General features: G+C 36.4%; 5 protein-coding genes, 1 long non-coding RNA gene, 1 other non-coding gene and 1 pseudogene across 11 annotated transcripts; 1 reads left to right on the forward strand and 7 right to left on the reverse strand.

Annotated features, from left to right (window-relative positions):
- Positions 1–355: 355 nt before the first annotated feature.
- On the reverse strand, positions 356–6089 carry LOC121809308. Its single transcript, XM_042209869.1, has one exon. The coding sequence runs from the start codon at positions 6083–6085 to the stop codon at positions 449–451; it is 5637 nt and encodes a 1878-aa protein (XP_042065803.1). The 5' UTR covers positions 6086–6089; the 3' UTR covers positions 356–448.
- On the forward strand, positions 5427–5533 carry LOC121810144. The gene has a single exon (XR_006052402.1). It is a non-coding gene; the product is annotated as a small nucleolar RNA R71 (small nucleolar RNA).
- Positions 6090–7577: 1488 nt separating the features above from the next.
- LOC121808072 lies at positions 7578–15940 on the reverse strand. 2 transcript variants are annotated; one of them, XR_006052098.1, is made up of 4 exons: positions 15751–15938; positions 14469–14567; positions 8757–8819; positions 7578–7636 (listed from the first exon to the last, which is right to left on the reverse strand). It is a non-coding gene; the product is annotated as an uncharacterized LOC121808072 (long non-coding RNA). The 2 variants fall into 2 exon arrangements; XR_006052099.1 differs by having other exon boundaries at positions 7584–7636; positions 8506–8819; positions 15751–15940.
- Positions 15941–16702: 762 nt separating this feature from the next.
- LOC121808083 (casein kinase 1-like protein 10) lies at positions 16703–21887 on the reverse strand. 4 transcript variants are annotated; one of them, XM_042208424.1, is made up of 14 exons: positions 21154–21886; positions 21014–21054; positions 20604–20673; positions 20362–20510; positions 20179–20274; positions 19375–19445; positions 18913–18974; positions 18710–18773; positions 18541–18625; positions 18264–18390; positions 18086–18159; positions 17926–17986; positions 17530–17660; positions 16703–17448 (listed from the first exon to the last, which is right to left on the reverse strand). In XM_042208424.1, exons 1-14 carry the CDS (start codon positions 21227–21229, stop codon positions 17173–17175), a joined length of 1383 nt encoding a protein of 460 aa, XP_042064358.1. In that variant the 5' UTR covers positions 21230–21886; the 3' UTR covers positions 16703–17172. The 4 variants fall into 4 exon arrangements, 2 of the variants coding, with proteins under 2 accessions (XP_042064358.1, XP_042064357.1); XM_042208423.1 differs by having other exon boundaries at positions 17926–17989; XR_006052103.1 differs by having other exon boundaries at positions 17307–17448; positions 17913–17986; positions 21154–21887.
- Positions 21888–24090: 2203 nt separating this feature from the next.
- Positions 24091–27047, reverse strand: LOC121806978 (annotated as a pseudogene).
- Positions 27048–27162: 115 nt separating this feature from the next.
- LOC121806979 (uncharacterized protein At4g14342-like) lies at positions 27163–29403 on the reverse strand. Its single transcript, XM_042207161.1, has 4 exons — positions 29255–29403; positions 29034–29119; positions 28788–28911; positions 27163–27410 (listed from the first exon to the last, which is right to left on the reverse strand). Exons 1-4 carry the CDS (start codon positions 29258–29260, stop codon positions 27363–27365), a joined length of 264 nt encoding a protein of 87 aa, XP_042063095.1. The 5' UTR covers positions 29261–29403; the 3' UTR covers positions 27163–27362.
- A 3239-nt stretch (positions 29404–32642) lies between these two features.
- Positions 32643–38418, reverse strand: LOC121808558 (serine/threonine-protein kinase tricornered-like). Its single transcript, XM_042209112.1, has 14 exons — positions 38068–38418; positions 37018–37365; positions 36481–36655; positions 35920–36003; positions 35592–35833; positions 35282–35501; positions 34736–34815; positions 34562–34646; positions 34243–34374; positions 34049–34162; positions 33919–33966; positions 33312–33396; positions 33138–33194; positions 32643–33059 (listed from the first exon to the last, which is right to left on the reverse strand). The coding sequence occupies exons 2-14, from the start codon at positions 37239–37241 to the stop codon at positions 32959–32961; spliced, it is 1647 nt and encodes a 548-aa protein (XP_042065046.1). The 5' UTR covers positions 37242–37365; positions 38068–38418; the 3' UTR covers positions 32643–32958.
- Positions 38419–44147: 5729 nt separating this feature from the next.
- LOC121809738 (probable methyltransferase PMT3) lies at positions 44148–48175 on the reverse strand. The gene is made up of 8 exons (XM_042210511.1): positions 48020–48175; positions 46620–47063; positions 46365–46529; positions 46062–46244; positions 45346–45940; positions 45142–45254; positions 44830–45050; positions 44148–44743 (listed from the first exon to the last, which is right to left on the reverse strand). Exons 2-8 carry the CDS (start codon positions 46884–46886, stop codon positions 44431–44433), a joined length of 1857 nt encoding a protein of 618 aa, XP_042066445.1. The 5' UTR covers positions 46887–47063; positions 48020–48175; the 3' UTR covers positions 44148–44430.
- Between the last annotated feature and the right edge of the window lie 9763 nt (positions 48176–57938).

Genomic DNA, 57938 nt, shown 5'->3' on the forward strand with positions numbered 1-57938 from the left:
TGCACCCGTCAACTACATAGATTCAAAACATCTTTATCACGCAAAACACCCAAAAAACATACAACACAAATCATTCATAACCCCCCCCAAACTTGAATGCATCATTGTCCTCAATGCATGCAAAGAAGACAAATAAAGTAAAGGGAAAGGAAACTCCCCCAAACTTGGCATGACGTCCATAGTGCATTCGGGTGGGAGGGTGGGTGTAAAAATCCTTTGCAGGTGTGCTTCCTCCTAAGCTCCAATCCTAACTCCCAGTTGCTCCTACAAAAAAAAACAAAAACTACAAAAAGAACACTCAATTCAAAATAAATGTTGGAGGAAAGAATTGAGCAAACAAAACCTCCAACATATGAAACCAAAAGATAAAAGAAAGAAAAAAACTTGGGTTGCCTCCCAATCAGCGCCTTTGTTTATAGTCGTTGGCTCGACCTTCTTCATCTTTGGTCTACACTTTCGGATTCTCTAGTGTGACCACCTCTTCTGTCTCCGTGCCACTTTCAACTCCAACATAGGCCTTCAAGCGTTGGCCATTCACCTTCCAAATGCTACCATTCTTCTGATCCCGAACATCCACAGCACCATAGGGGTATACCTTGTGCACCACATAGGGACCCCACCATCTTGACTTGAGCTTGCCCGGAAACAGTCTAAGCCGAGAGTTGTACAAAAGGACCAGTTGTCCCTCATGGAATTGACGAGGCTTAATGGCTGCATCATGTACCCTCTTAGCACGCTCTTTGTAGAGATCAACGCTCTCATATGCATGAAGCCTAAACTCATCCATCTCATTCATATCGCACATCCTCTTCTCGGCTGCAGCATCATAATCCAAATTAAGCTTTTGCAAAGCCCAAAAAGCTTTATGCTCAAGCTCTACCGGCAAATGGCAAGCCTTCCCAAATACCAATTTGTATGGTGAAGTTCCAATCGGGGTCTTATACGCCGTTCGATAGGCCCACAAAGCATCATCTAGCTTTTGAGCCCAATCCTTCCGAGACGGCCTTACAACTTTCTCAAGCACCCGCTTTATCTCACGATTGGAGACTTCAACTTGACCACTTGTTTGGGGATGATAAGGGGTAGCAACCTTGTGTTGGACACCATACTTTCCTAGGAGGTTTTCAAACAATTTGTTGCAAAAATGAGTTCCTCCATCACTGATAATGGCTCGTGGTGTCCCAAAGCGGTTAAAGATGTGATTCTTGATAAATTTCAACACCACTTTGGCATCATTGGTTGCCGAGGCCACTGCCTCTACCCACTTAGATACGTAGTCGACAGCAACGAGAATGTATTGCTGCCCATTAGACTTGGGAAACGGTCCCATGAAGTCTATTCCCCAAACATCGAAAAGTTCTACCTCGTGAATATTATTCATCGGCATTTCATTCCTCCACGAGATATTGCCGGCTCTTTGGCAACTGTCACATCGTTCTACATAGGCTTTTGCATCCTTGAAGATCGATGGCCAAAAGAATCCGGACTGAAGCACTTTAAAAGCAGTTCGTCGTGCTCCAAAGTGGCCGCCATACAACGAATCATGGCATGCAGACAAAATCTGAAGGTGCTCATGCTCTCCAACGCACCTTCGAATCACTCCATCACTACAAATCCGGAAGAGAAACGGATCTTCCCAAACATATGTGCGGGTGTCACTCAAAAACTTCTTCTTTTGGTTAGATGACAACCCTTCTGGTATAATGCCCGTGACAAGGTAGTTTGCCAAATTGGCAAACCACGGCACATATGTTTCCCGAGCCTCCACTTGCAACACTTGCTCGTCGGGAAATTTCTCATTTATCCTTTTCTTTCTTTCATCTTCCGTCTCTTCCAATCCCTCTAATCTAGACAGATGATCGGCTACCAAATTCTCGGTCCCCTTTTTGTCTTTGATTTCCACATCAAACTCTTGTAGTAAAAGGATCCACCTCACCAACCGAGGCTTTGCATCTTTCTTGTTCATCAAGTACTTGATAGCCGAATGATCCGTAAACACTACCACCTTCGTGCCAAGTAAGTAAGCACGAAACTTCTCAAAAGCATACACTACTGCTAGCATTTCCTTCTCTGTCGTGGTGTAATTCAGTTGAGCTTCGTTGAGTACTTTGCTAGCATAGTAGACAGCGTGTAGAACCTTGTCTCTCCTTTGGCCTAGAACGGCCCCCACAGCATAGTCCGAAGCATCACACATCAGCTCAAACGGCTTTGACCAGTCGGGTGTGATAATAATAGGAGCTTCGACTAGCTTTTTCTTCAGCAATTCAAATGCCTCAAGGCATTTCCCATCAAAGACGAACTTGGCATCCTTTTCAAGCAAGTTGCAAAGTGGCTTTGCAATCTTTGAAAAATCCTTTATAAAACGTCGGTAGAATCCCGCGTGTCCAAGGAAACTACGGATGCCCTTCACATTCGTTGGGGGAGGTAACTTTGAGATCACATCAATCTTCGCCTTATCCATCTCCAACCCCAACTCTGACACCTTGTGTCCCAACACTATGCCTTCCTTGACCATGAACTGACACTTTTCCCAATTGAGCACGAGATTTGATTCTTCACATCTTTGTAGGACCCGTCTCAAGTTTTCTAAGCAAAAGTCAAATGAGGATCCAAAGACGGAGAAATCATCCATGAAGATCTCCATGATGTCTTCATTCATATCAGAAAAAATTGCCATCATGCAACGTTGGAATGTAGCCGGTGCATTACACAAACCAAAAGGCATCCGGCGGAAGGCATAAGTTCCAATAGGACATGTGAATGTCGTCTTTTCTTGATCTTCCGGGGCAATTGCAATCTGATTGTACCCCGAATATCCATCAAGAAAGCAATAATGGGAATAACCCGCAATCCTATCGAGCAACTGATCCAGAAATGGCAACGGGAAGTGATCTTTTCTCGTCGCCGTATTCAACTTTCTATAATCCATGCAAACTCTCCATGAGTTCACCAATCGAGTTGCCAAAACCTCATTCTTCTCATTGACGGTCACGGTTATTCCCCCTTTCTTTGGTACACATTGTACCGGGCTAACCCACTCACTATCGGAAATGGGATAGATCATCCCATATTTCAGCAATTTCTTCACTTCTTTTTCAACCACTTCCTGCATAAGTGGGTTCAACCTCCTTTGTCTCTCTCTTACCGGCTTAGCTCCATCTTCCATCAAGATTTTATGCATGCATATTGCGGGGCTAATTCCTTTGATGTCGGCAATGGACCAACCTAGAGCTTTCTTGTGTGACTTCAGTAGCTCTATCAACTTCAATTCCTCTTCATCATTCAACATCGCCGATATCACAACCGGTAAAGATTCATCCTCACCAAGGAATGCGTATTTCAGATTTGTCGGGAGTGGCTTCAATTCTAGCTTTGGTGGTACTTCAATTGAGGGCTGCACATCCGCCACGAAAGTATCCACCACACATTCATTCTCTAGACTTGGTCGATCAATTTGAGCATCCTCACTTTCATCAAAATCAAAATCAACTTTAATTGTCGAACCAAAGTCTCTTTCCAAGCTCCCCTTATCATAAACGCTTCCTTCTATACTTGCCGAGCAACGCATCTTGTCAAAGATACACTTGTCGAGGACATCAACTCTAAAGCACGCTTTTGCATCACTAGGATGCTTCATCGCTTTCTCCACATTAATGGTCACTTGCTCACCATTAATTCTAAACGTGACAGAGTTGTCTTTAGCTCCTAACAACACATCTCCCGTGGCAAGAAACGGTCTACCAAACAGAATAGGTACCTCTTTGTCCTCGGGCATATCCAATACTATGAAATCAACGGGGATGACGAACTTGTCTACCTTGACCAAGACATCCTCTACTATTCCAGTGGGCTTCACAATGGAATGATCAGCCAGTTGTAGAGCAATGTCGATGGGCTCCATTCTGTTCTCCAGTCCAATGGCACGTGCTGTTTTCAATGCCATCAGTGAGATCCCCGATCCTTGATCCAATAGACATTTGGTAAAAATTGTGTTGCCTATCTCACAAGGAATCACACAACTTCCCGGATCCCTCTTCTTCATGGGCATCATTCCCGAAATCAATTGTGAGCAATTCATGCTCAATGCCACTATTCCCTCGTCTTGAAGTTTCTCCTTGTTTGCCATCATGTCCTTAAAGAACTTGGAGAACTTGGGGAAATTAGTGAAGAGGTCCACCAACGATACATCCACATTCACTTTTCGAATCACGTTCATCATCCACTCGAAGCTTTTCTCCTTTGGAGCTCTGTTCTTCCTCTTCGGTGGATATGGTGGAGGAGGAATGTGATCAGGGAAGTTGAACTTGCTTTTCGGGTCTAATGCCGGACTTGTCATCAGCTGTCCATTTGATCCCATCTCTACTTTCTGCTTTCCCTTCTTTTCTGCCAAAAACTTCTCACTTAACTCGGCTTCTACACCATTTTCCTTGCTGCCGGATGCAGCCTGTTCTTGACCATGTTGGGCACCCTGCACCAACGCGGGACTTCCCTTACATGCCTCGTCCGCCCCTGCGTGCGAGGAATGCAAGCCTAACATCTCATCCGCCCCTGCGTGTGAGATGCCGGAAGTACCTTGGCCGTCCATTGATGGTGTTGAATCCAACTCACGACCACTTCTCAAGACCACTGCCTTACACTGTTCATTGCCTCTCGGATTAGGTACGGTATTGCTCGGGATGGTGTTAGGAATCCTCGTGTGTGATGCCGTGGCAAGCTGCCCTATCTGCGTCTCAAGATTCCTCATTGTCGCATCCATCTGCCCAAACTTTTCCACCGTCCTTTCCTTGAAATTTTCGTTCTCCTTTTGACTCTTAGTCATGAAAGAGAGAATCTGCCCCAACTGATCCTCGACGGTTGGCTTCTTCTCATAACCCGGCGGTTGAGTGTTGTTCCTCCATTGATTTCCCGAGTTGTTGCTAGGACCAGCCTGATTCCATCCCGTTTGTTGAGGTCTCCAATTTTGCTGATTGTTGTATTGGTTGCCTTGATTGAACCCTTGGCGATTGTTGCCAATATAGTTCACATCTTCCACAGGTGGTCCTTGAAGACTTGGGCACTGATCAGTATGATGCCCGCCTTGGCACAACCCACATCTCATCACCGTCACAGCTTGGGGTTGAGGAGTCAGTTGAAGAGATTTAACTGCCTTTGTCATCGACGACATTTGAGTGCTAATGTCCGCCAGTTGAGCTTCAATTGCAGATACTCTCTCTGCATCCTTTGTAGCACCGAATGTGTCTCCTCCTTTCTCCGCTGCTCTCCTTGGGTTGTGCCAGTTCCGTTGATTGTTAGCCAACCTTTGGAATAAGGCTCTCACCTCCTCATGCGTTAAGTCATCCAGGTTTCCATTAGAGCCTGCAGTAACTAGTCCCGTGCCTTCATTATTGAGTCCCTTGTAGAATTTCAAAAGGTCATGCCCCGGAGCTAGTCCGTGACTTGGGCATTTCCTTATCAATTCCGTGAATCTCTTCCATGCTTCCGCGAAGGACTCGTCATACTTTTGTCGGAAAGAGGTGATCTCCTCTCTCAACTTCTCAATCTTCATAGGAGAATTGTATTCCAAGAGGAACAACGTCTTCAACTCTTGGAACGTTGCTATGTTGTAGCCCGGGATAGAGTCATACCAAGCTCTTGCTTTCTCCCTCAGAGAAAATGGGAATAAGACCCTCTTGATTAGATTGTGTTCCACATTCGGGGGTCTGTGAGAGTTCGTCAACTCGTAGAAGGCATTGAGGTGGCTCACCGGGTCCTCATCATCCCGTCCATGGAAAAGATTCCCCCCATTCACCAAACTAATATAGTGAGGTGGAATGTTGATGTTGTTGTTCGCATAAGCAAACTCTCCGGGGTACTCAATTCCCGATCTCAGTGTATCGCCAAACCTCACAACAGGTGGTGGTATCTCATTGTTATCTGCCATCTCACTTTCTGATTCTGAATCTCTTTCTGTACTCGGCTCGCTGAACAAGTTGCCTCTAATTGGACTCGGATAGTCCGGGAAGATTTCAGTAGGCGATCCTCTAACTCTTCTTCTTTGATAACAGAGCAACCCAAACGGTGGTGTACCCTGTGATCGCGTGTGCATTCACTTTTTTTTATTTTTATTTTTATTTTTACCTACACAACAGAAAATACACCAAGCACAAGCATAAAATATTTCCTAATTACCGAAAGCGAGACCTCTCGACAACTTCGGGGTAAGTCCTATAAAACGTGTGTGCTAGTGTGCAAACAAAACTACCTAAAACTAAACTAAGAGTTAGCTAAAAATTACCTAAAAGAATACACTCCTTCGTCTTCAAGTCCGGACGTGGTAGATGGCTATCACACCGTAGAACACGAACAATGTACCTATAAAACTCAAAAAGAAAAATCAAACAAAATAAAAACAAACAAACTATAAGCTAAATAATCGATTGCCTTCCCCGGCAACGGCTCCAAAACTTGATGTGGATAATACTGGTTTGTAAAACAGATCAATTTCGCACGCAAGTTCAATTTAATTACCCAAATATTATCACTAACTGCAAGAATACAGCTTCGTGTGTAGTATTTTAGGTGTCGATCCACAGGGAAGGGAATGATTATTAAAACTTAACACTAAACAAAGCATAAAAAGGTTCGATTTTTGGTTTTGATGATTAATGACACTAAGTTAACAAACTAACTACGCAAGGATTTTAAACACGAGAAAAACAGGTCACTCCAAGTTGCTCCTTAGACTCGAATCATTCTACACATTTATCACACACAAATTTGGGATTAACTTATCAACCTAATCGCTTGCACTGAACATGTTTGCGACGTATAATTCACAGTCAGCTGAACACTTGTTCCATGAATTAATTTTCGAAGGCATTCAACTCCTGCGGAAGCGCGGGAATCTAACATCAACTACTATACGAGCTTACCTAATCCACTATCAAATTATCCTCTGAACAATTTTAATTTGATAGCATAACAATTGATTAATCCATCCATGTCTATGTTAAAGAGACAATAAACAAGGATTAGATATCTATCACAACAGATGCCTCTAAAGTAATAGAATTACGCATTAAACACAATCAATGATATCAAACGTGAGTTCAAAAGTGTAGAAGCATTCTAACGAGTCTAATTCACAACTTGGAGCAACAAATGAGCCTAGCCTTGATACATGATAAATTCAATGATTAAAACCGTAGAAGGCATGCTCTTTCGGAGTAGAATTGGATGGCGGAGTCGGATCGTCGGAGTGTCGGGTAGATTTTCCTCCTTCTCTTCTCTTCTTCCTTCTTCTCCCTTCTGTCTTCCCCTCTCCTTTTTTTGTCAAATCCGTCCTTTCTCTTTTTATTTCCCCCGCAAAACTGCCGAGAAAACTGCTGAAATACAGTTGAACCACCAAACGCCCGACCGGGCGAAATTAGAAGGGATAATCGCCCGACCGGGCGAAAGGCTTCTGGAGGTATCGTGGGGAAACGCCCGACCGGGCGTTTTGTGTCGTCAATAATCGCCCGACCGGGCGAACTTTCTGGAATCCTCATGCGTAACGCCCGACCGGGCGTTTTAGAAGCTCAGAATCGCCCGACCGGGCGAACTCTCTGGAATCTCAGCTATGCATTTCCGACGAACTTCCAGCTTCTAACACCCGAAACTACACTCAAAGCACGACTTGGTGAGTTATAATTAACATAGAAATGTTTAGTCTACGGGGGAAAAGTATAGGAAAAATGCTTCGCATCATGTCCCCAAATAAAAAACTATTGTCTGAGATTCCTTATTTTATTTAGGAATTCTCAAGTACTCATATATACCAATACCACAGTATAGTAAAGACAGGCTCCACCTTTTCATCATTGCATTAGGTAGGCATATAAATAACACAATTGCCTTCTACCTCCGCCAGTTAAACAACATTAATTTCACCTCAACAAAAATGTTCATTCAATACCTGTACATAGTTACCACCACTCTTAAGGTTGTGGGCCTGCAATTTCACCCACCTTAATTTGCAAACAAAATCGAAATTGAACGACCAGGCATACTCTACTCCTACGCATCCACTCTAATTGAATCCTAATTGTATTTAATACAGCGTAGTTTGGAAATAAGATGATTAATCAACTCAAATCAAAACTCTAATTACCCTCAACAAATAAGTTAAAATTAATGAATACTTAAAATGAGAACTCGAACAATTACACCATCCAAAAATAGAATGTAGTCCAACTACTCCTTTTATCCTGCTCTGATGATAAATTCTGCAATTGCAGACATAAACACAGTAGTTCCTAAATACAGTATACATATGAGATCCTCTGAAATCCAAAATGTTACTATTTCTACATCAAATTACATTTTTTATGATCCAATTTTAGGAATGGTTAGCTCTTACAAACCTTTAATCAGTTATTCTTGAAAATTATTAGTAAAATACTAATTGTCCCAAAAATGCTGAAAACCGTCTTCTTTTTTCAAGTGTATATTAACACAAGTTATCGAAAACTACGTCCTACTACTCACCCTTATTTTAATTTTTAACAAAGTTGCCTCTTAGAATATATCTTCATCCTAAAAGACCCCTTAGAAAACCTTTTGCCCCCTCGTCTTTCCACAAAGAACCCAAAAATAACTGGAAGAAGAAAAATGAGATGTAAAATAATGCACTTAGATACAATCAAGGTGTACATATGATTGAGCAAAAGCTTTTACAGCACCTGCTTTTTAGGAGTAAAAATATAAGAGACCCAGGCCATAAAAACCTACTAACTTACCAGTTAATCTCATCCAGTCAGCTCGTGTTCAAGATTACATGACAACATTACTAGGTCCTGAACCTACAATCATCAAGTAGAAAATTCAAAATAAATCACCTTATGTTGGGGAAATGAATAAAAACATGCATTATGGAAAGGAGGAGACCAGCTGAGCACATTGGAGTTCAATTCATGCACATTGATGTGCCATAGTGAATAGGAGAATCACACAATAATATGGACTAATACCAAACACTACATTACAAGTTGACTTGTGAGTATATTTCATATATCAGCAAGATTATTTGATGAAATGAAATCATTCCATTCAGTCCAACAAACTCATTTTCATACTAGTTTCTTGTAACAGAGAGCCACACAACTTCAGCAAACAAGTTGCTATGAATGGTTTGAATACATTCAGCTATTACTCCATAAAAGATGAATGTGGGTGACTTAGTGCAAAAATTATACAGAAGTAAATGATGAAGGAGATGATGGTAGACAGAATTAAAGCTGGAAATATCTCCCATTTCTAAGAGTCTTTGATTATTCCATAGTTAAGGTGTATAGCTTTTTTAAGCTTCAGTTTATTAGTAACTTTTCACGATAAATATTATCAAAATGATGAATTTGACAAAGAAGCCAAAACCGTCTATGATTTACTGACATAGAAGAGAAAGAGAAACAATATCATCAAAAGGCTTTCATATAAGTACTATTATGACATAAAATTTACTACTTATTCTTATTACCAAAACAGTGATAACTGATAAGATCTTGTCTTTACCTAATGCAGTTTCATTGCACATCAATTTAAGAGAAAAACAAAAACATTATGCTGTGTTGTGGAGTTCGATAAGGATTAGAATTAAAGCCTATAGGCTTGAAGGAATTCTAGTCAGATTAGGATTCTGACATTATAGTTTTTCCCAACTTCAGAAATTCTCAAGTGAAAATCTCTAGCTTCGCGGCTACTCTAGACGTAGACTTGTAGATACGATCTGGGTAATCGATTCTCAAGTTCTTTATTGTTTTTTCATGATTTTTTGTGTTTTTTCTAAACACAATCATTCAGATTGTGTGTATGTTATTTCCCAACACATTCATTCATTAAAGGCATAACATGATACAATGATACAACGATATAACAATAACAAGATCTACTAATGGAAAAACAATGGCAACATATCATGACCAAATAAGCATATGGATGTGTTTTTTAAAGTTTTAACGTCAAGTCTATCTCAACAGAGCACTTGTTTTCCTCCTCCTCCTCCTCCTCCTCCTCATCATCACTTAAGACAATTATCTCTTGATTCTCATAGCCCGGAAAGCAAGCCTGCCTTCCATTCTGCTCTCTCAAAGGCGGCGTCACTGCTGCTGCGCCGTAAGGGGGACACGTGATTGGTTGTGATACATTCAACACTGGGATAGCTGAAGGACGAGACCTTGAGCAGTCATCCATCCTCTGAAACACTTCACCAAAAGAAGAATAAGAGCACCGTGACCAGCCTGAAGATAACCGCTGCTCACTTTGCAAAGATTCTAAGTCTGTGCCTGTCAAATGGCACTCAAAGTGTAGCACAAGGCTAACATTGTCGAAGAACACCCTATCACACACCCGACATGCAATTGGAATTCTGCACCGACCAGTGGGGCTCCCATTTCCAAATTGTTCTGAATATCGATAATCGGCTGTTGGCTTACTTAGGGACATGTTGTGTGTGTAGAAGGAAGAAAAAATAGATAGAAGATAGATGAAAAATACAAGGAAAAAGAGAAAAGAGGTATTTGGTAGGAAGAAGGAAGGCGCTGCAATAGATCTTCTAAGGAACAACAGATTTATAGAAGAAAATCTGGAGGCTTTTCTAATGCATATCTGTAATTACACGAAATAAATGCTCATATTTGCTGTCACTATTGCAAAAGCCAATGTTGAACGAAGGCGCTGAACGAATTAGTTACTTGCCTAACAACGAATCTTTTCAAAATTTAAATGAGCTAATTACTATTGGAAATTGTGGTTCTTAGGAGTTACTTATTAGTTCACCTAAACAGTTACAGAACAGGACCAACTGAATGGTTTTGGTCGGGTCGGTTTAGGGTTTAGGATTTTGGTCGGTCCGGTTTGGTCAATAGTGTGTTTCGATTTTCAATTCGGTAGAAAAATTCAAAAAAGAACCTAAGTGTGGTCAGTTTTGATTTCTAAACAAGTGAGTTTGGTTTCAGCTTACCAATCAATACTATATAGCATTTATATTTTGTTTGAAAATCAATTTTGTTCGTTTCTCTCCACTCTTCATTATGTTTTTTGTTTGCTTGTTTGTTTTTAAGATTATTTAACAATTAACATAAGACACAACAATGGTGCAGCCCATTTTTTTTATTTTGGTCGTTTTAATAAACTACTAGCTATTTTAGCATAAGGCAACACTTCTATCGCATTGCATTTAATTAGTTGCCAACTTATAAATTTTCTCAACATATTGATGGTTTATAAAGCTGTTGTGGCATGATACAGATGATATAGCATAGTATCAAGTTTATTTAGAAAATTAAAGCTCTTGAAAAAGGAATGACGTGACACCTCTTACCAGTGTCATTAAATATCTGCCATGGCACCGGCATGGCACTTTTCTGTGGCAGTATGTTATAGAAACACCATCGCCACGGCGATTTGTGGCTAACTTTGATGGCGCCACCATAATGACCTGGCACCTCTTACCAGGGTCATTGAATATCTGCCATCGCACCACCATGGCCCTTTTCTATGGCGGTATTTTATTAAAACGCCATCGGCACAACGATTTGTGGGCTGATTTTGATTGTGCCACCATGGCGGAGCCATGGCATTTATGGCGGTTGTTTTGTCCCTCATAACCCATTAACCCGCAACCCGGTTCATTTCCCCAATTAATATAAGCCCACTGCCTAAAACCCAGCCCATTTACTAAATCTGACCCTTTACATATTCGAAATAGGATTTTAATATTTATTCCACTTCCACATCTATCTGCCCACCGCATCCTGTTCAACCTCTTAGCCCTGCGTCGCCTCCCGTTCAGCCTCCAGCTCCGCCAAATTGCTGCATCATGTTCAGCCTCAGCGCCGCCTAATATATATTTATATTTCAATTCTAATATAATATTATAAATAAGAAACCTATAATTATATTTATGCGCTAGATTCATTAAAAAACGATGAATAGGCCCGGGCACAAGAAGAAGCATGATTTGGTTTATGTTAAATATAGCCAAAGAATTGCATGAGAGGTACAACCATAGAGGTACACTTAATGACATTGATGAGTGTAATGAGCGGTTAGTTAAGAGTTGGACGTGCTGATGGTGTTGGCAAGTATTTGGTTTTTAATGAAGATTCACTTGATTGGATTGCTGTCTACGAGACTTTGGGGGCTGGAGAGCCTTTGACATGTACTAGGCCTAAGAAAAGAAAAGAATCTCCTATGTCATCATAGAGAAGGCTTAGATGACAATTTTGAGCGATAACATGTTGGGAATATTGATGTATCCAAAGGTGAAGACGGGGAATGATTTGTTTCGTTGGATGTCGAAGATAACAACGAGGAAGAGGATGACTATGTTGAGGTTGAGGAGGATTCGAATTCAGACATAATATGTATTGATGTATGATGATTTTACATTTTAGTTACTGAGCTAAGACTTCAAGTATTAGATATATTATGTAATGGTTTATGACTTTATGTTTTAATTGTTGTTCTAAGATTTTGAGATGATATGTTTTCATCATTTTCTAATTTTTCTTTTTATAAATAGATTAATAATATTTTATTTATTTATTTATTGACCACCATATTCCGCCATGGCAACCGCTAACCTTGTGGGGGTTTTTTGGTCGACCGTCGTTAGCCGCCCTACGCAATTGCCTCTTACCGACATATGCTCGACTACATAATATAGCAATCTATTATTCGATTAAAATACCCATTGTCATTATTATAACCCTAAAACTTTCTTGCAAATTAGGATATATTAGGAAATTGAAATTCCATAGACTAGTACATGTCAAACATCTAATACGAATTATATATACTTCAAATAATATAGTATTGTTGCCATCTTGAAGAAAAAGGCATCTACCTTAGTCAAACATATCAAGTTTTATCTCATTAAACCTAGAAAACAAGCAATTAAACAACAGAAAGACAAAAATGATTTCTCTAAGAGTAGATATATCAAATACTCCATCCGTTCCCAAAGAATATGCACTTTGGGGTCGACACGAGTTTTAATGTAAAATTGGTAAAGTAAGAGAGAGTTACAGAGAAAAAATAATTAAAGTATTGTTAGTGGAGAATGGTCCCACCTCTCATTAGAGAGAAAAGATTTTCCAAAATTGGAAAGTGTATATACTTGTGGGACAGACTAAAAAAGACTAAAAAGGAAAGAGTGCATATTCTTGTGGGACGGAGGGGGTATGACATAACTACTAGGATATGAAGAAGAAAATATTCAATTTGTATGGTTTTATGTCTAGTAAGGAGCATTAACTTGTTGAATTCCATAACTACAAAATCCAGACAACGAAATTGAATATCTAGCTACAGAAAGAATCTATGTTATGACTTATGAACTTTAATTATATTGTGCTTTAAACCTACAACTTCAAGCAACACAACATCGCAATGCCAATTAACATAATAAAGAAAAGAACATTTCTTGCTTTTCAAGATATTCAAATGCTACATGATGCTCATTCAAAAGCTTACAGGTTGTTATATGATGGTCATTCATCATGTAATAAAGTTATGTCAAACAAAAGGTCCTAGTTCGAATATCATCACAGCTGTTTATCACAGAGTCTCATGTGCATTGCTTCAATGTACATTATATAGTGATTTTCTTCCTTGCTTGTGCACACTCAAAAGAGGGAGGGGGTTATATTGTAGATATTAAACAATAGTGATAATTGCTTTAAAATAGCAATATTTTGACAAAATTCCAAATTGGGCATTAATTTTAAAATAAAGAAATTTAGGACACCACATTTTGATTTGTTTGTTTTTGAAGATTCCAAAAATTTTCAAATTGTTCAATTCTAACACGTCAATCGGATTTTCCCTTATTGGACATAGTTTCCATTTCTAACAAGAATTATGGGGAAAAAAAACATGATTTTTTGGGAATAGTTGCACATTCAATATGATCCTTGATAGTAAATTACAGTTTGAATGTTCGAATATCCATAAATGAGGCTTGTGGAAGACATCTGTTGTCTATATTATATAAGAACCAAAAAATGTAAATCTATGCTGAAATTTTGGGGATGTTGAAAAACAACCAAATCATAAATTGATGTCTTTCATTTAAAAATTTAAAACTAGTCTCAAATTTGCAACAATTTTCACAAGTAGTGATTTTTTCCAACAATTATATTTTTAAAAAGTAGTGTCACTTTATTTGCTGGAAACTATGTCTATGTAAGAAAAAACTGTCAACATGTCAGACTTGATCGACTGGAAGTGCTGAAAAACAAAGTGGTGTCTCAATTGCAAAGGTTGCAAATTTTAAAACAACTTTAAAGGTAATCCTCTAAGCTTCTAGGTTAGGCGATTATCCAACAAATTCAACATTATACTAAAGATAAGTGGACATTAAAGAGTTCGAATTCATAATGACACAAACCAATATGTTACAGTTATAATTTATAACATATGCCTTCACATTTATGAGTCTATGGTCGTACCTAAAGCAACTTATAGGTTATGATTGCAATTTGCCAGCCTCTCACGATACACAAACCATGGCTTCTCTTGTCAAAACGAACAACGCATGCACTCCACTTCTGAGGATAAGATATAGGGTCAATACCACATAAAGAGTAATATGTCAACAGCACTTTTACACCAGTCATATTTCCAGTGCCGCAATTACTACCCATCAACTAAATCCATTCTAGGTCGGAGTATATTAAAATGTATTTTACACCAAAAACAGAGCAACCAGAGTGACAGGCCTGGAGTACAAGAGATATCTTTTTACAAATAAATCAAAAAATCTCACAGCTTCATACAAAATCAACACTAGCAGTGCAAAATAAAAGTCTGAAGGATTGTAGATACTCGAGAAATGCACACACCCTTTCAGGAGAGATCCAGCCAGAGGTAGGTACTATTTAGATTCATATCAAACAAAAAGATGAAGGTCAACAAAATCATATCCCAGGTTGAACTATTTAACTGCTAAAAGGGCTTTCCACGAGTAATGGGAGCTGCTGTAACTTCAATAGAAAATGTTGCGAGCTGATTTAGCAAGCCGGCAGAGCAGATGTGATTGGAAAGATCAATTATTCAACTAATTTAGTATAGGGGGTTTCTATATCAAGGAGGTTTACATATGTAATTACATGTCAACCTTTTACAAATTAGCATATCATTCACTATTGAATCAGCATCAACTTTATAGTAGTGACCCACTCTCATGGCTGCTACCTTTATTATACACGACTATATGAGCTGGCACGTACGCAAAGGTTCAAAATCTGCTGCTAACAGCGAAACAAAACTCAACTTCAATGCTTTACTGAGAAAAAATGAGCTCAAACAGAGCACATGACAGTCTCCACCATAGGTGGTGTAAAACATTGCCTGAGTTCACTAGAAAGAACCCTTTGCTACCAAATAACGAAACTTTACAGCATATCATCGACAAAAAGAGGGGGCATATGATACCAATGAGAGCAAATTCCAATTATCCTCGTGAATTTCTAGCTCAAACATAGGAGAAAACCTCCAAATATAAACACTTTGTTTTGCTGGAGAAATAAAAATGGTGCTTTCGAGGGAATTCACTGCCAAAAGCAATGTTCATGGTATCAAGATAGATAAAAAAAAAGATTACGAATCCCTAATTCGCACGCTCAAGAATTCAAACGAACAACGAGAAGGATAATATCACTGTATAGTGAATCTGCTTGTATTCCGCAAAACGTATAGAAAACAATATACATGGTGAGCTGGAGAATGTACCTTGTGGTGCAATATGCGCCATTGCAGCTCGCACGTCACCAAAAACCTCTTTGGAATGGATTGAATACACAGTAATCATAGACGTTAAATATTAGGGTTCTGAAATGGTGCAAAATTTGGCTATTCGGATTTGGGAAAAAGTTCTCAAGTGAAACCGTGAAAATGGAGTTAATAGGAATACAAGTATGCTTTTTTTTTCTCTAAATATGTTCAAGTACTTACATTTTTTAGATTAGAGTAAAATAAGAAGCTAATTAATACCTTGTTCGTTTTGATTTATGAATATTAGCCGATTGAATAGATTAAGATAAAGTTAGACATTTTATTTTTGGACAAAGTCATAAAGTCTGATTAAAATGAAAGGGATCAATGTGTAAGACTATTGGTCTTGGATTCGGAACACAAGATTAATCGAGTCATCTTTTATAGAGATTGCTTGTATTATTGATGGTCAATATAAAAAAGGATAAATTGTGAGATGAATCACTAAATCTAGTTAATTTTTATATTATAACTTTATTAATTTTTTCAATTATTCATAGTAAAAAAATCCAACTACATGTACATTTTTTATAATAGAGTGCTCAAAGATAAACTTACGATGCAAAAAGAATTGCTAAAAGCGGAGTACTATACGTAAAAAATGAAGACATTGGATTTCATGGCCATAGGACAATGAGAGGTTAGTAAATATTACTAGTATAACATAAATCGGCTATTTTTAAGTACTAGTATCACGCAATTGAACAGATATCGACCAAACTTAGTGATTTTTCAACAATTTGCACCAGAAAAAGTGCCAGTTATCAAAACTTTTTTGGTAGCACTTCATATTACTTCAATTTGGAGACAACTAAAAAGCCCAAAATACAAATATTCCGGAAACAGATCAAACATGTACAAAATTTTCAAGAATCAATAACGAAAAATAAAAACAAAATACTGAGCTTAGTTTTCCATATAAGATTCAGGGAGTCACTTGCATAATTTCAAGCAAAATGAGCTTAAACAAACATGTAAAGTTTTTCACAGAAGAATATAGCATCGTGCACCTTGAGGCACTAACATGGCAGCATTTTTTATACAGTTGTGGAGACGGTATTTATTTGAATTACAGTAGAATCACAAATATTAGGAGTAGTTGTAGTAGTAGTTCCACTTAGCAAATCATACATTCGTCTTCGTGGATTTATACTTACGCGATGTATCGAGCAAGAATGGGTCGAGATAAGCAAAGATTTAGGCTTTGCCACTGGAAACTGACAGTGACCGGTGATGTTGGTGTATCCGCCATATTGACCAAGGCTGCCATGATATACGCGTAACAAGTGAAGGGTAATAAGAGATAAGATGATGAGCAGCTGCAGTGTTGCCATAGTTTGGCCTCAGAAAAAGCAGAAATGAGCTATATGTGGTAGACTGTTACTTCTTCTTCCCACTGCCAATGGTCAGCAGCTCAAAGCTACGGAGAGTTTCATCTCGGACGCCTCTCGCAGCAGCACGAGTGAAAGAAGAGGATTTGGACTCAAATCCAGGTTGTAATCTTTGAGTGGTTGATATTCGACCACTCCCTGAGCCGAGCCGGCTATGACGATTGTCGTTGGGTTCTCCAGAGGAGCTGGGCCTGCTGCTTGACAAGACTGCCCTCTTTGAGCTGCTGCCGGTCCGAGAAAGCCGAGCTCTTTCCGAATCAATTTTCTAGAAAATCAACAAGCAAGACTCTGTCAGTTCCTCAAATAAAGCATGATTACGAAAAGACTTCGGTCAATTTTAGCGCACCACGTCTTTAGATGGTGGTACTTCATCGGATCTGTTTCTTGATTTTTCTCCATGCAAGCCTGTGCTAGAACCATTCCTTCTGCCAAATGCCTCCATTGCACCGGATAATCTGTCCCGAATCTCGTGCTTCACTACATGTCACACGGTTCAACTTTCATTAGCCATTGACAACACAAGGAGAATTCAAATATGTGTACCAAGTTCTTTATTTTTATCCCTCAGCAGCTAAGTCTAACCCAATTTTCGGAGGTTGCTGGGAGGAGGATTAAACAGGGAAAATAAAGACTATCACTTCACGTCTTTGGGTATCAAATCATCAAACCCGAAAAATTAAATTTGAATACGTTCTTGTTTTGCTTTCTTCCTAGCAACTATAATCATACCATCTCTCTATACCTGGTGTCTTCTCAACTCTTTCTGTAGGCTGTCCTAGGTTTAAAGAGACTTTTCCTGTTGGCTGCTGATAAAGAAAATATAAAAAAAAGTGAAAGGGTAAGATATATATAACTCATTAAATTAAAGTAATAGTATTAATAAAAGATCAAAAGAAACAAACCCTTGTTTTAGAACTAAAGCCGACTTGTGGATACTTCAGTATGGTCCAATCAAATACAGAATCAAATTGATAACCTGGCGATAATGACATAAAATTAATTTTTCGATATCACAATGGCAAAGTATATTTGATAAAACATGGCCTTAAAGCACTCGTGAACACCCCTATACAAATGTACCTTCTCGAATAAAGAGTTCACGGAAGAGTCTCTTCAAGTAAGAATAATCAGGCTTGTCTTCAAATCGCAATGACCGACAATAATGAAAATACGAAATGAACTCTGATGGATAAGATTTACAAAGCACCTGAGCACAGATGTAAAAGTAATTTCATATCATCCACCGTGTTACACTTGTAACAAAGCAGATATACATGTTGCACTTGGCTTTCATGTTGCCATGATCATCATAGTGTAACATGAAATAATAAATTTAGTGAAGGGCAAGTTACAGTACTTCTACTGGAGTAAGCATCTTTTTATCGCTGATCCTGTCATATTTCTGCTTTTTTGTGCCAGCTTTTAGTCCCTGCCAAGGAAGGCTGAAACAAAGAACAGTTTAGGAAGCAAATTAAGCGTGAACAAGTTTGACGGACAAAGATATAGATAAAAGCTTTAAACCCAACCTTCCTCTTAGAAAGTACATAAGGACATAGCCAAGAGATTCTAAATCGTCCCTTCTGCTTTGTTCTGTAATAAAAAAATCACAAACATAACTTAACCAAACAAAGAAGATGCCTGACAAAAAATTATCTGTTCTTCTGAGACAGAACAATGAGAAAGCAAATGTTGTCTTGAGTCTACTGTAACAAGCACAATGGTCACTCACCAACTCCAAGATGAGTGTTAACACTAGCATAACGAGCAGTGCCAGTGAGATTCTTGTTTTCCCTGTATATAAGAAAGACATGAGTGAAATTTTATAGGAGAAAAGAATCAGTACATAAATACTTATTGTTTGAACATGTGAAACAAATACTATACATCTGTATGTATACTTGACAACACTCAAGATTCACATATACGTGCAAAATAATTGTTCGGTCATATAGTATGCAGAACCTCTGAGTCATCTAGAGGTAAATTGTAGTAAAATAAATCGCACAAGAGAGAAGATACCAATCAATCAAATCAAAATCCCATAGTTTGTTACTCAACATCAGCAATTATATAAGTGTAATAGTTACTTTAAATTATTCACGATTGTTTTGGGGCAGGGTGTGGCAAGGATGAAAGAGGACCAGTATGAAACAGGGTTAGTTGGCAAACTTTGTTGACCTAGTGATCATACCTGTAAGGTATATGCTTGTGAGTCTGTAGATCTCGGTATTTCTTAGCAAGTCCATAGTCAATGATGTACACCTGACACAAAGATAAACAAAGTTGAGTTGCTTCAGGTACAGTCCTGAAATGTTACTGGACAAAATATTTCAAGTTTTTCAACCAACAATTTTGGCTGATGACCATTGCATTCAGGTTTCCAATCAACCATTGAATGCATATATATATAGCTACATGAACCGATATATCATTCCGAACAACAACTAACTAGAAAAAGCCAACCATCATGTACTCATAATGTGCTTGGAAACAGAACACCTATTTCATATCAGAAAGTAGATTATTTTACACATAATGTGCTTTAATCTGGACTGGTGACCGATTCCAACTTTCCCACAAAGTTATGATGGCTCAGATAAGGGTTTCAACATTACAAATTCAATCCAAAAGCTCCAAATTCCAATTGCCAAGGCTATTTATTTATCAGGAATCAGAGAGAAACATCTAACATAAAGTGAAGAGTCCATATAGGTAGATTGGATGTGTAATGATATGACAGAAACTAAAAGATTGCATTCAACTTGAACTTCTAACCAATAATATATTACACCTTTCCAGCATATTTTATCAAAGCCGATGTAAGATTCTGGTGTAAGGAGAACTGGAGAAGCAATTCAACAAATTTTATAAACAGCTTTTACTAGGCAAGTGATACCAAATGCTACATAAATTTACATCTATGAGCATCAAAAAGGAAGCAAGCACGGAATATTCTTACATAAGCTATGTGACGTGGGAACAAAAGCAAAGTTACCTGGTTGGCTTTGCGTCCCAATCCCATTAAGAAGTTGTCAGGCTTTATATCGCGATGAAGAAAACCTCTAGAGTGCATGTATTCAACTCTATTTATCTACATATGACAAATGGCAGTCAGTAAAGAGAAAATAAGAAAACAACTGAACAATGTAGTTAATTTTTTAAATGAAAGCACACTTACTAATTGATCTGCTAGCATAAGAACTGTTTTCAATGATAACTTCCTGTTGCAGTAGTTAAACAAATCCTCCAAGCTTGGGCCAAGAAGGTCAATAGCCATGGCATTGCACTCTCCTTCAACTCCAAACCATTTAAGATGGGGAATCCCAGCTTCAGGAGGGAAACATGAACATTAATTCTTGTTACATCTACGCATTACATGAGACAAAAAAAAACTCAGGCTTTGCAATTGCAAATACTCACTTCCCCCCTGAAGAAGCATGTACAACTTTGATTCATAGTGAAGCTGGGGATGCTTAGTCTTAACAGATTCCTGAAAAGGAGAAAAATGTGTTCCTTTACGAGATCAGAATACTGCATACATTAAATAACTCAAAGGTTGCAATTTGATGTGCACCATACATTAAATAACTCAAAGGTTGCAATTTGATGTGCACCATGACTTATAGAGTTAAAGTAAGATGGAGTACTAATTTTGGCTCAAAACTAAACATCTAAAACCATTACACAATTTAAAACAAGGGGAAATATGCAGATCGACCAGTCAACCAACAGGATTAAAAAGATAAGCTAGGCTACACAACTTCATCGATTCTTCCTCAAAACTAACTCAGCCCAAAAGAAATTTAAAATCTGACAGAAATCCAACTCACCAGCTTCACAGCAACTTCTTCTCCAGTTTGTATATTTACTCCTGAATAAATGAAAAACAATGCATTTAATCTGTTTTTTACTCATTTACTCCAAAACAACAGAAAATTATCATGTAATTAAATCATAAAAAAAAGAATACCCAAGTAAAGCTCTCCAAAAGATCCGCTGCCAATCTTTCTCCCCAGCTTAAACTTCCCTCCAATGACATTATCCATACTTGGTTTTCAAAAATCAATCCAAAATTCTCCAGAAAATCAATACAAAAAATGAATCTCTTTTTATTTCACGACGCACAGCTCAATGTATCAAGAATTATGTTAATCGATAAATCCCTAATCAACAATCAAAAATCCCAAATTCCTGCTGAACCCTTCAGATCCTATCAAAGTAAACGATGCGAAAGGGAACCCAGGAAAAAATTACGCTAATCGATAATACAAGAGCTGCTTCAAATTCGATATATCACATAAACCCAAAATATACATACACGAAAAAAAAAATCAAATCTTCGTGACTTGAAGTAGGAGAACAACAGGGACTGAATTAATAGCTAAGACACCGCTACGAAAGGGGATACTGTGCAAATTTGTGCACGCAAAGTCAACATCTGGGACTTGGCAATCAAAACCCCATACTTTCTTCTCTTTTTATCCGAAATAAAGATCAATTTAGGGGGAAGAAGTATTTCAACAGCAAAATGCCGGATGTGGAAGGCGAGGGAGAAAGAAGAATACAAAAGTAGCGGTGAAAGTTTCAGTTTATAGTTTCTGGAAAAGATCCGAGTGAGAGAGAACAGAGACAAGAATTGAATAGCAAATTCAGACTGCTCTGATTGACAACATTTGTGGATATCTATTGAATATCTTTGCAATACATTGGTGTGCATTTATATACACGCATATAGATATATTTGTGTGTATGTCTATTTGTGAGTTTAATTTTCTCTTTTCCCTTTTATTTTCTTTCTTACCTTTTGTGTTGTGGATTTAAAAAAGAAGAATTTGAAAACCTAATTTCTAGGGTTGATTTATTACTGTTGTTATCATGGATTTAGAGTTGATGATTCAGTTAATCGGATCTTGGTATCACCGGACTGATAACCGATTTAGTGATTTTTAATTTGGTTCATGTTCTATATTTTTGGGATCGTCTACTCGGTGGTACCTGAAAACTAAAATTAAATTCAAATTTTGATATTTAATTTAATTTTTATGTTTATAACTTAATTTTAAGTTTAATTTTGAATTTTTACATATAAATATAATCACACGAATGAGAATTGTCCAGTGGTATTATAACATATTGTCTCACTAGTCATAGAGTTGAGTTTGACCCTCCGCAACACATTTTTTTTTCGGAATCAACTCATACACAAATATTTTGATTATTCGATTCTTATACTACACAATCGGCTAGTATATGCATATATAGAACCTTGAATGGTTCCGGCTCCACTTCAATAATTGACGGTTCCAAATTGTCAGGTAATCGATTGTCGATTGTGATCAAAACCGATAGATTAAGCAGACCAATATGAACTATACATGTTATTGAGATAAAAAGAGAGAAATATCTATCAGCACTAGCAAGATTAAAAAAGAGAGAGAGAGAAACATCTATTAGCACTAGTACTATTCTACACTTTTATTTTCATAATTTCAATTGATTTGTGGAAATTGAGATTGAGTTGTAAACACACATGGAAAGAAGACTTTGAAAATATCTCAGATTGCCCTTATAAGGTAAACAAATAAAACGTGTAAGTTTGAGACAGAGGGTTGCTACTAATTATGTAATCGGATAATTTTATTACTCCCATTAATTAGTGTATTAGTACATCAGAAAGACCCTCGACAAATTCAGTAGATAGAGATGAAGATAATACACAATTGAACTCATGAATATATTATCTAATGAATAAACTCGTGTAAAGCGATTTTTTTTTCTTTTTTTAGTCGAGAGATGTGATAATTTTTATTAGTTGAGGAATATATGTAAAAATTGAGATTTACTCATTCTTATAAAAAGAATTTGTATGACTTTATTTAAAATCTACTTTTGTTAATAAAATAATATATATACATGTGAAGTGCACTATGCAAAAAATATCTAGATAAACCGTGACATTTACAGCAACACAATAGTATTACACTCATTACCTACTAATTACTAAATGAGAAAGAATTATGTGATCAGGCAAATATCTTATCCAAATAATTAATTACACTTACATATAAGTAAAAACACAATTATGTTATTGAACTAAAAATTAAAGTAGACAAACAAAAATAAAATAGCATGAGTATCATTTAAGGAAAGTGATTTTTTACACAACGACTATAATGTCATGAGCCCTTATTTTTCATATGCAATTATATTTATCTTTTGACAAATACTATATTCTAATGTTGTTTTGAATAAAGATAGTAGTATACATTTATATTTAAAATTTAAGTATAAATTTTTTAATCTTTATTATTAAAAATTTTTGTGATAGACTGCAGTATTTTTTTTTCAAGGTTTTACGGTATAATTTTCCTTTTTTAGGGTTTTTGGTAGCCTAAAGACATCTAAAAAGATGATTAGTTTCAATAATTATTTTGAAGAAACTTCTTTGTGAAAGTAAAGATAACGTGTGCACGGAATTTTCTTGTGAATTACTAATATCTCTCTCTTTTAATTGTGGGCACTTGTCGATATATGAGAATTCTATTGTTTCCCCTTATATAAAATTAAAGTCTTCATGACTAAGTCCATGTTAATCTCCAATTCGTTACCGAGATTACATAAAAAAGCATGACCTTTTAACAATAATTTATGTGTATATGTAACAAAACAAATATTTCGTGATCAATCAATACAAGAAAAAAGTATTAAAGATTTTTTTAGTCCCATTGAGATACAGTGGTCGAGAAAATTAGCAAACAACAAATAAGATTGTGACAATTCCATCATACGATATAAATTTAAATAAATAAATTATCCATAACAATACAATAGGTACACGCTGACCACAAACAGTAGTAACAGGACCCAAATACTGTCCATTTATATACATATCATGTCAAGCTAAAAAACAAAATAAATAAAACAAATCAAGTTGCAGAAAAATTTAAAGAAAAAACAAACTTCCTATGCGCTTATTCCATTAAAACCTTCTTTCTACGACGAATTTTATACACATGACGTGCACTGATGATGACGAGGCACGGACACCCTTTGCCCTGTCCATTGTAGCACGTGTCTCCCAGTGCATAATGACTTGACATCATCCTCACCTTCCTCCGACTTATCACCGACAGTCTGGTCAAGGTTCCAAATTCAACGGTGGCAACTAAACAAGAGGGTTATGCTTGTTGCGAAACTTAACCCAACACCCTATCTTTCAAGAGGATTCATGGCATGTCAAGCCTTGAAAAGATTCTTCGCTTTTGCATCGAATTAAGCCAGAGGAGATTTTCTATATGCAACAAATGGATTCCATAACATTCTGAAAGAAATAGTTGAATTTAAGAATTGATTTCTGCCACATGCACAGTTCAAACTAGTTCAACATGGAGTATAAATAGAAGCAAAATTTAGTATTGTCACAACATTCTTAATCTCAACTCCTTTGCTCAAACGACTCTACAATCCTTCTGTAAGAATCTCCTTCCTTGAATGGTGAAATCGAACAAGATCACAACAACGATCCATCTGTGTAAGATCTTGGACAGCATATATATGTATGTATCTTCTGCTCCTCATCCACGTTGTGCAGCACCATGTTCATGCCTGGCACGTCCCATTCAAGCTGCATTCGTCTCACAATATCTTGCTCGCCTTGCAAATCAGCACTTATACGACTTCAATCCAGCTGCAAGCTTCGTTCTTCTTCACACCTTTCTTTCTCATGGTGGTTCTCAGCTTTGTAGCCTCTTTCCACCTCCCCACATCAACATAAACATTGGATAACAGAACATAAGCATTAACTGATTCAGGATCGATTGCTAATACTTCTTTGGCAACCTTTTCAGCCAGTTCCACGTTCTTGTGGACACGACAAGCAGACAACAAAGTCAACCAAATCGCATCTGTTGGTTTAATATGCATCTTACAGATAAACTCGTAAGCTTCATCCAATCTCCCTGCACGGCCAAGAAGATCTGAGACTGCTGCATAGTGCTCTATCCCTGGTGGAATAGCATAACCCAGAGTCATCCTGTCAAAAAACATCTGAGCTTCATCCACCAATCCGCCATGGCTACAGGCCGTCAAAACAGCAAGGAAGGAACCAGAGTTTGGTTTCACCCCCTCCATCTCCATCTTCTCAAAGAATGAAATGGCATCACGGGCATGCCCATTCAAGGCATACGCCATGATCATGGCTGTCCATGACACTGTGTCATGAAACTCCATCTTGTCGAAAATCCACTTTGCAGTCTCTATGTTACCACATTTTGCATACATGTCCATCAGGGAGCTAGCAACAAAGATGTTATCATCAAAGCCCCGTCTAATAATGTAGCCATGCAGCTCTTTACCCAAACATAGCATCGCAAGATGGGCACAGGCTGGCATGATACTCGAAAATGAAAACGCCACAGGCTCAACACCAGCCTTCAACATCTCCCTAAAATATCTCAATCCATCATCAAAACATCCATTCTGGACACACACTGCTATCATGGAATTCCAAGAAACTCTGTCCTTTTGAGGAGATAAACCGAATACCTTGTATGAATACTCCAACTGCATACAATTTGCATACATATCAATCAAACTACTACCAATAAACACATCTTTGTCATGACCATGCCTAACTGCATACCCATGAATCTCTTTCCCCTTCCTCACATCTACGTACTTTGCAAAGACCGGAAGGATAGTAGATAAAGTGTAAGAATCGGGCCTCAAGTTCCCCAGCCCCATATCCTTCAACGTCAACAAAGCTTCCTCATACATCCCATTTTGGACATGCCCTCCGATCACTGTGTTCCAAGACACAACATCTCGAACTGGCATTGTTTCAAAAACTTTCTCCACACTGTTTTTCCTCTTACCTAAAACACTACCAACAACTACAATCTCCCCATCACTGCAATCAACATTACTTCTCCTCACATTATTTTTCAAACTCACGTAATCATCAACAATCATCTGCTCATCACTAGCATTTTCATCAGAAGAGTGGAGTTTCTCGTCAACCACTTCAAACTTATCTTTATAATCTTGCATATAACTACCTGAACTCACAGTCCTATTCAAACAATTGTAGAATCGAAACGGCCATTTTGGTTCAGAACAACAATCAAACACGTCGCGTGCGTTCAAAGGCTCCAGCTTTACATACATATTCATGAGCGCATTACCCGTAAAAAGATCCGAATCCAACCCGACCCTGATGACGCAGCAATGCACCGCTTCACCAAACCTCAAATCGCCCAAATGGGCGGCGCACGTTTTCAGCAAAGAAGGGAACACGTTCCTATCCGGGAGTTTCCCCGCGGCCCTCATTTTCTTGAAGAAAGCTACGGATTCTTCGAAATTTCCGTTGGAAGCGCAGCATCTGATGATTGATTTCCACGCCTTGCCCGGAGCCGGATAGCGGAAAGCGTTGAAGAGAGAGAGGCAGTCTCGTAAGAGGTTGAAGTTGGCGTAGACCGAGAGAATGATAGCAGCGGATTTAGCAAAAAGAATGGCATTTCCTTGGCGTTTGACGATTTGGGCGTGGAGCTGTTTGGCTTCAGAGCTAGTTTTGATGACGGAAGGATTGCCCAAAATGTTTGCGATGACCTCAACGGTGTTTTTCATCGATTTTTTTGTCGCAGCAATTCCTCCTCACTTCAACTTCAATGTTCAGATTTTCAGTAAACACGCATTTTCTTCCTTCTTTCAAATTTAAATCTATATATAGCTTTCATAAAAATGAATTTTATGAATATTGTTATTCTGTAAGTTCAAGTACTTACTTTTTTGTGATTAGCTTACCACTAACTTTATTTTTGTCATTTTATTAACCATAATGCATTTCTTCTTAGTATTCGCAATACTCGTGTATCAAGTAATTTTTTTTTCAAAGATTAGTGTATGGCTACAATTCGAACTGAAGATTATCTATTTCTGTAAGAAAGAGAACAAGATTGAATTCTTGAGATCGCAACGCAACTAGAAAAAGTAGCAATCTTTGCTCTGCAAAAATCAGGCATTGTGTTTAGCAGTCAACTACAGCGTGAATGATTTAAGCTCAAGTTCCAAATCTAGAACTGCTAAGATAGGATAACAGTGGCGGAAGCCATGACCAGGTCTCTGAGAACTTTCAAGTGCAGTTTTCAGCTTTCACCAGCCACAACGTTCTCCAAAGGCATTTCAATCGTCTTCTCTCTCGGGAGGAAGACCACATGGCAAAAGCATTTTCTGCACGGAAGTTGGGATTTCAAAAGATATTAGCTTTGATACAAAAACCAAGCCACACACAATTTCCAAAATATCAAACATATGAAGAAGTAGATGTTCTAAAAGCTGCACCGTCTCCTGATTACTATTTTCACCAGAAGCAACAGGTGTTTAATGGGGCAGCTGACTATGGTTGTCTTGTTCAGTTAGGAGAGTTCCTAACAAAACTTCGCCTCAAGCAATAAGACTAGATTGTCTTCCCATCAAGATTTGGAGCAATACATGCATAGAGAGAAAAAAAAGGTGGGTTGGGGGGGGGGGCATAGGGAGGTGATAGTGGCAGTCCAAAACTCTGTTTGTGCATGCGGTGCACTTGTGTTGTGGGTGGATGCAATATTGGCAGGCTTGGTGTTGAAAATTTGAAATGTGGCGCTCAAGGGAGAGGGGAAGAGAAACTGAGGGTCCAAGGGAGGCAAGATACTTCTTCAAAGAAGTGATCCCTCAATCAGTTATAAAGCAAATAAACATTCTTTAAATCTAAAGCATTATAAGATCCTCAACCAGGCTTAGAGTGCCTCCCTCAACCACCCAATCAATAGTTTTGGTGGTACCACTGAACCCTCACCAAACGAAAAATCAGTCACCTGAACTGAATTTGGTTTGGGCAGATGAGTGGCTGGAGCCAAATATGAACAACTTTACAAGAAACTGCTCTCACATATGCTGGCAGAATAAGACACTCAGCCAGAATGATGCAGGAAACCATTTAGCATAGATAATCATGTTAAAATAAAAAATACTACTACTACTACTACTACTACTACTATATAGTACTATTAACACCAATTTCTCAGACATGTCATACCAACAACTTGTAACCCAGATACTTTGTATAAGTGGTATTTTCATCTATCCGTTGATTAATTGTTAGAATAAAACCAATCAAACATACCATCTATGACATTATTCATTCATTTCTGTTCATGCATACTGTACAATGACCAATTGAAGCCAAAACAATACAAAATGTAGCACACACCACTCATCTTCTTCAAAACACTGAATCAAAATGTAGCACTACCCAGAAGTACTCGCAAAACATTGTAAATTTTGACCAGAAAACCTAACTCAGAGCTGAAAGGGCCAAATAATGAAAAGATTGCACCAATCGACTCACATCTCATTGAATCATTTCATAGACAATCAGTTAAACATTTACCATACAAAATCTACAAAAGCCAACCACCAAGTCCAATAAATAAAGAAACTAAAGGGGGTTATAAAATAAAACTTGAAAAACTCAACAGGCCCAAAAAATTGAAATACCTTACTTTCACCAGATGACTAAATTAACAACCAAAGACAAAATCAAATAAAAAGATCCAGCGGAAGGTATACCTGCATGAAATTGTAGCGCTCTCTCCCAATGGATTCATTTTCAGCGACCGCAAAGTAGGCCAGAACCGGATAATGCCCGACGTACGAGGCGTAGCTATCTCGGTGGATATTCACCGCCCATTCACTACAAGAGAAGCAATTTCCCCCAAAATTCACAACATTTAGGAAAATAATAAGAGTTGATTCGTCGAAAACAATCGAGTCAAATAAGAAATATTTCCTCAGATTTTGGGCTAGGGCACTTACAATCGAGTCAAGTCGGCGTGCCCTGTGCCGACATACTTAGCTTGCAAATGCTCGAGCTGCGAGTTGATATTAAACCTGTCGCTCGCCTACACCGATCAAAGCCACGCAAATTAGCATCCATCAAAGTTTAAATAAGTCCAGAGATGGTGAATTTCGAAGAAGAAGATTGAGGATAGATAAAGGAAAGAACTAGGGTTTCAGTACGGATTTAAACTGTTTACCTGCATATTGATTCTTAGATTGAGAGAGCTGAAGGAGAAATGATCGGTATGATTTTGAGTGGAAACTCTGTTTATAGATTAACTGATATAGCGACTCTTGTAAACGCAGCGTTTTTATGTAAGCAGCTGAATCGCATATTATACTATGGCAATTTTTTTTATAAAATCAATAATTTTGGAATCGTGTAAGCAGCTGAATCGCATATTATACTTTGGCAATTTGTTTTATAAAATCAATAATTTTGGAATCGTGAAACTTATTAATTTAAAGATACATGCATTAGGGACAACTTGACAACAACGTAGCATGCAATCTGCGATCTGCTATAAATAGGCAAACAATGTGTGATACATAGGCAAACAACTCGATATATGGTTCCAAGTAGGGCTGGCAATTTTTGACACGACACGATAATCCGACACGAATCCGCACGAAATAATTGGGTTTGGATCAAGTCTTATTGGATACGGGTCATTATTGGGTTGACCCAATAAGAACACGAAAAATTCGGGTCGGGTGCGGGTCGGGTGCGGGTAACCTGTTAAAAATTAATATTTTATTATTTTATTATTTTTATTTTTATTAGATTTAATTTAGTAACTTTTACTTAGGAAAATAATAAAAAAATAGATTAGGGTTTAGAAATTAGAATTACCTCCCAAAGCGGTTCGTGTCGCTATCGTGTTGTTATCGTGTCGGGTCGCTATCGTGTTGCTATTGTGTCGCTATCGTGTCGCTATCGTGTTGCTATCGTGTTCAGGTCGATATCGTGTTGCTATCGTGTCGGGTCAACCCAAAGCGGTTCGTGTCGCTATCGTGTTTGGGTCGTGTCCGGGTCGTGTCCGGGTTTGGAGGTGGCGGGTCGGATTCGTGTTCGGGTTTGGGGTTTCCTTAACAGGTTGGGTTCGGGTTTGGCCTTATTGGGTTGGGTCGTTATCGGGTCAACCCGATAACGACCCAATCCGCACGATTTGCCACCCCTAGTTCCAAGCAATCTACAATACGAAATAAGAGATAATCAAGCAATCTGCTATACATGCAAACAAGCCTACCACGTGGCAGACTAAGATTAAATTTGTTCCTAAATCTAAAGGTCCCCATTGATGATATGTTGTCATTTTAAATATGGTTGTCAGTTTAATACAATCCTAAGTAAATATATCGACAAATTACTCATGAAAGCTTATTAGCTTTATCATGGTATTTTGTCATTTCAAGTTGTTACGAAAATGATTACCCTAGGGGTTATGTTATATTGCTAACTATTTAAATTGCTAACTCTGCTAACTCATCAATGCAATGTATTAAAAATGTCAACACATAATATTAACACAGTATATTGAAGTTCAACAAAATTATGTGTTGACATTTTTAATATATTGTGTTGATGAATTAGCAGAGTTAGCAACTTAAATAGTTAGCAATTGATCACACCTCAACCCTAGTAATTATAAGTTGTGATTTATTTTATAGTATATTTTAATTATATTTTCGTACTTAAATTATTATTATATCAATATATACATATTATTATTTACATAATAATATTATTATTAATGTCAAAAACACAATTTACAATTTGCAAAAATACAACATGCATTGCACGAGAGTTACACCAGTTATACGTGATGTTTACTAGTAATATAAAATCGGTTAATGCGTTTAATTAAATACTACGTATATGCCACTTAGACCATCAGCAGTGGGGCGCTCTAAGGCGCGCCCTATTGCGCGCCACGTCAGCATTTTTATCCTCCTCCTTCTCCTCCTGCAGTGGGGCGCCCTAAGGCGCGCCACATCATCAATTTTGTAATATTTACAAAATACATACGAATTATAAAAAAAACTAAAATACATTTAAAATACGAATTTTAAAAACTTCATTCATTTAATAAAAATTAATACATTACAATGCGAAATAATAAAAAACGCAAACTCAGCGACGGCGGTTACGAGCCCACACTTCTTCAATCATGTCGCTCATGAGCTGCGCATGCTCCTGTTGGTTGCGCATTGAGGCATGCCTAGATAAAACCTCATCGAAACCTAACGGTAACCCTCTATCGGGTGTCTCGGTCGATGTGTCGTTGTTCGACCCGGCTACGCCGAAGTAAGCATGCCAGATCCAAAGCCGATAGTCAGCGACGGCTTCGAGGATCATCGTCGGGTGGCTGCCCTTGTATCCACTTGTGAATTGGCCTCTCCACGCCGTCGGACAGTTCTTCCACTGCCAGTGCATACAGTCGATGCTCCCGAGCATCCCAGGAACCCGTGCGCCCTCTCGTGCATCTGCATCAGACCCTGACAATCAGTGGCTGTTGGCTTGCGCAAATATGTGTCGCCATAGGCCTCTACTATCCCCCGACAAAAGTACTTCAGACACTCGCGGCTTGTAGTCTCCCCACAGTGGAGGTACTCGTCAAAAAGGTCCGCCGTGGTGCCGTATGCCAACTGACGAATAGCAGTCGTGCACTTTTGCAATGGTGTAAGGCCGGGTTTCCCGATGCCGTCCTCCCGAAACGTGAAGTATTCTTCACGTGAAGACAATGTACGAACAATGCTGAGAAAAAGGTACCTCGACATTCGAAACCGGCGGCGGAACACAGTCGGGCCCCAACGTGGTTGATCGGTAAAATAGTCTTCAACCAGACGCCTGTGAGCTTCCTTGTGGTTGCGTCGGACATACGTCCTATGTCGAATAGGACGATGGACTTGCTCAGCCGCCGCTGCAGCCGCTGCCTTCTCGCGCTGCATTTGCGAATAGCATGCCGCCATGGCCTCTTCAACGGCTGCATCTAATGCTTCGTCAATCGAACGACCGGAATCAGACGAACTAGAACTATTGGTGTGTTCGCCGGGATTCATTTTCGTTGGATGTTGAGAGAGAATATGTTGAGATATAGTCGATATTTCGTATTCACAACTAAATGAAAAACGGGATTTATATAAAAAAACGAAACCGCGTGCCATCGTCCGCGGCCTTCACAATGGGGCGGACGATGTCGCGGACGATGGCCATCGTCCGTGGTTTAAGTCGCGCCCGAAGCATAGGCCGCGACTATCGTCCGCGGCCTATGCCACACACCCACAATGGGGGCGGACGATGAATGGCGCGGACGATGCGCGCCACCGGGCGTGCCATCGTCCGCCCATTGCGGATGGTCTTACTAATCACAAGCACTACTGACAATATGTCCATGCTCACTTTTTTTTTTATCATATACTCTATTAAGAAAATGTAACAGAAATAATCAAAATTATAAATTACAATAAAAAACAAAAATATGCAGACCAAAGTTGTGCAATACTTGGTGCAATACTTGGTGCAATCACATACGAGTATAATTTCCAGAACTCATGAGGTACCACTATGAACAACAGCCAACAAAGCAGCAAACAAAGCTTCATTTTTCTTTTTCAAAATTGCAGTAGTTTGTTCACATTGATCCTATGAACAATGAATTAGTTTCTACAGCAAGAAAATTCAAAAAGAATTACACCATCCTTTGTGAGGAGAAATATGTACAATGAGGGTATGATTTACACAAGCTGTTGTAGAATCAATTAAATATAGCTGGAAAACTGCCATCATCATGGCTACTTACAGTTCAAGCACATGAAGAAGGAAGACAACCCAAATGAAGCTATGCAGAAAATGCTTTACAGTTTACACCACTCCTTCACTCTGGTAGCTATCGTAACTCTAAAAATCGCGTTGCTTTGAGGTATCTGATTTAGGAGGTAACAGGTTTAGGAAACTTCCATTTGATGAAGACTGAGTGGATTCTGAGTCTGACTCCTCGCCTAGTACGAGTAACAAGAAAATATAAGGGCAAGTACCAACAAAATCTATAAACTAGCTGAGATGGAAAAGGATCGTACTGAAAAGGGACTTCACTGTAGGTCTCTTAGGCTTAGTGTTCTTCTTCTTCAGTTCAACTGGTAGAAACACAAAGACACATTGAAATCAGTCGATACTTGTTTAGTTTAAGAAACTGAAAAATATGGATTACCAAAAATAGACTAGCATATGGAAACAGATAATATGACACTTACCCATTCCTGGGACTTCATGATCATTCACGATTTCAAAGTTCTTGTAGGTGTATCCCATGAAGTTCACGTCCTTAGAAGAAAGCATCTGTGTAATAAAGAAATACATATCAGATCTTGTTGCAGCATCAGAGACTTGTACAGCAATAAAATGACAAGCTTCACTAGATGACTAGATCGCTTTCCCAGACAATATCTTCTCTCTCTTTTCATGATATTGCGTTATTTTCAAGTCATGGTAAAAGAAATGTGAACCATTCTGAGGTCAACCTTCGCATCTGTTGTTGGAAACCTTCACCAAAGCTAGCTCAATTTTCATTAAGCTTGTCACATTGGGCATATCTTCAGTAGAGTGTGTTACATGCTTTGTTGCAACAAACACTCAAATATGAACACCCAGCGTTTCACTGATGTATGGGCAGATATGTTCATATAGCTACAAGACACATTGCTACACGAGGGATCTTGATCCATACCACAATCATAAGACAGCATCAAACAAACAAAATACAGTGCTCTATTGAGCACCAAACCAGGTTTTCAATGATAATTTATGATTGCAGATCACGAGAACAGTGGTAAAAAAAGGTAAATAGCAGCATGGACACACCTTCCTCCAGGGGCCTGATTTTGTTGCTGAAGGGACTTGACTGTCAGCCTGCAAAAAAACCAAAATCATAAGCAAGAATAATTAGAAAGTGGAAAGGAACAGACAAAGTCTAATCTAGAAAGGGGAAAACCTCTTCAAACTTTTCAAAGTTTTGGGTATCCAGTTCACCATTAACTTCAGGAATGAATGCAGCAGTCATTTGATATAATTTATCCCACTCAGTGCCTATGAACCACGGGTGAGCCTGAAAAGATGGGGAAACAGATAAATTGACGGTTCGTTACTAACACTATTTCAGAACATTTAGAACAGCACAAAGATCACCTTGATTTCATCAGCACCTCTTGTACCAAGCCTTTGCTCTACATTACACAAGAGTTTACAGATAAGATCTTTAGCTTCTGGCGACAGTTTTGCCTCTTCTGGAAATTTCAAATGCGTTCTCCAGTTAACAATCTGCAGAAAGAGCAATATATAAAGATTAAGACAAGAGTTTATAAAAGTGCAGTTGTGCTAAAATCTGTTACCTTACAAATAAAAATTGGTAATCGTAATGTAATGTTTAACCAAGAAATAAGTAAAAGGGTCTACAAGGAAGCTTCATGTTGAACAGCAAAGCAAATGAAAATGAATCCTTCATTACCTTCCTACAGGTAGACATGGGCTCATCAGAATAAAATGGCGGATACCCGACAAGCATCTCATACATGATTGCCCCCATCGACCACCTAAAAAATTGGGATGTGGTGTGACAATCTAAATCTGAAATATCACTATATCTTCTCAGATGAAAACAAAAACATTGAGAAACACTTACCAATCACACTCCATTGCATATCCTTTTTTCAGCAGAACTTCTGGAGCAATGTAATCTGGTGTACCAACAGTTGAATAGGCCTACAGCAAATATAAGGAAGAATAGAACTCATCACATACTGTCCTTACGACTGCCAACATTCTTCTAAGAAAGAATGTAATCTCATACAACAATACTGCATATATCATCAAGGCAAAATTTCAAGTTGATACACTAGGATATTATTATGCACTAGGCGAATATAAGTCCCTCTAAGCCACACGCACACATGCATATATGTGTATTTATATTCATCCTTGTCCACATGTGTATGTTCAACACCTTCTAAGAAAATGTTGTGTATGCTAAAAGCAGCAAGAAACAAACAAAAAGTGATTGCTGATTTCCATTGTCCTACCTTTTCTTCCTTTTTCTTTTTTAATAATAAAGTTGTGGTTATTAACTCTGAACAAATGATCACAAACTCTCAACATATCAGAATTAGAAGCTAAGTGTTGATTAGGTCTATAATGTAAAATTAAGAATTGGAACGAGTTGGAAAAATACAAGCATCCTCCTGTTCCGCTGCCAGTGTTGCAGTTGCTCCTGTTGAGTGCGCTTAGGTGCTGCAGGGCGCCCATCACTTTGAAGAGCTCCACTATAGTTCTTGCCTACAGTAAAATCCTTTTCTTGAATATTACTGCAATCCAGTGGTTTGCACAATCCAAAATCAGACAGCTTCATGTGTCCATATTTATCAAGAAGCAAGTTATCAGGCTTGATATCTCTGAAAAACATAAGAAAGAAAGAAGAAGGATATCAATTTAAAATAGTAGAGGACATCATTCACCTTGGACAATCAGTAAGTAGGACAAACCTATGAATATAATTGTGTTTGTGGATAGATTCAATTGCAAGAACTGTTTCCCCTACATAGAATCTGGCTTCATCTTCTGTTAATGTATCTTTACGCATCAGTAGGGTCATCATATCTCCACCAGGAAGGTATTCCATTATTAGATATAGATACTCTTCATCTTGGAAAGAACAATAGAGCTTGACAATGCAATTGCTGTCAACTTCCGCCAGTAAATTCCGTTCTGCTTTTACATGCTCAACCTAGAGATGGAGACTGAGAGGAATAAGCACAATAGAGAAAATTCCCACGGTTGTTATTTGTTTTGAATGAGAAATTAATTTTTTACCTGGCCCCTACGAAGCATCTCTGACTTCTTGAGCTTTTTCATGGCGTACACATGGCCAGTTTTCTTCTCCCTGCAGATTCTAACCTGAAGTGGAAAATTGTTTTCGAAAAAGTTATAGACACATACATGGAAATAGCTTAACATGCAACAAAGGAAATCAGCATCAACTGCTATAACAGACTTCTATTCTACATATTTCCATCAGTACAAGAACAAGAAAATAAAATACAATTAGAAACTGACCAATTTACGATACAATCTAAGTTGGCTTGTCTTAAACAAAATCTTCTTCTACACTCAATGAATGAAATGCATGGGCCTCAACCACAACCTGGAGGCTAGTCCTCCTTTTGACTGAAGATTTATTGCCTATGTCGCAATCATTAACTATCAATTTTGGTACTAGAATCAATTGAGATATTTGCAAATGCCATTTTCAGCTTTATATGAAGATAAGAGGTGAGACTAAAAACACATAGCAGTATCAACAAATATCATATCATGGAGCTAATGGGACCAAAAACAAACAATTGTATCGAATCCATGAGAGAAAGAAAGGACCTCCCCAAATGCACCCTTTCCAATCATGGTTAATGGCTCAAAATCATCAGCACCCATTTTATGCCTCTGAAGGCGCATATATTCTGTTTCCTTCTTCTCTAAGTACTTCAAAATGTTGTTTTGCTCTTCCGCGGAGACATCAGCATCAGCTAGTTTTTTCTCAAGCATATCGCGTCTAAAAGAAAACAGAAAACTTTAATTCAGTATCTGCACCTGAAGTAAGACAAATCAACAGGAATGGATTTGTTCAAAACAACCCCCAAAACAGAGAGAACGGGAGAAATTGCAAGAAATGAGATGCAGCTTTGGAATTAGTTTATTAAAATGCTCTTTTGGGGAAGTGCAAACAGGAACCCATAGGTAAAGTGGAATTAAGGATCTGGCCAAATGGAAGGACAAGAAGCATATACTTTAAACTCCATTATATTGTGCTACTATGGATAGGTACCCAATGATATGGATCACGATGAGTAAATTTAGCATGCCGGCGAAATATGTCAAGTAAAATCCACAATAAAAGATAGAACAATGACATACCGCTCTCTCCTTTCCTGCAAGCTCTTCATTTGTTCCTTGTAATGCTTTTCAATGTACTGCTTGGCTGCAGCTGCCTTCTGTTTAGTTGCATTTGAAGGCGTTTCCTCATTCAACTGTGCCTTCATACCTTCTTTTCCATTAGGCCTAGGCTCTGTCTTCTTGTTCGAAGTCTTATGCTTCTCCTTAGAATGGAGCTTCGAACACCAACGCCTAACTGCTTCCATCTACTTCGACTCCTCTTTTGTTCCAAAACTCAGGTGAGGTGCGAATTTTCGGATGCTATAAATTTAGTGTCCTAAATTATATCCATCCTTCCTTCCACATCAAGCTTCCAGTACATTGGGAATGCTGCATAAAGCAGAGAAATAAAATGTAATAAATCAAGAAAGGTAGTCAATCTTCTTTCATGCCAAGAAACACCTTTTTGGTCGTTAGCAAATCCAAAACTTCCATATCATGACTCTAATTAATTTTATACTACTACTATTATTCAAAACACATCCTTTCTGATCTCGTGCTGAGTTCTCAACATTTTTCCTTGATTGGATAACAAACTTTTGCACTAACCTTCTACTTAGACTGCTCCAAACATAAAAACCCAAATGCCAAAAATAGAATTTTATAACACACACACACACACACACAAGGACAAGTCCAGGAATTTTTTTCGAGATCAAGGATAAGTCCAGAAATAAACTCATCCCTCAAATGGAGAAACAGAAAAAGAGAAAGGAAGAGCTACAAAATCAAATAGCATATCGACATAACATTAAAAAAAATAGAATCACTAAATGAGACAACAATTTCCATTTTTCCGTATACAATCAAAACGGAAATGATCTTGTATTCTATTCGATGAGCCACATTATTGCTCATCCAATAACAAGATTCTAAAAATGAAGTAATCACTTCTAGAAAATCACAAAAAATCAATTTTTTTGAGAAAAATTCAAACTCTCCCATCACAATTGACCGTATCGAAGCGATCTATCAACAGCATTATCCCCAAAATCTCGTAACCAAAAGCGACGTACTAGTCAAATCACTCACCTGCAAAAAATTGAATCAGACAGCTTGTAGAACTGCGTCCAACCAGCAGCTAGAATCCATAAAAGGAGCTATCTATTAATGAGCTATAAATACCACCATAAAAATTGTAAAAGCTCTGGACTCCAATAAAAAAGCAGTGAATTTCCAAACCCTAGAATTATCTGCAGAGAGAGAAGCTAATCGAAGAAGAGGTCTGTAATGGAAGCTTTATGCTTTGGTGGATCATTTCGCCATTAAAAGATGGAGAGATGTGAGAGAGAGAGAAAGTGAAATCTTTGCTTTATTTTAATTCTGTGATAAAACTAATTTCTTCATCACAATTTTGTTATTTAGGGGAAAGTGGAAACCTCTGTTTAACACTAATTGCAGTGGTTGGGTTTAACTGGAATTTGTCGCGCGTTTTTCGGCAAAAACGCGTTGTCTTTAAAAGATGCTTATTGCCAACTTTCTCCCTCAATATTCACTCTCCTCTATCTCTCTCACCCACACACACATATTCTACCCTATCTTTTGATTTTTATTTGAATTATATTGTTTAATATTCACACGAAAAAATCAAAATTCAACAAAACAACACTTAAAAAAACAAGTACTAACAAACAACGACAAATGAAAAACAACGCAAACATTAAGTTCTCCAAAATAACAGAAACACATAAAAAAAATGACGACAACATGAATGTACCAAATAGAGGAAGATCATACCTTCTATCACCACTGAAAAACTCACCACGGACCAATCTATACGACATAATCGAAAAACTAAGGTTAAGTGGGAAACATACTTGATTGGATATACATATACTGAAACTTCTTACCAATAATAAAGTCACCATTGGCCTTGACTTCACGTGTATTAAAAAGTCACAACTTTTGTTTGAATTGTTTGACAAATATGTCTGGAATATTGATACGAGTAGGTAATATTAATGGTAATGGCCCCTTGGAAAATACTACTAGTAGACATTTTTTGAACGAAGGGGATTTATTCGTTGACATATTATAAGCATATATGCAAAACGAATTATTCATCTTAATAAGCAAGCATGAGTGTTACCAGAGGACTCGATCTTTTACACTCATAGATCTAAATGGGTTTTACTGAGCATGCTACTTGAGTGGTTTTCATGTTGATATAATAACGAATGATACGATAGAGCCAAATTGAAACACAATATGATAAGAAAACTATCCATATTCCATACAAACAAGGCAAATGTGGACATGATATAAATTTAATTTGTAATTTCACGATACAACACAACATGATAAAAACTTAATTTCAAAAGTCTCAATAGTCATATAAAACCTAGATTTTCAATGTTTGAAACTAATACCCAAATAAAGATAACTAAAAAACAAAAAGTTATTGTACAATAATGATATTAATGATAACTTATTACGCGAATCCAACGCCAAATTATCTTGTCAATACGAACACACGAGAACACCAATTATGTTGTGTGTATTCCTATACAACTTTCATATGGTGTCCAAATTTTAATGCCCCGTTTTGAACCCAAATATATTAAGTGCATGAACCAATATTCATCGTGTTCACAAATTTATCCTCAAATTAAAACCATGTCCATTGTTAAATAGATGCAGCAGCATCTACCAAATTATAAAATCGATGTTGTTCACACAAAATATATTAATATACAAATTAATCCAAAACAGAAGTTAATTTTGGAATATTCTGACAATAGCTGTATATTTTATTATAAACAACTACCAAGTTCGTGTACGAAGGGACGTACATATGAAGTACACAATTGAAAAATAGTGTATAATACTACTCAGGATTCAGATCTAGCATCTTTAACTATGCAATTAACTTTTGGGAGTATATGATAATAAATCTGGGCATCTTGCTATTTTTCCGAGTGATGTGTTAAACACATTTCAAAATAGGAAAATAAAAAATAAAAATATGAGGATAATTAATTTAAAAAAATCATACAATAAAATTTTAGATTTTAAACCATTGATAGATTTTTATAATAAAAAATGAAATAGTCGTTTAGGTTTTGCCTTTCAAAAGTTTTGCTTGGAACAAAAATGGAAAATAAATTAAGAGTCGCTTTCCATATTCAAAATTAGTGGGAAAGCGTAAGTAAGTATTAATTGAAATTATTACTCCTTTAGCCAAATAACAATATATGGATTCCTGTGCATATACTTAGTTTTCTGTTCACGAATCACGACGTTCAATAAATAATTAACATGATTTATTAATAAGTTGCACAGATGTTTCCATTTGGGATTTGAGTGTTGACTTCTTCTTTTTTAATTTATTCTCCATAACTGTCTATATTTTGTTTTGAAATAAAATGAAATAATTATAACTGACCATATTTTATCGAAATGTCGAATCCGAGACTATCGATTTCCAGATGTCAATTTTGACATGTCATATAATTACTCGTATTGTTTAAAAAATAATGTTATCTCCCATTTAAGGATGAGATATACTTATACAGTTATACCTAATACCGTAGTCCCATAAATTTCTGCAACTAATTCATATTCGATATCACTATCTAAATACACACTACAACTATAAACCAACTAGAGATAAATGCGTTTCTCAAAAGTATTACTACTATCACATTATATAATTGACATAATATTATGGGAACTAAATTTCAATTGTTTGAAGCCAAAATTAATTCTCTTGGGCCATTTGTTTATCAAAAAGTATTATTGTTATAAATTACTATGATTTCTTGGAATATTTTACAAAAGATGTGTTTCTTGAAAATTACTTATCTTGTGTTTAAAATATCGAATAGAGATAAGAGTATTAGAACTTGAACATATTAATCAATTAATTTTGATTAACTAATTGACATAATAACTAAATTATCTAATTGACATCATAATTTAAATAAAATGTTTTAATTAAATTTTAAATTGATAAAATATTATGATGTTGTTAATAATATAATCAATAAATTTAATGCTATAATAAGAGTTGCTTAATAAGTTAATAATGAACAATATAATAATATTTCAATTATTATGATTCATAATTTTAGTAAGTGTATCAAGATTTTTTTAATAAGTTATTAATTGATAGTAGTACATTAGTAACAATAATAAATATAATAACTATTATAAATTTATTAAAATTGCCGTTTTCATTTGATACATAATTTGTTACAATCAACTGAATTATCATCATTGTTATGAATAAAATGCACATAACTCAATCATAACTTTATAATATTATAAACTCTAGGTAATTCTTTGTACGAATTTATCTTTTATCATTTCATTTATTTAATTGACATTTTTTGTGAAGAAATATCAATAAGCACACACGGGGTTAATTCTATTAAAAATAAAATACAAGTATTAAAAGAACATAATAGAACCTTTAACTATCATAAATTTAGGATGTGAGATTGTAGTATTGTACGTGCATTTGTTACAAATCAACTTAATATTAACCCTAATAAATTGTGCGCAAGGTATGAAACTAAATGGAGTATTTAAATTGAGAAAGGTAAAAAAGGTGGCTAGAAATTTGGTAGTAGAAAATTGCCCCACAACAAAGGGCACATTACCCAAAATTAAGGCATATAAGAGGGGTCCATTAATTGACCTTTATTTGAACAAACGAATAAAGAACAAAAAGGCATTCCACGGAGATTAGCTTTTGAAATCATGCCACTAATTGCGATTGATTCTAATTACCCTTCAATAATTAACTATGAAGATGTAATTTATTACTACAATATTTCTTGTATAGTCAAAAAGACTTTATTGCTATAGTTTTTCACTCATATGTAGTTCACTGCTACTTTACTGAATAACGAACTTACCAATATGATTGTTAATCAACCAAGCTTTTATTTGGGTTTAGAATTTATAAAGTTTCACAAAAAAAATACGAGTTTTGAAATTTCGAATTGTATTATCACTTACAGTTTCAGTTAGTGGAATCTCATAAAAAATTAATGCGAGTTGCAAATTTTATTCACAAAATTATGCAATTTTGAAATAGTATTATTATAATAGTGTGAGATTAAAACCGGTCAAATAAATTTCTCACTAGAAAATGTAGTACTTAATTGGCCAGATTGTATATAAGGTAATAGTAGGCTAGTAGCATTATTATTCATGCTTTATTTGTTAAAGAGAGTATATAAATACTTTTATATAGTTTATATTTGAAAATTTTTACTAAAATCAAAGGGACAATAAGACTGAAAAACCAAAACTAAAATCAAAGCTAAAATAGAAACAATGCATGAAACAATTCACATACAAAAGAATAGACAATAGGATTCAACGGAACAATTTTGTGGGATCCAATCGGAGAATAGCTTAGATAACAATTTTTAATAATTTATAAACGGAACATAAGTTTAGCTTATTTAATCAAGACCTCAAAAATAAATATAGATTTTCCAATATTTTAGAAGTTAGGGAGTAATATTTATGTGGAAAAAATATTTGTAGAAGGGACCACATGTCATAGCATGTTACTCAATTCCCAATTGAGTGTTAGCATATGGATTGGAGTGGCATCGCATGTGCTCAAAATTTCATGAATCTCTCTTCCTCTTTCCTTTTTTCCCTTATCAAATTCTATAACTTCAAATACTTTATAGTACTACAATATAGTTGAGACATATTTTAATTAAATTTTTAAAACAATTATAGAAGGCTAGTGAGCTGTGATAGGTCCAATTTTATGAATATATAGGTTGGCAAAACACGTGTGAACAAATAAAAACATTCATGTAAATCAATATACCACTTACTATTTGTGAGCATTTTCACTTGTTGCCAATATTTTATTTATAATTATCGATATAATCAAATTCACAAATGAAATAGAATCAAAGCCCACTTCACATTTTATTTAATTTTTAATAATATATATGTTTTTAAAATGCTTCGTCAAGCGATAATATTTCATTAAGTCGATTCGTCACGTTTGTATTTAAAAGTTCTATATGTTTCGTTTTTATAAGTGGGTAACACTTTACTAAATCAATTTAATTTGAATAATTTGAATTTTTAGAAAGTAATCGTGGTGGTACATTTTCCCTACTTTCTATAAGAGATAAATAATACTAGCGGAGTAGTATATTTTTATAATCTTAACAAGAGCAAATTTAGATTTGGGACATGGAGATTTAAAGAGAAAATAGATATGATGAATGAAATGATTCATGGGTCCACCATCAATAAATCAAACATGAATGGGGCAACCTATTCATATGGAATGTTCTATAGTTCAAATGTGCAATGATTTTTGGTCTAGAAAATAAATTAAAAAATAAAATAAAATAAATTAAAAAATAAAATAAAATAAAATAAAATAAAATGAAGATGTACATGTGATGGAGCCCAATGTACTATCCACTATAAGGCCGTGTGTGTCTGGTTTGGAATATTTTAGGAAAAAAAATTGTCGGATAATCCACACATAATGTACTCTCTCAATTTTCTTGTCCCTTTTTTTGTGTAAATATAAAAAGTTACAAAAATTGACTAAACGCAAAATTATTTTTACTCACATCATAAGTTAGAACTAGGTCGATAATCGATTAGTGTCTTCAAAGAAAATCATCACCACTCTCTCATTGGATTTCATTTAGACAGGTTGCTCTTGTAGTATATAAACATGTTATTCGTGCATAGTAATACAGTACTACTCTATCCGTTTCATAGTAGTAGAGTCATTTTGTTATTTTGACGAGGTCATTTATCTTTTAGTAAAAGTCAAAACATTTCTTCTCATTTACTATTTCCTCTCTCATACTTTTTCTCCTCTCATACTTCATTATCTTTTTTATTTAATACATTACACACTTTTTTCTTAATCTCCATGCCGGAAAGAAATACATTTATTACTATGGAACGGAGGGAGTATTATCTTACTTAAAATAGACTCAAATAATTAATTTTGCAAATTAAATTAGAAATTAAAAAACTCACAGAAATATGCTATTTATGCGTTGAAATTATAATTGCTCATATGAAAGGTTTGTTTAATTATCTCAAATGGAGATTCTCTAATATGAAGAAAATAAAAGAAAACAATAACAATGAGGAAACGCTTAAATATAAATCATGACATAAATATATGGCTAGTAAATTATTCTGAGTAGCATCTATGGTTCCCCAAAATCTTAATTTTACAATAACACAATAAATATTGCCTATAAATAAAATTACTTAATGCATAGTCCACTAAAACATAAATTAGCACAAAAAGGGGCAAAAAGAAAAAGAAATGGAAGAGAAAAATGATTTTCCCTTTACTTCTTGGGGAAATGCTTCTTTAATCCCAAGAATATGTTGAACAAGTATAACAAGAGCACATCAACCAACCACAGCAGCCTACTCTGCATCTCTGAAGCTCTCACTTGTCAGCCACAGCTTCTTCTGGATGATAAAAACGACCTCGTCTCCATCGTCCTGATTAGCCTCTCCAGTCGCCACTGCTTCCCAGTGCAACGCGCCCAGATACTTCTTCACAAAGTCGATGACTGGCTGCCTGTCCCGGAAAATGGCAAATCCGGTGGGCCTTAGAATGCGGTCCATCTCAAGCAGTAGATCCTCGCCACTGCAACCCTTCTTCTCGATGTCTGAGAGTACATTCCACGCGTGGAGTAAATCATAGGTTCTCGGGTATGTAGAAAAAGCCTCACACCTGCAGTTTATCACACAAGTACTTAAACCATCAAATGTTACTAGATCACTAAAGAGAAGATCAAGCCGATCAAGCCTCTGTCGTACCAGTTATGAACTGAGCCGATCAAGCCTCTGTCGTAGACAATCTTAAGCGTTTTGGGTCCATCAACATCTACAACATTCATCACCCAAACATCCTTGTCTTTCAAGGCAGCAGCAAATGAGCCTAAATTCGCTTTCATGTCCATCACGTTCCTGATAGTGTCAGATGAGATCTTCGGGCTCAAGAGACTCCAGTAGTTGTCAACCCTCCGCCTCCATAGTTCCTGTTTTCAATCACAAAGATAATATCAATATATTTGCCCACGTAACGAGTTCTAGGGATTCAAAAAATAGAGAAAGAATGTGACTGTTTACCATGTCCTTCTCAAACATATCACTCGAATAGCCAAAATCAGCAAGGCGTGGAGGAGGAGTAGTTAATCGAGCAGGCCATGGTGCCAGTCCGCTACCTTTCGTTTTGTGATCATCTGATAACGGGAAACAGAATGTCATAAAGTTATACTCCATAAGATAAACTGTGCCAAAGGCAGAATGAAATATACTTAGTAAGATGCTTACGGTCAGAATAAGGAGTAATGCATGCCTCCATCAGCACACTCCCGACAGCATCAGGGTCGTCATCAGAACGGCAGAGAGGCGGCTGAGTACCGGGTTCTCTCTCCAAATAGCAATCATTACTCAATGGCTTCTGCCAGATGACAGTTTGGTTTTTCTTAACTGCGATTCTCCAACACATGCGCTCGACTAGGGCACTCATCTCCTTCCATATTCTCAGATCCTCTTCGTCCTGAGCATAAGCTTCAGGAGACGAGTAGGCGAAATAGCCTCCAGGTCTAAGCACCCGATCTAATTCAAGGAGAAGGATCCCATCCCTCTGTAGCCAATCGATTCTACAACGAGAACAGTGAGCAAGTTCGAAAGACCTGCTTGGATAAGGAAGCCTCTTCGTCCCAAGAACACCTAGATATGCAGGTATCCCTCTCTCCAGAGCAAATTGGATTTGATTTTGGTGCACATCGTTAGGAGCAAGCGACATGGTAAGGATATCGGATGCAAGTAGGTAACCACCAAAACTTGCAACACCACATCCGACATCAAAAACGGTGCGCAATCTTCCTTCATTGCTCAATACATTGTTTGAAAAGTTGAGCATCTGCCAAATGAAGCATAATTACAAGTAAAAATGTGTGATAAATCGGCAAATGCAGTACTATTATTTTTACTCAATCGGGTTAGTTATGCAATTCTTGGCACTGTGATGGAAAGAAACTTACATTTGCTAAGTGCGCGATATATTTATCTGCTCCGTAATGAAAGTGGGTGCCTCCTCCTGGAAAACGAATCTTATCGCCTTTAACAACCATCCAGTTCTGGTCCGACTTCTCGTGTGCAAGGTGAGTGTGGGGTATATTAGCTTTCCAAACCTCATCTCTGCTACTCGGCCACTTAATCGGGACCTGTAGCTCCAAGAAAGGGTAAAAAGAATTAAAGAAACAAGCAAAACAATAAATTCACCAACTTTAATAAATAGCAAACTTCAAAATCAGTTCTATAAACCTAGAGCTCGAACACCTCACCTTGTACCCGGGAGGGGGAGGAATCAAACAATTGAACCGCCTTTCAGGTAACGGACAGTGCCTCTCATAGTGCTCCATTAATGATAGGTCCAGTTTCAATCTCATTTGGTAAATAAGATTTCTGTCCAGACAGGGAATCAACTCCGAATGGCGATCATCACAGACCTTAGAAACCAAACACAGTCAATTAGATACAATTCATGTATCATTTTTATGATGATAGACTTACTTGAAATGTGTTGTCGAAACACTTACAGGGAAGCTCCTGGGAGCGATACCATCGTCACTGTCATCTAGCCCAAACTTGGCTTCATCTTGCTTACCACCAAGATCAGAATCTTCATCTCCACCCAAGTAAGAAGACCCCAGCTTTCTCAAAGACCGGCTCCCATACTCTAACGCAGACTCCCCGGTATTCTTAGAGCCATGGTAGACATATAGAAAAACAAGAAACAGAGCCACAACACATATAATAGTCAACAACCGCTTCTTTTGTGCTCCATCTGGCCGTCCCCTCGACATTTATGTAGATTCACTAATACTTGGGCCTCCGCCTCTCCAACCACCCAAAAGTTTTTTTCCCTTTTTTCTTGTTGGGGTGAAACTACTAGCTCAGAATTAGTCGTGTTACAGAAGCTTTTGAGTCTGTGAAGAAATACCACTCACAACTATTCAGTACAATATGGCCTGTGAAGAAACCTGTAACATCAATGGGCAGTTAGATAAATCTGACAAGTAAGAGGATCTTGATAATTCATCAAAAATAAGCCAGGAAATTTAACCATAACAATGTTTTTCCAGAATAATTTATGAGAAGAAATTGGTTACTATTCCTTCCATGGATGGCTAACTAAACAGAATAGAGTTAGCTCAGTTAGGTACCAGTACAAGTCTTAAAATACAGAGCTCACATAACAAATCTAGCATAATAGGTTGCAAGTCTAGAGATAGAACTGGTTCGATTGTAATGCTTCCTTCACCCTATAGCCACAACAAGACATCTATATAATATACAGAAACCATAACCAAAAAAGCAACCATGATATGAAGGTTAAGTACTAACACCGACTCAAATCACAAAGTGACTGTGATAAATAATACATACAGCTTAAGTTTACACTAAGTATTTGAAAATGAAAAATCATGAGATCATCATGGAACAACCAATTTCAATTACAAGTAGTCAGGAACCAAGTTTCTCTGGCGACTAGATTCCCAGTTACAATGAAACTTTTTCTTGCAGAATGAAAAATTGCAGAAACAAATATTCAGATTCAGTTATCGATAAATGTAGCATATCATTGCCTATTTCGGTGAATCATCACAAGCAAGATACATGATTTCTGAAGACATCACACTTAATCAATCCATTTAGAAAAAACAAAGCTTCCATACTTTTTTCTTAAATCCACGCATCAAAATCGAATCTCTCTATACAAAATGACCGAGAATAACAGCTCAATCGAGACAGATCTACGAAAACGAAACCTCGAATCCCCATCCAATTACATGATGCATTAACAGAAGTCACATTGTTTAAAAAACATTAACAACTTTCCGTTGGAACGAACAGATACATCAATCATCCAAATCTTTCAATTAAATGTAAACAGACGTTAAAAGCAGAAAACGGATCAGGATAGCAAATTGCTTACCGAATCGAAAATATTGAGGCCGGCGGATCTGAGTTAGATTGGAAATATAATTAGAGTACAAATCAATTGTTTATCCATCCAATAGAGGTGAGTGAGTGAAGATAGAGCTAAAGGTGCCGTCTTTATATTATGATGATTGGAAACAATTGTAAATCTCAGGAGATAGAAAAAGAGAGAATTAATGAAATGGGTTAGATCTGTTCTGAAATTCTGTGAATTTTTTTTTACTGTGCGAGTTTTTCCTTCACTTGTGTTAACACCCGCACTATGCACGGGACAAACAATTTTGAAATAATGAAGAAAAATTATAAGATAAATAGATTAAAAAACAGGATAATAGAATATAATGATGTTTATAATTAAGTATATGTGTTATTTACAATAAATATAAACAATAACAAAAAGAAAAATGCACTCCTCCCAACTCACTCTAAATCAAACATTTCATATTCGGCAAACGAAACCTATGATCTAATCGGAGTAAAATAAAATAAATGAACTATATATTAAATGAGAAGAATAGCATTGCATCATTAATATATACTAATAGATAACCAAAAAAACAGTAGATTATAAGTTCATAAAATGGGCAATGTGTGAAATCTGAGAGCAAAGTATCTGTATTAATACATAATCAAATATACACATATAAAAACATGTTTCAAGTACCTATAAATAAATAAAAATACAAATGCTAATTAAAAGATTTTTTAAAAAAAATTAAAATGAAAAGAAAACAAAAAATATTATTTAATAATGAATAGCTCATATATAAAAAAAATAGTTTGTTAAAACAAAATAAAGAGTTCAAAAATTTGGAACACCAATAAATTATTTTCATAAATGAAAATATAATAAATAAAAGTAAATAGTACTCGTTCATAGGTTCTGAAAAACTGCTTTGTAAATGTCGTTTATAGTGGAATCACCACTTATTTGATGTTCATCTTTACAAACTAAAATCATCAAACCTTCACGACCTGTGACTCTATATACAACAACGTTGAGTTGTCCATGACTAAAGAGAGGTTTTCGAATCAGAGTTCGATATGCTATCAATTATAATTTTGAATAATAACTCAGAGTTGTCCAAGTAAGACGGTTATATTTTGAATAATAACACTATCAATATAATTATGGAACTCTTAACTGATCCACCAACATCAATTGCACAAAGAATAGTTAAAATTAGAAGAGACAAACTAAAATACATAAAAAAATATTAAAAATAAAATAATTTTTTAAATTTTTTTAGACTTGGGAAGAAATTACAAAATTTGCACAACTATTATATAAATGCGGAAATACATTAGAAAAGATTATCATTTATCATTTATAATTATAATGGGGGACGAAAATTTATAATAATAATGGGTTACGGAAAACTGAACATATAACCCAAATATTTAAAAGATATATGAAAAACTACAATTAAATTATTAAGAAAAGCCCACACAGGAAAAAAAAGAAGAGAAAGTCAATAATTTAAATTCTCTGAAATGACCTAATTAAAGTAGCCTACTAAGAATTGAAAAGCTACAAATACCACAATTATTCGAGGCCCAAGAAAAGTCCAAAACAAAACAACGCACAAACCGATTTTATTTTAAAACTGAATCACATAACATTAGACTAATTACAATTAATCAGCATAATTAATAAGCATTATAATAACCCCATACAATTAATCAGCATAAACCAGTACGTGAGCGCTCGACGGCTTCGCCTCATTGTAGCGCTCGGCGATGCGCTCCCAGTACGCGAGCTGCTTTTGGTTGTTCGCGAATATTGGGTCCTCCGATATATCCACTCAACACCTCGCCAAGACGAGGGTTTCATCCGGTTTGTAGTTCGTACGATCGGGTCGTACTCTTCATTCGTTGCCGGAGGTGGCAACTTGTACGCGCGGTGCTTGGTCCGCTTCTTTCTGGCGGGGGCGGCAGCTGCGGAGGGGGCGGCGGCCGAGGGGGGTGGGGGCCAACGAGAAGGGGCGGCAGGGCGAGTTGGAGACGGCTCCATGTCAGAGAGACCGTACGAATCCGTACTGAAGTCGGGGTCGTACTACGTGTTGTCGTCGAACGACCGATATTCGCCAGGTTGTGTACCCAGCCACCGTGCGCCATCTCCAAATATCGGGCTACCAGGACTAGAGTATCCATCGGAATCTATTTTTATAGCGTAATTTGAGAGTTGAAAAGTGAATCGAAAAGTTACAAATGAAATTTGAGGATGGGGTATTTATATAAACAAAATTTTCAAAAAAAAAAAAAACTAAAATGCGTTGCATCGTCCGCGTCGCCCACAGTGGGCGGACGATGGCGCTGACGATGCCCTATCGTCCACAGACTAAGCTTAGGGCGCGGACGACGCATCGTCCGCGCACCCACAGTGCATCGAACGCGCTATCGTCTGCCCCATTGTGGATGCTCTAAATCAATAGTCTCCAAGTGGAAATTTCATTTTTACAAAAAATAATTGAGTGGTATACTAGAATTAAATGAATTATGACTAATGTGGTAATCATGAATTGGCCAAGCCATTATTTTGAGATGAACTAATTAAATGCAAGCTGTTAAATTTGATGAGGTAAATGGGTACTACTATTAATTAGTTGGTTATTATGAATAATAATTAAATAAATGAAATAATGGGCGTCACGCGGTGGTATTGGACAAAAGAAAGAAAGAGAATCATGCTGTCGGTGAGCTTCTCTTGAGCTGGACTGATGCCGACATTTACATTGGGCCTATTCACATCTTATTGGGCTTCTTCATATCTTATTGGACCTTGCCTCCCTAAGCCCAATTTCACTTCAGTGACAGCAAATTCTTCTAAGTTAGCTGTATCAAAATTTAAATGGGAAGATAGGTATTAGCCCAATTGATAGGATTGTTTTCTTCGATATACGCCCTATTTGTTTTTAGCTATGGATATATAAATATAAGTTACTACAAGTTTTTTTTTCTTCATTTGAGTCCATCTATAATAATTAATCTCATTTCTTTTGTTGATATTACTACACAACATATTACTCTAGCTCAATATACTCCATAGTTGAAAGCATTAAGAAAAACATATATATTGAGTTACAAAAAATATAGAAATCAAACTGACGTCGTTATCTATTCATTCTATCCGTAGACAATTAAACTAAACTAAAAAGAAAAAAAACATGACGAAAACCGTGAAGGTAGAATAGTTGCTTGAAGAATCTATCTTGAATCATTTACTTGAAATGCTCCTCGGAGTTTCTCCAAATGAAGAACTTGATGAAAATATGATGGGAATAATTTATCCTTATGGATCATAATAATACATTATAGAGAAACATAATAGATCATTGGAGGCACCCGCAACGCGTTACGCGGGTGTCCCGCGTTCCGTCACGGAGGGACGGGACGGCGGCGCGACGCGTTGCGGCGCCCTGTCTCATCTCCAGCCCGTCACCATCTCGTCCCGCGTCCCGTTCTGCCGTGACTCGGAACGAGACGTCTCGCCACGCGCAAAGGCGGCGTGGCGCGCTCCGGGGCGATGCGTGCCGCCTACTCGCCAGCCCGCGAGTGAGTTTCGTCACGCTGAAGCAATAATTCATTTTTTTAAAAAAATAAAATTTTAAAAAAATATTTTTTATTTATACAAATTGATTTTTATATTTAAAAACAATTTTTACAAATAAATGAATAGAAGAAATTCGTAATAGCCCATATATATTTGATGGGCTTGGCGAATTTATGAAACCATTCTTGGTTGTTTTTCTTTTATAGAGACATCCTTGAATGTTTTATGTTTCACTTTCGATATGAGACAAACTCATTCTTAGTTGTTTCTCTTTTATAGAGACAACCTTGAATGTTTTATATTCCACTTTCGATGTGAGATTTTAATTATGTCTTTTTCTATTTTTTTTAAATTATGCCATTTTTATTTTTTAAGATTTTAATTATGTCTTTTTCTATTTTTTTGAATTTTAAGTTGTAATATTATTTTAATTTTAACGAAGTGTATTTTTTAATTGAATTTGTTAGAAAAAAATAAAAAAAATGAAATTGAATGAATAGTAATTTAAGGGACGGTTAAGTGACGGTTAAGGACGGAGGGTTGTAGGTTCCGTTCCTTAGTTAAGCGATGGAGTAAAAAAGTACAGTGGAGTCCGCAAATAGTGTTTTAAGGGACGGTATAGTGATAGCGTCGTGGACGTGGATGGCCTATATGCAAGTGAATCCTCAAAAATTACGATTTTTTCCTTTCTTTGACCCACTGCGATAAAACTCTATGCACTGTGGGATTTGTGTGATGAAGTCCTCTATCCTATCCTCATGTTTAGTTCTGTTTCTAGCAGTTTTTGTTTTTTGTAATATTGCCATAATTTTTCAACAGAACTTGACGAGGCGTGCAAAATAAATATGCAAAAATCTCCTACGAGGATAGAGAGACTTGTTGTGTCCATTAAAAACTGATTGAAAATTATTGTTATTTTAGGCCTCTTTTTGTACAAAATCCAAAATATACATCGAATGAATTGCATAAAACCACACAAACTATGAGTCGATGAGAGAAAAGTTAAAGACAAAGATAAATGAAGAAACAAAGGTCATTGTTCAATCAAGACATAAATAAAGTCATCGAATGAATTGTAGCTTTGACAAAGAATGAAATGAGATAAAATAAACACTGCCCTTAAGACTTACAAACAGACTGTAGCAAATGTCCTCCGTTATTTGGTTACACTAATGTGTATTGTCAAATTTATAATTATTCAAAAGCACAACATTACTAGTAATAAACACTGTAGTAGTTATAGTGTTTTGATTTCACTCTTGGCGTGAATACGTATAAAACTAGCAACACACTTGCTTTTTCAAAATACGTGGCAAATTATGGTGAAAAACTTAAGCAAGCAAGAAAATTTTCGGATCTCTGGTGCGGACAAGACCGGACAAGGGGGCGTATGGTCCACGTCAACATAGACAACACGGCAGTGTAACCGCCGATCTCTCCACGTGGCATAATCTGACGAGGCTGCGGTACTAACGTTGAAACTCGGCCGACAGAGTGACGATGGCCCACGTGCGATGAGCAGCCCATGGGGCCCACTAAAGCTCTTTATGTCAAGTCAGCTCACAACTGAGAGTTTTGGACTGATGAGTGAATTCAGAGGGATTCTCGTACCCCTTTCGTTTTTAGACTTTCTCTTTCTCTTTCTCTTTATTTTGTAGGAGTACTATTATTATATTTTCTGATTTTTATGTTTCACTTTTTTTTGGTGGAGTATTATTGTGAAGGTCGGAAAGTTTATGAAAACGACAACCTAGCATTATAGGGACTAGCAAATATGTATACGCTTACTTTATGGAGTAGTAAAAAAATTATTGGAGTTGAGAATTGTTGGTTTAAGATTTGGTCCAGCTTGTTTTTTTGTTGGGGTGAAGTCATTTCGAGGGATATTGGGTTCTAAAATAGTGATTTGATTAACTTTTTTAGGATTATAAAAGTTGTGTAAGGAATTTGGTATTAATGTTTTTAATTATGACTTAATGTTAAAGTACCCTTGTAACAGACAAAATGTAATTGATCCTTTTCCATATGAAAGTTGAATATAAAATCAAGTTTTGGTGCTATATGATTCCAATGCCAAGAGGAGAGAAATCAAAGAAATCTTAATTTCTTAACAACTTAACTTATTATCCAAATCAAAACATATTAGTAAAAATAGTTTTTCATGTGGTTTATACGAGACCCAGAAGCCTAATTAATGAAAAAGAAAATAGCAATTGAAATGAAATTTGAAAAGCGGTAAAATGTTAATTTTGTCATTCAAGTGATCTGCGATGGTGAAAATCTATAATGCATCAGTACTACTTGTCCGATGTGTTCTGAATTTGATTCCTCAGTTGTTCAGCAAGTCCCATTTGAATGTCAATTCATTTTTCAGATTAATTTGTTGGCTACAATTATACTATCATTGTTATAAACTGTATATAGGAGTATTCAATGTAGGAATATTACATCCAAATCTCAGCACAAATGAAAATAAGGCCTGCTGCAGGTTGCTGGATTATCCATTAAAAAGACGGAATGGAATGGACTAAATATGTTAGTGCATGTGCACCTTGTTATAAATAAGCTAATCTTAATGTGTACTATGTAAATATTTCACTAAGATCATGATGTTGGAATTAATTAATCAATTATTCAACCATAAGTGAATTATAGATCGGGTTACCATTAACGACACAAACAAACAGGCAAATATATAAGAAATTTTTTTTGATAATGCAAATCAAATCACACTCACTAAGTGTGTGGGACAGCTGCAATTACAAATAGAGAGAATACAATGTTGAAAAAAAAGATTATGATTTGACATTATATTTTCGTTGGCTTAATAAAAAATTTAAAAATTACAGGGAAAAAAGTTTTGTAATTGAGTTACTACTAGATATTTAAGAAATAATAAGAACCATTTATTTTTTTATCTTATCAATAATATGCAACTGAACTTAAATAAATGATTTGAGAGAGTGGTTTCTTGAAGTTGAAGTATTAATTTCTCTTCTTACAGTTAGGGTTTATTAAAAACCCTAATTATTTTTCCTTTTACCATTTACGAATTCATCTTTGTGCAGTTAAACACATCAAAATTTGTGTTTGCGTGATCACGAGATAAAGTCGTAATTTTGGAAATTGAAAATAAAGTCCGTTTGAACCATATTCATCTTGTGACATGATCATGTATAATGTATTTCAAACTCGCATAAAATGCATGCACTTGTGATATAATCATAGTGCGTACAATTAATATTATGATGGCATAAACAAAATAGATATAATTTCGAATAAATATAAAATTTGAAGAATCATAACATTTGAGAATATAAGTATAATTGTGGCATTTTGTGATGGATAACTATTTTTGTATAGTACTGTATGACAAAATATAGAGGTATATAACAAAGTTTACTTTTTTTTCACATGTAACAAATATATACACAAACGTTATTAAATTTGAAGTATCATAAATGTAACTAAGTTTATGACACTATTCATGGTGTCATATACAACTCTGTCTACGAACATTACATACCTAGTTGAAATGAAATCTCCATTTCAACAATTAAATCATTAGTACTTATCTTGCTTTATTGTTTATTCCGAAATTGTGGGCACCAATTAAATAATAAAGGGCGGATGTGGCTCACGGACGATACACACATTTTTACTTTGTTTAAAGCTGAGCTGAACCAATCATTTAGAATAAAACTTATAAACTAATCCAATTTGTATTTAGAGATTGATAATACCAGCTAGCTAGCTTCTATAGTATTAGTATTACAATTAGGATAGCTAGCTACCCAGCTACCCTAATTTTAGTTATGCATGGATAAAATAAACTTGATCAAAAGCACATTCATACTTTATCACAATGAATATAGGTACATTAGGATTAGGATGAAGCTAGATTTCTAATGCAAAATAAAGATAATGGATATGGGATGAAAATTTGCATGGATAAAATTGCTGAAAAATTCTAATCAAAAGATTTTAATAGTGTCCAAATTGTATATTATAAAATGCAAAATCTAAGGCAGCAAACATGCCTCCACGGCTCCACCAAATCACAATAAAAAATGTCATACTATTACGATTTGATAATATAAGTATCGTTTTAATACGATTATCATTAGCTAGTTTACTTTATGTAACACGTTCGGAGTTTATGCATGCAAACATCATACTACTATTTTGAGTTGATCTTCAAATTCTAACATATTACTCGTTATAGAGTTGAATTATATTCATCATACTGTTTCAATTTTTGTTATGTCAGCAGCAAAATTTATGTACTATCATAAGATTGAAGCGTACTTACATCATAGGTAGTATATAATTAACCAGTTTAAACATCTACAATGAGCTAATTACAGTATTAGGGCTCTCTAAAATATAGGTAAAATAATATCATGGGTAAAATTTTAGACTATACCATAACTACAATTATAGAAAGTAACATACTCACCCATATCTATTAAACTTAATAACAATAGATTGTCACATGTAGAACTTAGACTGACATGTATTATACGAAGCGCAATTGAGTAAACTGAAATAAAAAACTCCTTATGTCATTAATTTAAAGCATCATTACTGTTTTTAATTTGATAATTAGCAAATAGTTAATCCGGTTTTCTCACCTCTTAATATTGTAATTGAACCGACAGCCTTTCATATATATGGATGAATTAACAGCCACGAGTTGAATAAAATAGAATTTCCTTATCAGAAAAACATGCATAACTTGTTGATATATACAGTCAGTTCACTGCTAATAAATAGTGTATGTATTGTTCCACAACATTATGAAAGTCATCAACCTGCAGAAAGCATTTCAGGTTTATATTTTTAAACATTTCATAGTAAAACGGACCAAATTAGTTAAGGTCCAACCAATTACTTAATCATGCACACAATGAAATCGAAGAACCTTAAATAGTGTCTGAAAATCACAACTGATAAATAATATTCTTCAGCTGAAATCATGGTACACAAATTTTTATCGAGCGTGGCAGTACTCGATATATAATTTATGGAGTATATTAGAAAAGCACAAGTTATTACTCGATAAGATGCCTTCATTTTGTCGTTTGAAAATGTTTGGTACTAAATGATGGTTTTGGTATAGATGGCTTCTAATTAAGCCATTAACCTGTCGAGATTGAACCTACATATATGTGTTTTTCTTGGATACCAACAAAATAAATTGATTTTTCCTTTTTTTCCATATATGGATACAATTTAATGAATACCTAACTAAATTTAACCGTTGAAGGAGTTCATGTGAGTCTACTCGGCTTATTAAATGCTATCTTCCCTTTGGGGTACATGTAAGAGTGATATGACACATTTGAATCTTGAAAAAAATGATAAGATCACTCGAATATTTATGAGCTTATAAATAAACTTGCACAAATGGACAAAACCACAAACTTATATTTAATCTTTTTTTTGTAATACTCATGTCCATGATCGCATGGATGATACAAAAATACTAAAAGAATATCTCAGACCCAAAAAACATCAACTTGAGTAAAAAGGGCAAGAATAGTGGCAGATCTAAATTATTTTGACATGAACAACACAAGTGACATTTATATATTGCAAAAGGAAACAAGTATATATAGAAAGGGATGATGATGACTCGTCCTAGAGCAAATGACAAGTTTTAGTGCTAGACAATGCTGACATATGATTCTCATCCTTTTCCCTTTCATATCTGGATGATTTGCCAACACCTATTAAAAAACCCTCAAAATCTTTCAAAAGGGACACCAAACATGATATGCAAAATCTCCAATTTTTGCTTGTCATGCAAAATCTCCAATTTTTGCTTGTCATAAATTGCTTTCACATAGGGAGTATATGATACACATTGCTTTCTCTCTCTCACATAGATTTTAGTACCTGCCACTATAGTGTAAGGGTATCCACTATGGAGTGGACGCGGCTACGGGCTGGCGGCGGGCGAGCTATAGTGGCAAGGTTGTCCGCCCCGGGGGTGGACGCGGCGGGCGTGGCGATGGGGGGCGGACGGGCGATCGCCGGGTGCGGGGCGAGGACGCGGCGGGGGCATAGCCGCGCCTATAGGTGCGGCGACCATAGTGGCGACATCCGCCGCGGCGCATGCGGCGCCAATTTCAATTTTTTTTTTGTTTTTTTCTCTACAAATATCACCCCCCACCACCTATTTTTCACCATTTTCACAAAATCCCTCCACTAACTCTCTACACAACCACTCTCTAAAAAATGCACCGAGGAGACGACGAATTACCTCGTATTCTAGTTATTTACACTGCGATTATTTAAATTACACTTGATTGAAACTAAAAATATTTAAAAATGAAAATTGATTATAAAATTTAGG

Source organism: Salvia splendens, chromosome 6 (assembly GCF_004379255.2).
Source record: "Salvia splendens isolate huo1 chromosome 6, SspV2, whole genome shotgun sequence".
Classification (NCBI taxonomy): Eukaryota; Viridiplantae; Streptophyta; class Magnoliopsida; order Lamiales; family Lamiaceae; genus Salvia; species Salvia splendens.

Coding starts and splice junctions, on each gene's coding strand:
- LOC121806979 (XM_042207161.1), bottom strand. Junction 28,912..29,033: donor CACGCCGACTTGACTCGATT/GTAAGTGCCCTA, acceptor CTTCTCTTGTAG/TGAATGGGCGGTGAATATCC. Junction 27,411..28,787: donor AGCGCTACAATTTCATGCAG/GTATACCTTCCG, acceptor ACTTCCGTGCAG/AAAATGCTTTTGCCATGTGG.
- LOC121809308 (XM_042209869.1), bottom strand. CDS start 6,085: ATGCACACGCGATCACAGGGTACACCACCGTTTGGGTTGCTCTGTTAT.
- LOC121809738 (XM_042210511.1), bottom strand. CDS start 46,886: ATGTCGAGGGGACGGCCAGATGGAGCACAAAAGAAGCGGTTGTTGACT. Junction 45,051..45,141: donor ATATGTTTGAGAAGGACATG/GTAAACAGTCAC, acceptor GATTGAAAACAG/GAACTATGGAGGCGGAGGGT. Junction 44,744..44,829: donor ATCGGCTCAGTTCATAACTG/GTACGACAGAGG, acceptor GATAAACTGCAG/GTGTGAGGCTTTTTCTACAT.
- LOC121808083 (XM_042208423.1), bottom strand. CDS start 21,229: ATGGATAATGTCATTGGAGGGAAGTTTAAGCTGGGGAGAAAGATTGGC. Junction 18,975..19,374: donor CACAAGCATATACCTTACAG/GTATGATCACTA, acceptor TCTTATATACAG/GGAAAACAAGAATCTCACTG. Junction 18,774..18,912: donor TAACACTCATCTTGGAGTTG/GTGAGTGACCAT, acceptor TTTTTATTACAG/AACAAAGCAGAAGGGACGAT.
- LOC121808558 (XM_042209112.1), bottom strand. CDS start 37,241: ATGGAAGCAGTTAGGCGTTGGTGTTCGAAGCTCCATTCTAAGGAGAAG. Junction 35,502..35,591: donor AAACACAATTATATTCATAG/GTTTGTCCTACT, acceptor TATGTTTTTCAG/AGATATCAAGCCTGATAACT. Junction 34,816..35,281: donor AGCGGAACAGGAGGATGCTT/GTATTTTTCCAA, acceptor TATTTGCTGTAG/GCCTATTCAACTGTTGGTAC.